At 46.1% G+C, this 66,964-nt stretch overlaps 2 protein-coding genes and 1 pseudogene across 2 annotated transcripts; 2 read left to right on the top strand and 1 right to left on the bottom strand.

Moving 5' to 3' along the window:
• Positions 1–33,910: 33,910 nt before the first annotated feature.
• On the top strand, positions 33,911–36,307 carry LOC119335163 (fructokinase-2-like). Its single transcript, XM_037607330.1, has 3 exons — positions 33,911–34,237; positions 35,147–35,809; positions 35,915–36,307. Exons 1-3 carry the CDS (start codon positions 34,022–34,024, stop codon positions 36,047–36,049), a joined length of 1,014 nt encoding a protein of 337 aa, XP_037463227.1. The 5' UTR covers positions 33,911–34,021; the 3' UTR covers positions 36,050–36,307.
• A 337-nt stretch (positions 36,308–36,644) lies between these two features.
• Positions 36,645–38,483, top strand: LOC119341461 (annotated as a pseudogene).
• Positions 38,484–39,293: 810 nt separating this feature from the next.
• LOC119336359 (squamous cell carcinoma antigen recognized by T-cells 3-like) lies at positions 39,294–49,029 on the bottom strand. Its single transcript, XM_037608363.1, has 15 exons — positions 48,763–49,029; positions 47,883–48,016; positions 47,743–47,800; positions 47,172–47,657; positions 46,962–47,096; positions 46,712–46,837; positions 45,118–45,162; positions 44,718–44,807; positions 44,470–44,609; positions 44,272–44,395; positions 43,566–43,640; positions 41,367–41,759; positions 41,199–41,291; positions 40,257–40,407; positions 39,294–39,656 (listed from the first exon to the last, which is right to left on the bottom strand). Exons 1-15 carry the CDS (start codon positions 48,988–48,990, stop codon positions 39,430–39,432), a joined length of 2,505 nt encoding a protein of 834 aa, XP_037464260.1. The 5' UTR covers positions 48,991–49,029; the 3' UTR covers positions 39,294–39,429.
• Positions 49,030–66,964: the final 17,935 nt, after the last annotated feature.

Here is a 66,964-nt window from a genome sequence, read left to right as displayed (position 1 = left end):
TATCTCTTACTAGCCATCAGGAACACACGTATTGTCTCCTTCCATCCATACGTCTATCTCGATATCTCTCGGGGCATCTTCTATCGCGCACACACCTTGTCACTCGATCTCCCACCCATGTAGTCCCATCATGATCTCCAGGGGATCTCTCTATGACAAACATACACTCTCTCCTCCCCATGTTTGCATTTTCTCCGTACGTCTCTCTCGACCTCTCTCCCTTGTTTGTCAGACCCCTCTTGGCCACGTGCTAGGGGTCTTGCTCTCTAGGTTCCAAACAACCACACACTATCTCCTCACCTTGCCTCCATTGTTGAAGATGCATGTGTGATATGTTTGCATAAGACACGCATGCTTTTCTCTACTTTTTATCGTGTGTTGTCCATGTCTCTTTCACACACACACACACACTTTTTTCACTCTCTCTCTCTCTCTCTCTCTCTCTCTCTCTCTCTCTCTTTCTCTCTCTCTCTTGTTAGGGACTCTGTCACGTCCGTAAGCATATGGATGTTTTGAAAAGTCAAACCTCAGAAAAGTTTGACCAGGTATATGTGGAAAAAACATTTACATATGGAACAATCATTAGATTCATCACAACATGTACTTACTTCATACTATCATTTATCTTTGGTATTGTAGATATAAGTAATTTCTTTATAAACTTGGTCAAAGTTTCAAAAGTTTGACTTTAAAAAAAATGTTGGAACTACATTATCGAACGGAGGGAGTAGCACTTTCTCTCTCTCTCTCTCTCTCTCTCTCTCTCTCTCTCTCTCTCTCTGCTATCTCTCATGGGGCTCCCCTCTCACTCGAACTCTCTATACCGACGGATTATACGCTCACTATGTCAGTGTATAGCTCCATATATTGTTTAGTTGACCGGTCAACCAATCCACATGCTGTCTTGTCAGCTCGTGTTCTGTATCTTCGTGTGCTGGCCCATGTGGCAGTGGGTGAAAATAAGTAAACTAGAGGCCCATCTGACACGCGGTGAAGTAAACGAAGTTGAAACCATTCGGGGTAGGACCCCACTCACTAGTAAATTGAGGGCGCATTGAGGGCACACTTCTTGCGCGTGAAGGACGCACTCGCGCACAATTCACCACTGCGCGGCGGCATGCACAGAAGGACGCACTCGCGCACACCCAGCACACAACACACACCAGCACACGTGTACACCAGCGTCGCCGCCGGTTGAGATGGACGGCAAGGCAGCCAACAAGCGGAGGCGGCTCGAGCCAAAACCGCATCCGGCGAGCCTGGACTTCATCAGCAGCCTTCCCGACGACATGCTGCTCGTCATAATCGGCCTCCTCCCCACCAAATCTGTCGTGCGGACCGCCCTGCTATCCCGGCGGTGGCGCCCCCTCTGGCGCTGCGTCCCCCTCAACCTCACCGTTAACAACTGCCTCTGCAACAGGGATTGCAAACGCATGGCCGCAGTCTCCAAGATCCTTTCATCGCACCCTAGGCCAGCCAGACGCCTTGACATCCGCATGTTCACTACCAACTGCAAGGACCAACCCAAGTTCAACGAGTGGTTCTTATCCCCCGCCCTAGATCAGCTCGAGGAGCTCAGCTTTGAAGCTGGACGATGTCGCTCTCTGCCACTGTCCGCGCTCCGCCTCATGCCAATGCTGCGCCGCGCCAGCTTCAGCTCCTGCTATCTTCCTAGGATTAATTCCGCGCCCGCCCTTCTTCTCCCTCGACTCAAGCAGCTCGACCTCTTCGACGTTGTCATCCCAAAGAAGGCTATGGAGCACCTGCTCCGCAGCTGTACTGCGCTCGAGTACCTTCGTCTTGAGCTGATCCATGGGTTCATTAGCCTCCACATCGCCTCAACGAATCTCCGATGGATTTATGTGTCTTGTTGGCCCCGCAACAAGACATCAATTGGGAAGAGATCACTCCAGCTATTCCACGTTATGGTCATTGAGAATGCGCCTTTCCTCGAGAGATTGCTTGTATCGGATCTAGAAGGTCCAAAAAAATCAGGGTCATTGACGCGCCGAAATTGACAGCATTGGTGTACTCGTCTGCCAAATTCTCTGAACTCTTTATTGGATCTGTAACTGTTCAGGTACAACACTCATCTTTTTCTCCGTCTTCTTGAAATTCACATTTTTAAATTTCTTCTTGATGTATTTACGACCGTCTTCCAGAAAATGATTCCCACAAGCTTGACCCAGTCCATGCGCACAGTGAAGATCTTGGCACTAAAATCTATCGGCCCCAATCTGGATCAAGTTGTTGGATTCCTTACATGCTTTCCGTGCATGGAGAAGCTACTCATTGAGGTGAAACTTCTTTCCTATAAGTAAACGGTAATCACAACGTAGCTCAATTTTTTCGTAATTTTCCCAAATTACGATGACAAGTGTAGTGTTCAAAACTGCATCTACGACTGCATCGAAAGAAATGTTTTTAGTATTTTTTTTCTCACGTGATCACCTGCATCATTTTTATGCTGTACTACTATAGTACCCTAGGCTAGTCATAGTGGAAAGTAACTTAGACTACTCCAGTAACTCTATGGTTACCCTAAGAGCAAGTACTACCTCCGTCCTAGTTTACTCTTCCAATTTTGTAGTATCAAAATTTGACCATAGATTTAACTGACAAAATGTTAATGCATGTCACTAAGAACTATATCGTTGGATTCATATTTGAACATAATTTCAAATGGTGTAATTTTTAGTGACATGCATTGGCATTTTCTTAGGTAAATCTATGGTCAAAAATTTATACTAAATAGGAGGTAGTATTCCCTCTGTCCCAAAATTCTTGTCTTACATTTGTTTAGATACGGATGTATCTAACACTAAAATGTAACTAGATACATCCGTATTTAGACAAATTTAAGACAAGAATTTTGGGACGGAGGGAGTACAAAAGTGGTATATGTAGGCCAAAACACGTGCCAAATTCACTTGTGATGCATTTGGCATCGATGCCCCTCCATTGCTCACCTGGTGCCCCAATCTGGATCACCTACTTTGCTCCGGTGCAAAATTAACTCACGCAATGGCTCTGTTTGGATCCCTATGTTAGAGTTAGTTTTAGTTAGTTGGGGCTCAAATAACCCAAAGGTATCCAAACATGATGGGTTAGTTTGGGTTAGTTGGATCTAACTCACCCCAAAAAACTAGCCCACACTAGAGGAGCTTATTTGGGTTAGTTCTCCTGGGCCCACTAGAAAAATTAGTAAAAAAAGTTACCCCTCCCATTCAAACATGGTCCAAAGTAGTCAAATGATTGGGAAATAATATTTATTGTCAATCTAACCCTACCATCCAAACAGCTTTTTGGTTAGAGTTAGTTTAGGGTTAGTTTAGAGTTAGAATCTAACTTTAACCTCTAACTGAGTTAGAGTATCCAAACACGGCCAATGAAAAAACACTGCGTGGGAGAGAGAGAGAGGACTGAGGCAATAAAAAACACTTGTTTGGGAGAGTGAGAGGCCGGTGTAGTTGGTTTGATTGATTTGTTTATACATGTGGGTCTGTGTGCACAGCGGTGCCAACTCTCTCACATCGTGAGAGCAGTGCCAAAATCTTTTGATTTGACATCGATGCGTATTATGTGGCATACTTTTGTGAAATATGGCATCGGCCACACAGTGGAAGACAACAAATGCCCAAGCTCTTCACGTGCTCCTAGTTAAATGAGAGGAAACAGAAAGAGAGAGAGAAAGAGAGAGAGAGAGGGGGGGGGAGAGAGAGAAAGTGAAAAAATATCACTAGCCAGCCAACCCTATCGTATGAGCGAATGATATTGGTACCTCTTGATGGCACGGCAATCTTATACAGCCAAGTGCTCTAATATGTTCTCTTCTTTTGCAGATAAAAAAAGACCCAAAAGTGAAAAATGTGATGCACTATAACAATATCATCAAATGCCTTGATCTCCATCTTATAGAAATTGATTTGATCGACTACCGAGGCAGCACATCTGAGATTAAATTGGCCAGGTTCTTTGTTCTGGAGGCAAGTGTGCTCAAGGTAATGAGGTTTGGCGTTCTCTGGCGCAACAATGAATGGCGTGCTGATCACCGCAAGCGTCTAAGCCTAAATGACAAAGTCTCCGCGGAAGCTGAATTTGTTTTTGAAACATCAAGTGGCCAAAGACTCGAAAACTTATTTACCCGTTAGTGACTTGTCATGGTGGTGGATTTTAGTTTGTACGATAATACTGCATCCACCTAAAGTAACGAAAGTTCTTACATAAACTTCCTAGTAATTCCCTATTCGTAGGTGCAGCATTACTCCTAACATTTGTAATATCTGTTTGAAACTTGTAATATTGCCGTGTCCTATTCCTGCGTTTTCAAAATCCTGCGAATCAAACAGGTCCTGAGTTGGTGATGATGTTGTGCCTCCCGTCTTTCACCAATAGCCGTCGGATCTAGATCTGACGCATACAAACCAAGCTTCTCCATTTTTGCAAAAAGATGCCCGCACTTGTTCCCTATTTACAAACAACTCCTTGTCTCTCACAATCAGCCTTATCTCCTCCCCACCACATCTAGAAGGCCATGGAAAAATCTGGCGTGATGGCCGCTGCCGGCGCCGTCCACCCCCAATCTTGGTGTTTCGTGCAATGCACGGGCATCTACGCACGGGAAATTATGTCAATCAGGGCTAGTTCTAAGTAGGCTAGCTCTACAGCCATGATGATAGTGACTGCAGATGGTGAGGCTGACTATGGTATGCCGAACACGGCGCCTATACTCAGGTGTCATCTCCGGCGCAGGGTCTTGTCACTTCACTGTGAGGAGCAGCACGTAATAATTTGACCAACGGGTAGTACAATGCTAGTACTCCTACTACATTGGTAGTACTACTACTAGTACTAGTAGCACCATGATCTGGATTTAGGAGTACTACCACATCCATCTGGATTTTAGTATTTGACTAGCAATATCTAGTAATGCATGTCACAAAAAATGTACTACTCCCTCTGTAAATAAATACATGGTGTATTGTTTTATTCCTATCAGCGAGAGAACTTAATGTCTTTTTGCTAACTAGAGTAATAGGATTACATGCAATGAACTAAACACTGCATGTCATGTTTGGTAGTCTCAAGTCATTGAAAGCATGCACGGCCCACATCTCTCATTGGTTGATATGTCACGAAATAAGAAACAAGGAGGGAGTTAATGCATCGTGCCTAAGTGTTTTGGGATTATTTGGTTTTCGTAAGGTGACTTACACAACATTTTTGTTTACATGCATTAACATTTTATTAGTTAAATCAAAGGTCAAAACTTGGCGCAAAATGCAAAGGGGACCAATAAACCAGTAAACATCAAACTTCTCTCGTTTGGCCCCAACTAGAGGTCCGGTGAGATGGCTATATTGCACCGGCACGGAGGGGGCGCAGCTTCATTGACTTACTGCAACTGCCTTTGGGTGAATGACATGTGGGCCCAAGGGGTGGCTGGCCCACCTATCATACAGCCAAAGGCAGGTGCAGTAGAGGGCCGAGGAGTAGTACGAAATCCTACGCACCTACGCACGCTAACCAAGGGCAAGAGTGATCACTCGAATCGCAAGATCAGTTGACTAGAAGCTAAGCTAGACCCATGGAGGCGATGAGCGCGAGCATCAGCCGGCTGTGCCAGATGGTCCACGATGCCGGCCTGTGGCCCAGCACCGAGGAACGTCTCCAGGTATTGCTTGAGGCCGCCAAGGCGAGGGGCCGCTTGGACGACAGCTTTGTCTCCTTGTTTGACGAGGTCCTTGTCGGTTTCCTCTACAAGTTCACCGTCATCAAGAAGCTCGCGGACTACTTTGACGTACGCCTCCAGCCGACGCGCCCAGGCTCTGCGATGCCCGCCACCCTCAACGGCCACTATGGTGACAACCTCTTCGACGCACTGGTGGCCCTGTGACTGCCCACCGTCGCGTCGGAGAATGTCCACCTCGAGGTCGCGCTCACCACGCAGCGCCTGGCGCAGCAAGACACCATCGACATAATCACCCACGTCTACGCGCAAATCGTCCACAAGGACTACTACATGCAAGAGGAGGACGATAGGACGCTAGCCTTCTTGGACCGCAGGGCAACCTTAGATGGCATTGTTCAGAAGCACGTTGAGCTTGCCGCCAACGTCGCTGCTCCTCACACGTGGGTTGGTGACCCGGCGCACTAGGGCGTGAGGATGTCGTTGATGGATCTGTATGTATTTTTATCTTTCCATCAAATCCATGTACTAGTAGTATATGGTACTACTAGTAATTATCTTACCTTTCGCATCAACTTCATAATTTTCGTACGTACTCCATGCATGAACGGCGCCAGAACCAAACTTCTCATTACTCTAGGCAAAATCGTTATTTTCTATCTATCGGTCGCGACATGGAGCAGAACCAAATTTTACAAGTTACGAGTTCAAAAGGAAAAGCCTGCCGTGTTCGCGTCGCACACCCACACGGTTGGTCCAGCACGCCGCTCAAGGGAGAATGCGTGCGGTGTTGCATTTTCACTTACAAGTGGGACCGTAGTTGAGCAAACCGACTATTGGCAAACCCCCACCCCGCCCACCGCGCGATGGCTAAGAAAACAGGAGGGAGAAGAGATGGATGTAGCACAGACTCCAAGAAAATTGGTGCCGGATGGGACTCATGTGGGTGGCGTGTGCCATACTGCTAGACGTGAATGCTAGTTATGGCCCATGCCACCCACTATATCGAGCCTATATCGAGGTACGTAGAACAAATTTCTTGGAGTCCGTGCTCAGGCCTCCTCTATCTCTCTTCTCAGCCAGCCAGCGGACGCGCGGAGCCCATCGTCTGTTTGCTCACATGCGTTCCTACATGTCAGTGAAAACGCAAGAGGACCCACTGAACCTGCACATCTTTCACCTCAACGTGCTGGTGATGAAAAACAAATCCAATAAAGATCTTCGGTGGCTGCTTTTGGAGTTACTCAAGAGTAGTAAGATTCTATTTACAGTTTAACCCAAGATGCACATCACGTGGCTTCAACTACCACTCTATTTTCTTGCATGACACGACCTGGATGTTGGATGTCCCACGTGTTGGCAAAAGGAGGAAGAACCCGACCAAATCTTTGGTTGTGCTCTCGGATCAGACTAGTTGTACTAACTTAAAAAAATTATTGTGTAGGAGTAGAATGGATGCAAGTTTTGGTATTGGGAAGAAGAGTACATCGATATATTGATAGAGTGCAATTTAGTAGATGTTCTAGCACTTTTAGCTAGCATAGAGGCTAGAGATGAGACTAGTGCACTTGTTGATACTCCTACTAGAATAGAGGCTAGACATGAGACTAGATGCGAGGAATCAACATCTACTTCTTTACACTCGAAGAAGAAAGGAGCACGCAAGATCGAGCCTTCGTAGATCAACAATGAATGCATCGAGAAGGCACTAATCCAACTTATAGGAGCAGTTATGGAAGTTGGATATCTTCTAGAGTAGTAAAATGTATTCTTGTGGTTCTTGTTTTCTTTGGTCTTGCTTTTCTAGTCAAAATTATCGTTGGAGTTCATGCAAAACGGAGGTCCGTTTGGGGTCGTGCGTTGGAGTTGGCCTTACAAGTGGGACCGCAGTTGAGGAAACCGACTATCGGCAAACCCCCACCTCGCCCATCGCGCGATGGCTGAAGTTAGAGAAACGACGAGGTTGAAGAGATTGCTCTAGCATGGACTCCAAGAAATAATATGGTGTCAGATGGATGTCGTGGTGGTGGCGTGTGCCGTACTCCTGGACGTGAATGCTTGTTTTGGCACATGCCACCCTAATACTCCTACTACTTACTATATAGTACTAGTATCGAGGATTCGAGGTGCTGGTTACGTACAGCGAACACATTAACATATGGCTACAGTAAAAACACCCACCCGACGCGCGAAGCATGTGAAGCTAGTACAAATAGTGTACTCCTATTGTTGATTGGCCTCATCCGATAACCTGTTGCAATGCACGTACAATTATGTATTCAGAAAATATTTTTTTGCCTCGTCGCACCACTCACTCAGAGAAGCGACTCGAAAGCCATTCATAAATTTAGTAAGTTTATCACAGGCATATCATTTTATTACATACAACAGGTCATCAACCCACATCGACGACGAGGATACATTATAAATACTAAAGTTTTCATCACACAACAAATAGCAAGCAATGAAATGAACTTCAACTCAACCATTCCTCGGCATTGGAAACGCTTGCTTTGAACCACAAGTGATTCTCTGGGATGGGCCATCCATTGTCGATCTCGAGACCAACGCAGGACTGATCATCCAGGCTGAAGCGGCCTACTATATCAGTACCAGGGTAGGGAACCACCCAAATGTCCGAGGTATAGACACAATTGCTTCTCATGAATGGTAGTAACGTTGTGTCAACAGTAGTTGGATCGCCTTTCACCATCATTGGATAATTTTGTCCAAGGAAGAGCGAGTTTTCTCCAAGACTATCAGTTCTGTACCAGGGAGAAGGAGTTGGCGCTAGCACACTAGTATCCATCCCGAATACCATGCAACGGGTGTTGGAATAGGTCCGGAGAGTGCGACCATGGGTGACTACACCTGCTTCCTTAGTAGTAACATCATCAGTGGGTTGTATACACACAAGAAGAGGTGATCCATCGGAATTAGTTGCCAGGCGCCACAGAGTATATTGGCGCTGCTCATCCTCATGCTCATGATCATCACCATCGTCATCTCCCCCTTGGTTATAAAAATTTTCCAGTATAGGTGGTGGAATGTTCACAGGACCTTAGAAACACAAGAAGAAGGTTAATTAGTAAAGGGAAACTTTCTAACCCGCATGCATGTGGATGAAACAATTATAATTATGGTGGAAGACAAACGGTAGCAAAATCATAAGGATTCCATGCAAAAACAATGCCACGAGTGGTGGCAACAAACACAAGGCCCTCGTATTGAATTGCATCACAGTACTCACTCGTGTACAGAAACTAATTTTTGAGCAATATCCATCCAGTCAAACCACGAAGGACGGCAACAAGCTTGTCGAAGATAGCAACAACTTCATAGTTTTTGTAATTCCAAGAGCGGTTGGGAACTCAAAAAATTGCTATCTTCTGTAGAAGATAGTCACCATGATCGTATTTGAACGTGCGTACAATACCGGTGTGCTCAACCTCTGGGCAGTCTGCTGAGATTTTTGGAAGTGAAACCCGGTCATGAGTGTACACATTCACAAGTTCCCACTCGCAGTTGGACCCAATGTAAACAACCCAATCTCCATTTGCGCCTGCCCAAGCCTTACCCTCAAGCGATGGCATCTTAACATCATACGTATCATTATCAAGCGGCATCAACTTGCACAAGGTGAGGCCTCCATCGTCCCCGCGCCAGTCATCAGGGTCACGGCAAAGAAGATAGAGGAGATCAAACCGCTCCTTGACTCTTGGGTTCCTTGTAATGATGTTATTAGTTGAGTCAAGAATGGGCTTGAACGAACATGCCATGCTAGCTGAGGTGATGACGTCGCACCGAGCAGTGAGTTCCTCCACCGCGTCATCTTTCAGATCGGGGCAAGAATAACGGGGTCGTTTCCGGCCTGTTCCCTCCATGGAGAAGACGATTGAACAATGGCAGAAGGAAGGGTGAAGGGCTGAAGGAAAATGGAGGAGGGAGAGGAAGAGCGTGCGACAGCAGTTCCAAATCAAGAGGGAAAGGCGAAGAGTCGATGGACGGTTACCAGTTTGCCACGGTTCACGAAGAGGCGCCCCGGCCTACACGTCCGTTCGGAAATACTAGTAGAAAAGGACTCACCGTCGTCTCACTGATATGTTGGAACGGGACCACATGTCAACGAAACATGGTGTGTAATTTCTCGTGCAAAATGCGATATGGCCGCGTTGGCCCGAGGTGCCGCATTAGTTATCGACCTTTATTTTTTTAATGGCGTGCCTTTCAGTTTTGAAGCACGACTAACTGGTACTGTATACAAAGAAAATATAAACTACTCTACCACTACTCCACCTCCAGTACTAGTAGTATCAAAAAGATATATAGGCTGGAGCTTCAGCACTTTCTTGCTAAGGGCTGCCCACTTGCTTCTCACACTATCACCCTCTCTCCAGATCTAAAAAAGACGGCCTCTCTCTCCCTCCTCACCGGTGGTCACAGATCCGCCGGGGAAGAAAAGGACGTGCAGTGTTGACGCACTCTTCATCGACGAGCGAGGTCACGCACTGACGACAAGGCCATCCTCTCAGACCTAGCGCCCGTGCGGGATGGCCTCCATCCCCAAGCTCGCTGCCGTAGTGTGTGCGGAGGACGACGACCACGAGTGAAGCCACTTCCCACCGACCCTCAGGTATGCTACCTCTTTTCGAACCATACCCTTGTTCTATTGCCCCATCTGCTACGTCGTTGCATGTGGATCTTTTTCCACTCCACCATCTTCCCAATTTGCTATCCTCTACTCTGTTGGCCATGCAGACGAAAACCATAATTTGCACTATTAAAGGAAACCCTACTTCATGCAGACTAATCCATGTCTGGGTTTAATAAGGAAAGGAAGGGAGACTGTACTGTCCAAGAGAGTAGGCATCAAACCCGCATCTAGGTTGAAAAGGGGGAAATCAGTAGCTAAGGAACGAGTCCCGTGTCTCTTGGTTGAAGAAGGGTAGAAAGGCATGACAACGCAATAGAGAATGACCAGGTCGATCGGTTTGTTGTCCTCACATAGGAAAAAGGTGGCTAAAGAGAACAAAAATGGGACGTAATCCACATATGCTTCCTGGATATTTGTTGCTCTGGGCAACCATACCTCCCTCACCACTCTGTGTCCGTGGAGGTACATCGTACTGGTGCGCCCACTGTCCGATTGGGCCTCCCATGCTCTTATTGCCACTTTTTTTGCTGTTAGTATAACGCCAGCAGTCAAGTCAAGCAATGCTACTGCTAAAGTGATGCCACATTTAACTAATGCCGCTCTCAGTCTAATGCCACCGATAAATTTAAGCAATGTCATTTAATGTCACTAGATAGGGTTAGCTGTTGATTGTGGATGTATTAAAGATTTTTCAGCTAAGGCATTCTAATGCTGTTGCACAGCCAGTATACCAATGATGAAACTTGTTACTACCTTCAGATTTTTGCATTGTTAATGCTTATAGATTACATACCTCACTTTCATGAGATAAGTTAATTTTTTGTATAGTGTCACCAAAATGCCAAGGCGCTGATGTCATTTTATTTTGGTTAAACTGCACAAAAAATTATGAAGACAAGAGGAAAGGTCAAGAGTGTGCACCTCCTCCTCCGGCTGTTCTCTTGATTCGTTTGATCAAGTTTTTATGTTTGATCGATTATCAAGATTGGGATAGCCATTTTTAAGGTCCCCCCGAGTTCGAAATGATATTTACCTTGGAGGTACATGGTTTGCAATTTTTTTATACTGTCATTAGTTAATAATGCTAGTTACCTTCAGACTTTTGTATTTGGTTTAATGCTCATGCACAGCTAGTATACCAATGCTGAAACTTGTTACCTTTACATTTTGTATTGTTAATTCTTATAGAAATCTTCTAGTGCTAGAGTTTATTGAAATCTGTTCAGTAAAACCATTGTGCTGTACCCTGTAATAAACTAACTACTCTACTGTTGCACTAGCAACTGGATTAGTGTATATTTGTAGTATTCGAATGGTGTTGCATTAGCGTATGGACATAAATAAAGTGTGGCAAGCTTTCCCAGTATGTGCTCAAGAAAACTACTACCTGTTTTTCTAAATACTAGACGTTTGGGTACTTTAAACTGAACCGCAAAAACGTCTTATATTAAGGAACAAAGGGTGTAGAGTTCACTCAAATTATCCCGGTAAAGCTAGTCACACCTTTGTTAAAATTAATGTTCGTTATCGGAGGAGGTCTGTATGTTTGTCTCTAATGCCTGTCGACTACATACCTGACATCATGATGTAATATTAAGTCATTTCCTTTTGTACAGTGTCACTGAATTGTCAAGGCGGTGATGGCATTTTATTTTAGTTGAACTGCACAAAATATGCTTAAAAGAAGAGAAAAGGTCGGGAATGGCTCAATTTTTCAGAAACAACTATGTATGCCTTCCTGACATCAGCCGATGTTGCTTTATTTATTCCTTCAAACAGGTGGTTAGAAACAGTCTTGCTACCTTTTAAGAAATTGGAATGCTTATATTTGTGAGTCTATGCTTCAACTAGTACCACATTTATAGTAATCACACTTTCAATATCTATGCAAACAGGGATGCTCAATTTTAGTGGAACTGCACAAAAAGTCCAACTGGTTCAACATTAGAGCATGTTTTTTTCCAAACCTTTATATCCAATTGGTGGCACTATGAGCTGTTCATTACGAAGGTACATGGTTTGCTACTATCTTGCTACTCTTTGTGTACTGTCATTAGATAGTAATACTAGTGGTTTGCATGTGAATTTATTGGCAGGGTGAACCTACATTGGAGGTGCAGGACAGGATTCAATGATTGGATGCTCAATTTCGGTTGTATCGATTTCACCTCTTCCATCACTGTGAACATGGATATCCTTGGTCTGATGAAGAATAGGTTCTATATTTCTGCTCTGAACTAGCAAATCAATTCAGTATGAAATTGTCCAGGGCAAAACATAACTGTATCAGATTGTCCAGTGCAGAACATGACAGATGCTAAGCGAAAGAGACATGTTTAAACCGAAAATACATGGTGTGGTATATGTTTACTAGCTGCTTGATATTTGTGTAGACAGATATGTCTGCCCGTTGCTATTTGGCAAACAAACAAAGTGTCTGCAATTTTGGTTGAACTGCACAAGAGAATAGTATAGTCACTGCATGCAGTGCCATTTGAAAATAGACACAGAAAGATTGGATAGTCACTTCATGGACTGCAGAAAAGTAGTATTGTACTATTTATAGGCCAACACTAGGTGCTTCATTGCTTTGGTTTGATTATACAATGGGCATCATTTTGCCTAAGTTAAAGTTTGTATTCCGAAAATAGTCTCGCTGTGTGATCGAGAGAAGACCAAATCATATTGCAGTGGATGTTCCTCCATCATGTGTGGTTCATTCTCATGGTTCCAGCTGTTGGTGAAACCACTTACGTTTGCAAGAGGAATTGTAGACTTCACAAACAAATTTGTCTTTCAGTCTGTACTGAATGTTGGCCAAGAGAAGCATCCATGTTAGTAGGAAGAACAGATGTTTTTTCTAGATCTTTGCTGTTGGAGCTACATATTATTATATGATCTGTGAATCATTGAGATGCATTAACATGTTGATCTTATGTAAGGGAATCATACAAGTTAGTTTTAGTTGCGACGCAAGATCCAAAGTGGCTGATCTTTGCTTTTGGAGCTACATATTTGTATATGATCTGTGAATCATTCAGATGCATTAATAGTTACTTATTTATGTTCGCTCAGTGTTTACAAGTTACTGATCGATCACTAGCTAGCCTACTAATGCGCTCCTGACAGTTTTATTTGTGACGCAAGATCCGAAGTGGCAGTTTTTTGAATAAAAATGCCTACTACTCGATCCTACACGGATAAATAGCGGATCACGCATGTACTAGTACCTCCTTTCCGGTTTGCAGAGCTCAATTCAAGAAACGACCTACTCGATCCTACACGAATAAATAGCGGATCACGCACGTACTAGTACCTTCTTTCCAGTTTGCAGGGCTTAATTCAAACCTCTCACCAACCAAGGTACTCCCTCTATCCGGGTTTATTAGTCCCGTGAGCAAAGCAGCAAGACCAAGGCATAGCAATAATTAACGGCATGCAGAAGTTTAAGCCTAATTAATTCCAGCGATTTAAGTGGCTGCATGCGTGCCCTCGGCTGCGACTCGTTGCATGCTGCTCTGCGTACTGGCTGCAAGCGATTCTGAGTGCCTGCATGTAGCCGGCCATAATTTAGGCAGCTAACTAATGCAAAAAAAGATGCGCTTTAATTGTTGCGGGCTTTTTAAATCTGTGGAATCATTATTGATAAGGAGGGAGATGATTCGAGTGCACTCGTTTGACCGCCATGCCGGCGTGCAACCCAGACGGGACGGGACGGCACAGTCATAATTTCAGTTTCTCTAGTTTTCCACGGCAAGCTGGCGCGCTAAGCCATTATGCATTGAATTCCGATGACCGTCGCGCTACCTTCCGCCTATAAGTACTGTTTCCCGGCCTTCTCCGGTGGCACCGTGACCCAACTCGCCATATCCTCATAAGCCCCCACTGGCCCAACGTCGCTCGCCACGTCCGCCATGCCCCCGCCGTCCGCGGTAGCCGACGCCGGAGGCGGTCACCGCCGGAACTAGTGTTCGGTTTTTTACCAGAAGGCAGACGGAGGGAGGAGGCATTCTATCTGTCTTTAGATGGCAATGCGGAGACCGAGGAGTTGTTGGAGCGCGACCGCCTGGCGGAGGAGTAGTGTATCGCCGATTTGCGCCGCCAGCGGGACATGGAGCAGCAGTGCACCGACGCTCTGAGTCGCGAGCAGAGCGCCCGCAACTGGGCCGACTACGTGGAGGCCGATGCCCGGCAAATAACCCTGGAGGCTGTCGGGCACGCACGCATTCGTGACGCCGATTTTTACTACCAGCTCGTCAAGTGGGTTTCCCGCTTGGAAATCGAAGCTTCGGTGGATCACGTCGGCATGGAAAGGGCCAACGCGCGCGAGCAACGCGCCCTATCGCACCTTTTGCAAGTCTGAGGTGAGGCGCAGGACGCTGGTGCCGGCGTTTAGCGTGTACCACAGATGGCGGCCGGCATCGTCTAGTTAGCTAAGAGTAAGTTAGTACTTGTATGCTACTAGAGTATTAGTGGGAGTAGATAGTTAACTTGGCTATGATTGTTGTCAACGTGGAAGTTCAGTACTCTATATGTGGATCAAACATGTTACTTTGCTCTGAATGTTGAACTTTCCGTTTGAACGTATGGAATGGGATGTTATTTTTTTAAATGGGTTGTATTTTTCCTCCACGGGTTTAGAGGCTGACTTGTGGGCCTACCAAGTTGACGCGTACACAGGCAGGAGATGATTGTATGTGGAGAGGATGACAGCAGGGACCCGCCAAGGTCACGACAGTACGCAAGCAAGTGCCTCCTTATTTCAAGCCAATAAAAAAATGGCTCCTCCTAGTGGATTTCTGACATCTGGGTCCCATGCCATTGTCAACGTAGTCAATAAACGAGAGAATTGCACAACGAGCGGCTGACACCAGGGACCCAGCAGCTCGCCCAGTTATTTTTGTTTTGGTTAATTTGATAAATGCCACTCCAAATCTGGTGTTTCTGAAAAATGCCACTGCAATTTCCAAACTTTGAAAAATGTCATTCCATGCCATTTCTAGTGGCATTTTTCGAAGTCTGGAGTGGCGTTTTTCAAAGTTTGCAAACTGCAGTGGCTTTTTTCAAAGTTTGCAAAAATTGCAGTGGTATTTTTCAAAGTTTGGAAATTGCACTGGCATTTTTATGAATCGCCATAATTGGAGTGGCATTTATCTAATTTGTTTTTGAGATGAAGCAGGGTGTCAACTGGGCTGTGCGGGACACTCTGGCCTGTCTAGGCAGCCTTTTCTTTTATGTTTACCACAGACCAGCCCAGTAGTTTTTTTTTCTTTCTGAAAATGCCCAGCCCGGTTTTTTTGTGATTTTTCAAGTAAGTCGCTTTATCAGGCCTGTTGGGCTGCAAATCTTTCAAGATGAGGAGAGCTTCATTCGGCTGGCCGAGAAAATGGCCTATCAGTACTGAGAAATGGGATGTACATTTTTAAAACACATCAAACCGGCAATTAGTTTCAAATATCTTTTTTTCATTTCGAGATTTTAAATTGCATTGATTTTTATGCGTGGAAAATTTATTGGATTTTATATTGATATACATTTATTTTTAAAATCAGTCTGAATGTGACTCGAAATTTCGGGATTAAAAACAGTTCAGACCGCACCGACATATGCAAAATTTCGTATAATTTTTTAACCGTGGCCACAATATGGGTTGTAATGCTAACAAAAAGAATATGGGCTCCAAAAACCCGTAAGAATTAGCAAATGGGCAGTAAATTATTTGAAATAATAGCAGATGGCATGTATGTTGTTTTCCACGGATTTGAGGCTTTCCTAAAAAAAGGTTGACGCACAAGCAGTGACTGTTGGATGTCCATCCAATGGTCGTTGTGCTTCTTCAATCTCTGCTCTTCCTGCTCCAGCCGCTCAAACAAGCGCCGGCGGAACTGCCTCCTCCCTCCTCCCCGCGGCCAGCTGTGCTGCCGCACAGGCCTCACCGCCCCACCGTACTTCCATCGCTGGCCTAGCCATCCCTCTACTCACCCACACCTGCCGTTATTCTCCGGCGATGGAAGACGAACCAGTAAACCCTCGTACAGTCGTACTCCCCTCCGCATGGGAAACAACTTCAGAGTCTTCCCTGGCTCTGTGTCGTTCCCTTCCTAGGCCTCGCCGTCGTCCACCGCCCTGGTGCTCTCGGCGTGGCATGGTCAACGTGGTCAACAACTGACATGCATCTGAAATGGAATGTACATGGGGAGGCTGATAGCTGGGTCCACGGCCGCACGCAAGGAAATGCCTCCTTATTATGCGCAAAATAATGATTCCTCCACCTAACATCTGGGACCCACCAAAAGGGCCTCTGTATTTCGCGAAAACAACGTAACCGCCGCTGACAGCTCGGACCCACCAGCTATATCTTCGCACGCAAGGAAGTGCCTCCTTATTACGCACACAAAAAAATGAATACCCCCTTGCTAGCTGGGACCCAGTATAGTGGGCCTACTAAGTTGACAGGACGGAGGACTTTGTCAACTTAGTCAATATGCACGATTCTAGCTCGACTGACCGTACGATGTCCATCCAACGGCCGTAGTGCTTGTTCAACCTCTGGTCTTCTTGCTCCAGCCGCCCAAAGCAGCGCCGATCGTGCCACCTGCTCCTGCCTCCCGTGGCCGGCTGTGCTGCCGCAGAGGCCTCACCTCCCCCATACTACTCCCACCACTGGCCAGGCCATCCCTCCACTCCACTCACCCACACCCCCTGTTATTCAACGGCGACGGCAGCGCAGCCGAACCAGTGAACCCTCGTACTCCTCTCCGCATGGGCATCCACTGCTGCGTCTTCCCCGGCTCCGTGTCGTCCCCTTCCTAGGCCTCGCCGTCGTCCACCGCCGTGGTGCTCTCGGCGCGGCGTGGTCAATGTGGTCAACGACCGAATTCCATCGGAAGAGTACTGTACATGGAGAGGCTGACAGCTGGGTCCACGGCAGCCACAAGGAAGTGCCTCCTTATTACGTGGAAAATAATTATTCCTCCACCTGACAGCAGGGACCCACCGGACGGGCCACCAGTATTTCACGAAAAAAAAACGTTTCCCCCCTGACTGCTGGGACCCACCGGACAGGCCACTGTATTTCACAAAAAAACATTTTCCCCTGACTGTTGGGACCCACCGGACGGACCACCGTATTTCGCGGAAAAAACGTTCCCCCTGTTGTCAGCTCGGACCCACCAGAAGTGCCTCCTTATTACGCACAAAAAAATGAATACTCCCCCTGCTAGCTAGGACCCACCATGGTGGGAGGCTGACTTGTGGGCCTACTAAGTTGACTGGGACGGGGGCCTTTGTCAACTTTAGTCAATATGAATGATTCTAGCTCCAGTGACCGTACGATGTCCATCCAACGGCCGTAGTGCTTCTTCAACCTCTGGTCTTCTTGCTCCAGCCGCCCAAAGTAGCGCCGGTCGTGCCGCATGCTCCTGCCTCCCGTGGCCGGCTGTGATGCCGCGGAGGCCTCACCGCCTCCTACTACTCCCACCGCTGGCTAGGCCATCCCTCTACTCACCCGCACCCCCTGTTATTCTGCAGCGATGACAGCCTCACACCGCAGCCAGACCAGTGGACCCTCGTACTCCTCTCCGCGTGGGCATCCACTGCCGCGTCTTCCCCGGCTCCGCGTCGTCCCCTTCCTAGGACTCGCCGTCATCCACCGCCCTAGTGCTCTCGGCGCGGCGTGGTCAACGTGGTCAAGGAACGACTTCCATCAGACGTGGACTGTACGTGGAGAGGCTGACAGCTAGGTCCACGGCCGTGGCAAGGAAGTGCCTCCTTATTACGCGGAAAATAATGATACCTCCACCTGACAGCAGGGACCCACCGGACGGCCACTGTATTTCGTGAAAAAAATGTTTCCCCCCTGACTGCTGGCACCTACCAGCTACATCTTCGCACGCAAGGAAGTGTGTCCGAAAAAATGATTCGCCCCCCTGACTGCTGGGACCCACCAGCTACATCTTCGCACGCAAGGAAGTGCCTGACAATCGGGACCCACCTGGTCGAAGCGTACGTAGCGTTGTCATTCTGGTCGCGAACGTGTACGTACATACTGGTGGATGTAGAGACGCGCACGTGTCGTAGTAGAGGCGTGCACGTGTCGTAGTAGAGGCGCGCACGTGTCGTAGTAGAGGCACGCACATAGCATGTACATGTACGTACAACGTCCAGGGTGCAAGAAAGAAAATACGGCCACGTACGTACATACGGGCAGGGTCTCGAACGCCTACTCGCGCATACGTATGGCCAGGGCTCGTGTACATGGCTGGGTCGGAACGGAGAAACTGTGTCGTCATCGTGTTCATGGGGCGGCAACGGAATGCATCGTGTTCATGGGGAGGCAACGGAATGCGTCGTGTTCATTGGGAGGCAACAGAACGCGTGGGAGCCAACCGACTTGGACGGAGCAGGCGATGGAAACGAGTCCTTGCGTACCGCAGAACGTAGTAAACGGACTTGTGTTCGACCGGCCACGTTCGAAACAGGATCCTATTCATTGAGAGGGGTCTGGCGTACCGCAAAACGGAGGAAACGGGCCTCCCACGATCGAAACGGGGGTCCTGATCATCGGGAGGGGTGTGGCGTACCGCAAAACAGACGAAACGGGCTTGTGTTGGAGCACTACGGTCGAAACGGGACTCCACCGGATACTGTTCATCTCCACCGTCGACCTCCTCCAGCCTCCACGGGCTACCGTCGGACTCCTCTAGCCTCCACGGGCTCCTGTTCATCCAGCCTCTACCGCGCGCTACTCCACCGGCTACTGTTCAACCACCCCTCCACGGGCACCCCTTCACCGTCTACTATTCATCCAGCCCTCCACAGGGTCATCCTATTCATCCAGAGGCAACACCACGGGGTCCTGCATCCACCCCCACTGCTCATTGTTCATCCAACCCCCCTCCCCCCGCAACGCTCACTGTTCATCCAGAGAGGCAGCATCGATCGGCTTCAGTTAGCAGCAGTAGCGAAGGAATCGCTCGATCGGGTTCAGTTAACAGCCATCGATTGATTGCTCGGGTTCAGTAACGCGTAGCCTGCAGTGCAATCGCTCGTGTTCAAATAGAACCCAAAGCCTCGCTCGGGTTCAGTTAGAGCCAACGCCTCGCACACACACGCGTACGTGTACGAGAGAAATGCACATCGCTCGGCCCCCGACTACCCATCGTAACCGGGAACTCCCCAAAAAATTTCCTCACCCTCGCTTCTACCATGGTTTTTTCCATCATGGACGGCCCAAAGAATGTCATGCAGCTGCATGTCCGTCCTGCCCAGGACGAAAAGCCCATTTTCTGTCATGATTTTTTGTCATAGAAGTAGGAGCCCACCACACCTATGCCGATACCGGGTTTTGTCACAATTATCGTCATAGAAGTGTCATATGTATGACAGAAAAAAATCCGTTCGGCCCAAAATGTCACGGATGTGTATTTTTTTTGTAGTGATCTCTCTAATCATCTAAGTGATCACGTGATCCAAATCAACTAAACCATAACCGATCATCATGTGAAATGGAGTAGTTTTCAGTGGTGAACATCACTATGTTGATCATATCTACTATATGATTCACGATCGACCTTTCAGTCTCAGTGTTCCGAGGCCTATCTGCATATGCTAGGCTCGTCAAGTTTAACCCGAGTATTCTGCGTGTGCAAAACTGGCTTGCACCCATTGTAGATGAACGTTGAGCTTATCACACCCGATCATCACGTGGTGTCTCGGCACGACGAACTTTGGCAACGGTGCATACTCAGGGAGAACACTTTTACCTTGAAATTTAGTGAGATATCATCTTATAATGCTACCGTCAATCAAAGCAAAATAAGATGCATAAAGGATAAACATCACATGCAATCAATATAAGTGATATGATATGGCCATCATCATCTTGTGCTTGTTATCTCCATCTCCGAAGCACCGTCATGATCACCATCGTCACTGGCGCGACACCTTGATCTCCATCGTAGCATCGTTGACGTCTCGCCAACTATTGCTTTTACGACTATCGCTACCGCTTAGTGATAAAGTAAAGCAATTACAGGGCGATTGCATTGCATACAATAAAGAGACAACCATATGGCTCCTGCCAGTTGCCGATAACTCGGTTACAAAACATGATCATCTCATACAATAAAATATAACATCATGTCTTGACCATATCACATCACAGCATGCCCAGCAAAAACGAGTTAGACGTCCTCTACTTTGTTGTTGCAAGTTTTACGTGGCTGCTACGGGCTGAGCAAGAACCGTTCTTACCTACGCATCAAAACCACAACGATATTTCGTCAAGTTAGTGATGTTTTAACCTTCACAAGGACCGGGCATAGCCACACTCGGTTCAACTAAAGTTTGACAAACAGACACCCGCCAGCCACCTGTGTGCAAAGCACGTCGGTAGAACCAGTCTCGCGTAAGCATACGCGTAATGTCGGTCTGGGCCGCTTCATCCAACAATACCGTCGAACCAAAGTATGACATGCTGGTAAGCAGTATGACTTGTATCGCCCACAACTCACTTGTGTTCTACTCGTGCATATAACATCTACGCATAAACCTGGCTCGGATGCCACTGTTGGGGAACGTAGTAATTTCAAAAAAAATCCTACGCACACGCAAGATCATGGCGATGCATAGTAACAAGCGGGGATAGTGAGTCCACGTACCCTCGTAGACCGAAAGTGGAAGCATTAGCACAATGCAGTTGATGTAGTCGTACGTCTTCACGATCCGACCGATCCAAGAACCGAACATATCGCACCTCTGAGTTCAGCACACGTTCAACTCGATGATGTCCCGCGAACTCCGATCCAGCAGAGCTTCACGGGAGAGTTCTATCAGCACGACGGCGTGATGATGATGATGATGTTGCTACCGATGCAGGGCTTCGCCTAAGCACCACTATGATATGACTGAGGTGGAGTATGGTGGAGGGGGGCACCGCACACGGCTGGGAGAGATCAACAGATCAACTTGTGTGTCTAGAGGTGCCCCCCTGCCCCCGTATATAAAGAAGCAAGGGGGGAGGCGGCCGGCCAGGAGGAGGGCGCGCCAAGGGGGGAGTAGGACTCCTCCTTTCCTTGTAGGAGTAGGAGAAGGGAAGGAAGGGAGAGAGGAGGAGAAGGAAAAGGGGGCGCCCCCCCTCCTTGTCCAATTCAGACTAGAGGGGGAGGGGGGGCGTGGATGCCCTGGCCGCCCCTCCTCTTCTCCCACTAAGGCCCATTAGGCCCAATATACTCCCGGGGGGTTCCGGTAACCCCCCCGGTACTCGGGTAAATGTCTGAAAACTCCCGAAACACTTCCGGTGTCCGAACATAGTCGTCCAATATATCGATCTTTACGTCTCGGCCATTTCAGGACTCCTCGTCATGTCCGTGATCATATCTGAGACTCCAAACTACCTTCGGTACATCAAAAGACAAAAACTCATAATATCGATCGTCACCAAACTTTAAGCGTGCGGACCCTATGGGTTCGAGAACTATGTAGACATGACCGAGACACGTCTCCGGTCAATAACCAATAGTGGAACCTGGATTCTCATATTGGTTCCCACATATTCTATGAAGATCTTTATCGGTCAAACCACATAACAACATGCGTTGTTCCCTTTGTCATCGGTATGTTACTTGCCCGAGATTCGATCGTCGGTATCTCAATACCTAGTGCAATCTAGTTACCGGCAAGTCTCTTTACTCGTTATGTAATGCATCATCCCGCAACTAACTCATTAGTCACATTGCTTGCAAGGCTTATAGTGATGTGCATTACCGAGAGGGCCCAGAGATACCTCTCCGACAATCGGAGTGACAAATCCTAATCTCGAAATACGCCAACTCAACAAGTACCTTCGGAGACACCTGTAGAGCACCTTTATAATCACCCAGTTACCTTGTGAAGTTTGGTAGCACACAAAGTGTTCCTCCAGTAAATGGGAGTTGCATAATCTCATAGTCATAGGAGCATGTATAAGTCATGAAGAAAGCAATAGCAACATACTAAACGATCAAGTGCTAAGCTAACTAAATGGGTCAAGAGAATCACATCATTCTCCTAATGATGTGATCCCGTTAATCAAATGACAACTCATGTCTATGGTTAGGAAACTTAACCATCTTTGATTAACGAGCTAGTCAAGTAGAGGCATACTAGTGACACTATGTTTGTCTATGTATTCACACATGTATTATGTTTCCGATTAATACAATTCTAGCATGAATAATAAACATTTATCATGATATGAGGAGGAAATAAATAATAACTTTATTATTGCCTCTAGGGCATATTTCCTTCACTTTACTCTGTGATAGCCGTAGTGTTTCATGTCATATATCTTGCTATCACATAGTTGTTTATCTTGCTTAGCATAAGTTGTTGGTGCACATAGGTGAGCCTAGTTGTTTTAGGTTTTGTGCTTGACAAATTAAACGCTAGTTTTATTCCGCATTTGTTCAAGCCTAAACTGTAATTATTTTCAAGCGCCTATTCACACCCTCCCCCTCTAGGCGACATCCACGATCTTTCAATTGGTATTAGAGCCTCGTCTCTCATTATCAGGCTTAACCTCCTAGAGAGTAAAGATGTCGGCTAGGGGTTTAGGATTCTCTGACACTTCTTAGTTCCGATGGCACCAATTTTGATGTTTGGGTTATTCGCATGCTTAATCTCTTTAGGACCACAGACCCAAATTTAGAGCGGATTGTATATATGGGTTTTTCTCCTCCAGAGGATCCTCAAATATTATCTATAGAGGATGAGAAAAACTCTTATCTCAATGCTCAAGCTTCTAATGTGCTTTTTGATGCTTTGAGCAATGTAGTTATATTTCAACTCATGTCGTTCCGGGATGCTCATGAGTTGTGGACAAAGCTTCAAGATAAATATGTTGTGTCCAAGTTTTGTGGGGATGATTGTTCTCCCTCCACCTCCAGCCGTGTGGTGTTCTCAACTTCTTATACTTCACCTACATGCGAATTGCCACAAGGTAATGATATGGTGAGTAGTGTTGGTCATTGCAATGATGATAGTGTGTTTATTGTTGATGATCCTTCATCACTATATTATTGCAATGCTCCTTCTTTGGAATTCAACACTTCGAGCTCTCTAAACGTTTTACATGCTTGTGTTGATAGTCCTTGCATATCATGTAGAAATTGCTTGACTAAATCTCATGATGTATGCTTGTTATGCCTTGTTGCCATGATAAAAATGCCTCTATTTCCTCTAGCTGTTGTGCTAACAATGTAGAGGAAAACCAATGGTCCATGGAACAAGATATGGTCTTGAATGGTGCCTGAAGGGATTCTACTTCATCATCTCTTATTTCTCACTTTTCCCTTATGGCTAAGGATTCAAAGGTATCTCCTCTTTTAACCCCAATATGTCACTTTATGATGATGTTGATGCTAATAGGGATGAGGATATTGATGAAGATAATGATAACGTTGCTTCCTTAAAAATTAAGGGGGGAATGATTTTTAAAGCTACTCATAAAAATAAAATTGCTTGTTCCAACTTCATGGAAATCATGTCGATTGCCCTTGAGGGCAAGAAATACATTGAGGAGTTGGAATCTCATCTTGAGGAGCATGAGGTCACCATTAAGAAAATGGAAGGTCATGAGCATGATTACGCTAGTGAGATTGCAGACCTACCTCAAGCTCTAGAACTTGAACAAACCACCAAGGAATCTCTTGAGGAGAATTTTGCTCTAGAATTATCTAGAGTGAGTGAATCTCATGATAGAGCTCTTGAGGTGGCCAATGATTTCGAAACTAAAAATGAGAAGCTTGAAGTTGCGCATGCTAAACTCCTTGAGGACTTTGGGCACCTCGAAAATGGCTCAAGGGTCATTAAGAGTGAGCTCATCGGACTCACCGAGTCTCATGCACAACTTAAAGCTTCATATTCAAAAAAGCTTTCCAAGTTGCCTTCTCCTCTTGTTGTTAACGATGATGCTTATGCTAATAACTCCGTTTCTAGTCAAGCATCCATTTTGAAGGAGAATGTTGAGCTAAGGGCTCAACTTGAGTTGTTATCTATCAATTATGGGAAGAAAGTCATGAAAAATCTCTCAAGCTCTTATGATGATCTTCTAGTATACCATAATGTGCTAAAGATAGCTCATGAGGCTATGATTACTAAGGTAACATCTAGTGATCCTCATGTGGATACTAGCACTACTACAAGTCAAAATGCTATTTTGCCATGTGTTAGTCCTTGTAATTCATCTACTCATAATGTTGCTACATCTTGTGATGAATTACTTCCCTTGCCTTGTTGCTCTAACGATGAAGCTAATACTTCCTCAAGTACTTGTGTTGAGACTAACCATGTAGAGGAAATCAAAGAGCTAAAGGCCCAAGTCATTTCTTTGAAGATTGACTCGCAAAAGAGTCATGAAGGGAAGTCCACCCTCAACAATATCTTGAGTGTGCAAAAAATCCCCCAATGACAAAGGTGGACTTGGATTCAAATCCAACAAGAAGAAGAATTCCAAGATCAACAATAAGAAGGTCCAAGAACAAGTCAAGAATTTGGCCAAGATTATTTTCTTCAAGTGCAAAATTGAAGGGCATCATGTTAGATCTTGCCCGTTGAAGAAGAAGACCATTAGTGACAAGCAACAAGGGAAGCGGCCACAAGTTCATTCTCATGCTCAACCTCAAGTTGAAGAAAGGCCTCTTGCCAAGAAGACTCGGGCTAATGCTTCTCAAGTTGAGAAATCAAGTGAGAAAAAAGTGAAGAGCAGACGTTGCTACTTATGTCGTGAGAAAGGTCACATCGCTTCTTCATGCACAAATGGTACCTTATCCAACCCTATTCTAATTGATGGTACTCAAAGTGGTGTCAAGAGAAGAACCATTTGGGTAGCCAAGCCTATTGTGACTAACATCTTAGGACCCAACTTGGTTGGGGACTAACAAGCTCAAACTTTATCAATAGGTGATGATGGAGGGCATTGGAGACTTGGCTACATTATGAATATTAAGGGGTCTTCATCATTCATGTTGTTTCGAGCCAAGTCATTAGGATTATCAAGTTTCTATCTAATATCCAATGTGCCTCCTCGCGGTAACTTGTACTTAAATTATTTACATTGAAAGTTACTTGCCCCTTTGCATGTTTTGGTTTTGTACCTTGCATGTGTTTGTATAGGTTTTGCTTCCAATTTGCTTATCTTGAGTAATCAAGTATGTGTATGTTGGTTTGTACATCATGTATGTGTGAGTGTTGTGTTGAGCCTTTTTGCCTCTTGTTTGTATCTTAGTTGGCTCTTGTGAGAGATTAATGGAACATCCCATTTTGGGGGGAGTGATGTACTTAGTGCACTTCACAATCCTATAAATGTGTGTACATGAGGAATACCACCTAGTATTTATATTACAAGATTATCTAGTCTCTATGTGGTATGTCTTCTCATGAGAAAAATCAAATTCTAAATAATCCATTAATTATCTCTTGTTGCTTTTTGGTTGTCTCTTGTTAAGTTTTCATTGGTATCACATTATGGGGGAGTAATATGCTATGTGCATATTACAAGCCTAGAAAATGTGTCCATTTGAGGTATTGCCACTTAGAGTTGATATTGTAAATTATCTTGCTTCTAGGTGGCATGTTAGCTCTACAAGTTGCAATTTGCTTGTGTGCTTTGTGTGAAGATGATGTTGGATATCTTTACAATCTACCACCGGGAATTATTTCCAAATATTTCTTGTCTCTTGACAATTGGTACTCGGTTATGTGCTCGAAATTGTTGATCATCTTTACGTTGCATTTTTTATTTGTCCTTATCTCCTGCCAAGGATTGTGTCAACTCCAATTGTCTTCCATACCACTTGTGGATCTTGTTAATTTCTTGATCTTGTCTAGTGTTTTTCTATATATAGTGAAAGTGGTGATCCCATCTTGTGCATTTTGTATTCAAGTACAAATTCTCTATAATGCACAATGCTTGGGGGAGCTATCCTATTTTCTTTAGAATACGCACCTTGTGATCCTTATCAAGTGTGTGTTGGTGGAAGTCAAGTCGTTTCTTTTTGGTACTTTGTGCCATGATGACACTTTGTAGAGGGCTTGGTTGGTTTCGAATCATCCTCTCTTTTGGGAGTTCGATATCCTTCATTTTGTGTCTTTCAATGGATATCTCATTCCTTGATGTATCTTTTAATTGATATCTTCCAAGTGATGACCTCTCCATTTGGTATCCTATTTTCACTTGGTATTTATTCTTCATTTGGTATCGGTTCTTGAAAGTCTTGAGCATGCGTATTTACTTCATGTATTTTCTTTGGCATGCTTTCTTTCTTTGACCCAATATATAGGAGAAACTCCACCAAGTCTCAAATTGGATGAGATGTGCATGAAATTCATCTTCATGTGTATATGTACATATGTATGTGGAGTTTGTCCTATGTATTGTTGGTTCTCTAATTCTTTGGTCCCAATGAGTTTGGCTACCATTTTGTTTCTGTCGTTGTTCTAGGAACAATTGGAGATGCGTTGGATGCTCGGCTCACTCACAAGGAGGCTATTGTCACCATGTGCTTATTGGAGTCAAGCTAGGATGATCAATGAACTACTATCTACTACATTCAATTGGTTTCTTCTACATCCTTTCAATGTTATCTCTGTAACAAGTATCTATTCATGCATACATTTCTTGCTTTCAACCTTGTGTAGGTTGCATCATGGCATGAATTTCTTGGTTAGTTATTGTGCTACTTGTTTCCTTTCTCAAAGCATCCCAACAATGATCACTTGTTGCTAGTTGTGATGTCTGTGTTGTTGGAGTTCACTGGTATACCATAAGCCAATATTAATCCATGTGTTCTTTAAGCAAAGATCTTATCGGTATATTTATGACTTCCTTGTAGATATCTTGTTCCTTCCTTTGTGGCTATTCATGTGTACATCCTTCTTTGTGGATTGATATCATCATGACGTTCATCTACCTAGAATCTTATACACTTGAGAAAAGTTGCATATCTAGTTGATATCCTTTTCTTTCACGTCCATCTTTTCTTTCTCGGGTTATTTCTTTGATGGCTCTATGAAAGCTTTTGCATTGAGTGCGGGTCTTATCTCATTGCATCTTGATGCACTCTTCTGTGGTGAAGATTGTTTTCCTCATACTTGTCTTAACGAGGCTTGCCATTCGATTGGTATCCCTCGTCTTGACAAGGATTTATTTATCTATCTTCAGCATGGGTTGTCACAAGCTTTGGTATTTTAATTTGTTTTTAGTGAGCTTGTGAACCCATTTTCTAGTCGTGTGTGGGGGGGAAGGACATGTCATGCACCTTGTGTCACATTTATGAAAGATTATGTTGACGCTTAATGTTCATTCTTATATTAGTCTTCTCAAGTGCTTTGCCATGACTCACACTCATCATTTTGGTTGAGCCTATTTCTAAGTTACCTCTTTTACATGTTGCTCAACCATGTGGTTGTTGCAAGTGCTTGGCTTAGTTTCCTATACAAAATGTGTATATGCTCCCATGCACTTGTTGTGAGTTTTTTTGATTTTGGGGGAGCGATGATCCTATTTTGTGCACTTGGTATCCAAATACAAATATTCTAAATAGTGCACAAATCATGGGGAGCTTCTCTAGTTTCTTTAGAACACTCCTATGCTCATATCATAATGTCTTTTATTCATGGTTCGTGGGAGCATTTGATTGATTGTTTCAATTGGCATCCTTCTGATTGCTTGCTTCTCTCTTTGGTATGTCTTTGTGCCATATCATCGTTTTGCAATCTTTGGATCCTCAATATAGTTTGTATTCTTACAATTATTTATCATTGGACATGTGTATGTCATTTCACTCATATTTTCATAAATGCACACTTTATGGAGGAACACATATTGTATTGGCCTTCTAAGTTTTTTGCCCATTTTAGTAATCAACGCTAATGGGGGAGAAGTTTCAAGAGTTTAGTTTGGAGATTTTAGAGGGGTTTTGACATCTTTCTTTGGTTTTGTTCCTAAGCATTTGCATCTCATACTCATGCATTATTAGTTGTTTCCTTGCATGGTAATGCTTAATTCCTTATATAAACTCTCTTGAAGGTGATTGTCATCAATTACCAAAATGGGGGAGATTGAAAGAACATGTGGTGCCCCCATGTTTTGTTTTGGTAATTGATGACAATCTCTATGGTCTAATGGTTGCCTTGAGTTATATTTGAAGGGTTTTTCCATAGGTATTGCTTGAAGACCATTTGTTGGTTTCAATGTTATTAGAAGAAGAATATGTGTTGACCAAGGTGCTATTCAAGGATTTATCTGAAGATTGGTCATGTGAGAGTTGAGCCTATTGCAAGCATGTCTTGAAGAAGAAGATTGTGTGAACACTCATATTTACCTTCAAGACATCATCCTAATGAAGAGAGTTGGAAAGATACAAGGTATGTTTCCATGGTCATGCATCAAAAGGAAGATATCATATAACCCATGGAGGATGACATCAAGTGGTGATCATCTTAAAGATTGCGGTGTGCAAGTTCAAGTGGAGCATCATGAAGAGATCATGCTTGAATCTTTTCGTCCATTGTGGTGAAAATGGACTTGTGAAGATGTGCCTAAGAGTGGCTCACCCATAGTGGAGTATGGGGGAGCCATCTACTTGTCTTCACCAAGCCAACGCAATCAAGAAAGGTGGACCAACTTGTGGAGGTCAAGATCTTCATCATCTAGCTCAAATGAATTATACACAAGGTAAAGGTTTGTTATTGATAGGTTTTCTATTTTACCAGTCTCATGGTGTTAGTTGGGAGACCAGATTATAGGATCGATAGTCGTACTATCAAGGGGGGCTCTCGAGTGAGTAGCTTATTCGTATCATTCGTAGAGAGCTCAAACATTTGCATCCTTGCCATCGTATTTCTTGGTTATTGTTTGTCTTTCCTCTTTGTGAGGTTTTAGAGCTTGTGGTTATCCTCGTGACAAGCTCTACTTTTCGAAAACCGATTTCCTATGCTTCTTCTTTTGCGTTTTTGGTGTTGGAGTTTTTACCGGTCTTTTCTGAAGAAGGGTTCTCACAATTTTATTTTGCTTTTTTCTCAATTGCTATTTACTGATATTTTTATCAAGATTGTGTTATCCCTTGTCTTTAGCTTTCCAACAAACTTGATTTCGTCGAATTTAGAGTTCATTTGCAAAAGTTGTGACCGTCTCAATTTTACCAGTCCACGCATCTCTCTGCATAGTGCGGGTGCCCAGGGTCCTTGACCCCCCCGGTGCTCGGGGTCACCCAAGCCCCTCGATAGAGACCTCTCCAACCGGTCCGGGTGCCCGGGGTCTCGCCCCCTCCCCCCCCCCACCCCCCCGGTGCCCGGGGTCATCCGGGCCGCTCCCTCCTCTGATCACCTCGGGTGCCTGGGGTCTTGGACCCCCGGGTGCTCGGGCTCCTCCGCCACCTCCTCTCGACTTCCCCGGGTGCCCGGTGTTAGGACCCCTGGGTGCCCGACCCCCTGACCTGTTTCTTTCCCTGTGTGTCCGGGTGCTCGGGGTTTTGCCCCCGGGTGCCCGGGGTTGTATGGCTTTTTCTCTGTTGGGTCCGGGTGCCCGGACCTCTTTTGTCTGGGTGCCTGGGGTGGCGACTGTGTGTAACGGCCACATTTTTCTTGGGGGTATTTATACCCCCCTCTTCCACCTTCAACCCCAATCCTTTTGCAAGCTTTTCCCCACGCCATTTTTGACCTCTTGGAGCTTGCTATCTCTCACTCCCTCCATGGATTCTTGCTAGTTTTGGGGGGAAAAGAGAGAGGAAATCTAGATCCATATTTCTACCAATCACTTTCTCCTCTATGTGAGGGGAACCCCTTGGATCTAGATCTTGGAGTTCTTGGTGTTCTCCTTCTTGTTCTTCCTCTCATATTCCTCCATAGCTTTCATTGCTTTGGTGGGATTTGAGAGTGAGGGACTTGGGCACTTGGTGTGCCCTTGCCATTGCATTTGGTGCATAGGTTTGAGTTCTCCACGGTGATACATGGAAGTGAAGTTTGAGAAGATTTTTTCTCTTGGGTGCTTGGTACCCTAGAGCTTGTTCCTCTTGGGTGCTTGGGCGCCCTAGACGGTTGGTGGTGCCTCGGAGCTCAGTCGTTGTGGTGTAAAGCTCCGGGAAAGCGTCGGGGTCTTCGATTAGGTAGTGGAGATTGCCCCAAGCAATTTGTACGGGTTCTAGTGACCCCCCCCCCCCAAGGGTTGCCAAAGTGTACGGGTTCGGTGACCGCCCCCAATGGTTGCCATTTGTATGGGTTCTATGACTGCCCTCAAGGATCCCTTAGCGGAATCACGACATCTTGCATTGTGCGAGGGCGTGAGGAGATTACTGTGGCCCTAGTGGCAGTTTGGGGAGCATTGTGCCTCCACACCGCTCCAAACAGAGATTAGCATCCGCAAGGGTGTGAACTTCGGGATACATCATCGTCTTCGCGTGCCTCGATTATCTCTTACCCAAGCCCTTTCTTATGCACTTTACTCTGTGATAGCCATAGTGTTTCATGTTATATATCTTGCTATCACATAGTTGTTTATCTTGCTTAGCATAAGTTGTTGGTGCACATAGGTGAGCCTAGTTGTTTTAGGTTTTGTGCTTAACAAATTAAATGCTAGTCTTATTCCGCATTTGTTCAAGCCTAAACTGTTATTATTTTAAAGTGCCTATTCACCCCCTCCCCTTCTAGGCGACATCCACGATCTTGGATGATCGGCTCCATCATTAAGGCATCTCCAACGCCAACCCTCAAACCGCACATAAATGTCTGAACCGAGCGGTCTGAACGTGTTTTGTCATCCAATGCGGTCCTGCATCAGTCCATTTGATGATCTAGACACACTTTTCCCCACAGACCAAAGACAAACTAGGGGGGCTTTGCGGACGCCCGGGACCTCTGCCATGTATGCGTCTGACTAACCTAGCCCACCAAATAATCCCACCGCCTCTCCCACGCTTTCCATCCGATGCACACGACCGCTTCCCGCGTCGCATCAATGTTGTCTTAGAGCACGCAACGGCCGACATTGATGTTGCGTGATATGAATGGAAGGAAGGGCAGCGCTGATCGATGCGGCCTCTCGGGAGCCGCCGCTTCAATGCAGACACGACTTCCCTACCAACCAACTCCAGTCGCCGCACCGCATTAAAGCGGCTCATCCGTTTGCATGGCCTGGTCTAGGCTATATAAGCCGTTCTTCGACACTGTCCACATCGCACATCAAACTCACCGCATCACTCCGCACCTCTGTCCTCACCTCCCCTCTTCCTCCACAACTCTGACGAAGGGAAAGTCATGGGCCTTGGCACCGGCACACGACGGTTAGCCGGTTGTGGAACGGGCTACAGTAGTTCATCGCGACGCCGCCCTCGCATTTCGGAGTCGTCATCCTCATAGGCAGTCGGCTCCTTGGCGAAGGAGGAGATCGTCATCTCCTCTGGCGACGAAAACGAGACGCCACAACAGCAGTCAGCAATGCAACTCGATGTGTACACCGTGACTGTGGAGGAGTATGAGCAGCGGATGGAGCTCATGCTTCGTCGATCCCTCCTCCACGTCAACATCTCGCTGGTCCCACCGGAGACGCTCCTTCACCTCAAGTCGAGGCCCGTGTCCCCTCCCCACTCTCCCCTGCGCAAACCGGCATCCAAATCAGACGCCGCGTTAAGGAGGAGCACCTCTCGCCGCCGCTGCCACCCTGACGCGTGAAGGAGGAGGAGCACTCATCGTCACCCCGGTGCGTCAAGGTGGAGCAGTTCTTTACGCCGCCCCGCCACGTGAAGGAGGGGCAGCTCTCGTCGCCGCCCTGCCAAGCTCATGACTACCTGCTCCATGCGATCGCCGCGAAGGCGCGCGGTCGCATTCGCCACTACCTTGATGGTGGCAGCAGCGGAGGCAGCAACTCGTTCTCCAGGAGTGCCGTAACGGCAGAAGAGTACGCCGATAGGGAGCGGCGCCGGCGGGACAGGCCCAACACGTCGCGTCGTTCTGTGTTTGCGGACTCCGACGTCTTGTCGCCACACATCACGACGTATCTGGAGCTGGCCATGGCCTGGGCCCTGGACCGCTCCAAGACGGCGGTGGAGACCAACAAGTGCTATATCTGCCGCCTTGACGAGGAGATATCCAAGTACGACTAGGTGTGGTATTTCTATGAGCCCGCTGCCATCGCCGCCCTCTCCCTCGACCCATGTCTTCGGTGGTCGCGGCCGCACTGCGCACGGCGTAGGAAAGTGGAGCGGATAATCCGCGAGCATCAAGCGGCTGCCGGGAAGCCCTGCCGTGACACCGTGCCATTTTGCCGCCCAAAGCCCAACGATGACGGAGGAGCCGCTGGCAGGTCCACATGGCGTATTAGGTCACCGTCAAGTACGGGGGTAGGGGGTATAGGGTTAGGTTTTTAGTTCACTGGACGAAATATCGTCTGGTTTTAAATAAAAAATATCCTAGTTTAAATGAATATCGTCTGGTATGTCTCGGTTTGCATCAAATTTGATCAATTTCTCTGAATTACGTTTGAAATGCAACCGGACATATGCGGGTAATTTTGGATGGGCGCCTCCTGCATCTGATTCCGTGGTCTGGTCCAGCTTATTCGCGGAGAGATGCGGTGTCCGATTTATGGGTAAGTGTTGAAGATGCCCAATTGCGGACTAGCCCTGGACCAGTCGTGGATAAAAAAATAGTGTGTCCGTTTTTCTAAGGCCTTGTTCGGTTAATCCTCCGAAGGGGATTGGAGAGGATTGGCGGGGAATTTGGCCACCTCAATCCCTGCCAACCCCTTTCAAATCCACCTCAAAGCGAACAAAGTCTAAAGTGCGCGTGCAGTCATCCATCACGTGGACGGTCTACCTCGAGGCCCCACTCAGCAGCGTCTCTGCAAGCTGCGTGCACATGATCCATGATCCATAGGTTTGATCTTTGCGTCCGTTTCTGTTCGTGAGACAGACGCTGCGTGCACATGATCCATAGTTTTGATTTTTGCGTCCGTTTCTGTTCGTGAGACCAGCTATGCATGCACGTCCCACCTAACGAGTAAATTAGTTGGATCCAAACACAGTACGTTTCAGGTGGCTCCGTAATCCAAGGGGAGTCTGTTACGATCGAGCTGACTCGCACCAAAGCTAGTAATCCGGAGCGGAGTACTCCTACTTGTGTGGAGACGACATAACTCATAATCACAAGTTGATGGAGGTGGATAGTTACTTCTCGGAGAGGGATCAGATCACGACCAGGTTTACTCGCCAGGCAAGCATTGCCACGCCAACGGACAGTTGGGCCCGTGGCCACCAGCAAACCTCATCCAACCCGTTATCGGCTGGCCCCACGACCCCAAACCCGTTCAAAGATGGGTCCGGTCTGTCATCTGGCCCACACGTCGGTGGTCGAAGTACGCAGCGACTAGACTAGCGGAGCCCGGTGATTATCCAAAACCCGAACACGGGCGGGGATCAGAGCTGTAACGGGAGACGGATAAGTCAGATAATTACTACGAGTATAACTCCTAATCACCGGCCCCCTCGGCCAAGCCAAAGAACCTCGCCCTCACCCCTTTATAAGCCAGCCCGCCTCGCGACTCCAAACCCACCCACCACCAGCAGCTTTCCTCTCTCGAGCTAGTTCGATCGAATCCTTCCGTCGAGTTCGTGTTTCCGTTTCGTGTGTTTAGACCAAGTTTTCCAATGGCTCCCCTCGGTGACGCTGTTGCCCCCGCGGCCGCCGCCGCCGCCCCAGGCCTCGTCGTCTCCTTCGGCGAGATGTTGATCGACTTCGTGCCCGACGTTGCCGGCGTCTCGCTCGCCGAGTCCGGCGGCTTTGTCAAGGCGCCCGGAGGCGCGCCCGCCAACGTCGCCTGCGCCATCTCCAAGCTCGGCGGCTCCTCCGCCTTCATCGGAAAGGTATGCACCCATCGATCGCTGATTCTCGCTGTCTTGCGTTTGTTTACATGCATCCGTGCGCGCGTTAGATCCGGCGTTTGGTAGTCTCGGATCTGGTGCGCTCCCGTCCGGATCGGAGGCTGGTGGCGCCGTAGGTGGGCCGTCGCTGTCCGTCCGATCGTCGGTGCACGGCGCGGATCTGGCGTTGACTTGCTTAGGATTGTTGATGGCACAGCAATGCTGCTCTGCAACTTTTTGGGGGGTCTTGAATGTGATCTACTATTTGCGGGTAGGAAATCTTTGTTGGTGCATAGGACTGGAGGCAAAAGTGGTAGCAGCAGCAATTATTATCGCCGGCCAGCCGTGGGGGTGGAAGTGGGTGGCGCGAGACAAACGAGCGCTTTGTCCTCACGTGACCTCACCTCGCTTTTCCCACTATTATAATCTTGTTTGCATCGTCAATTTTGTTCTCGCCAAAGAAAATACTGAATTTTTAACAACTTTAATATTGAATCAGTCGCTCTCTTAGGCTCCATCGATATTTTTTGGCATTATTATAATTGTTGATATAAAAAATAGTAGATGCTTTGGCCGCGTCGGTGTCAGGCAGCCGCTCGATGATGCCAGTGCCTTTGTTGGCCTTTCGGATCACGTGTAGTTTAACATAATCCCACTCTCACGATTCCACTGTTTATACCCCACGAGCAACGGTGGGTCCCTCCTGACTCGGATCTGGCGGCTATTGTTACCTGCACCTCAGGTCATTGATCCGTCAAATATAACACTAATCCACTCTGACACAAGAAGCAGCCTTCTTACATTATTTTTCATTAACATTTGGTTACTTTCATTCGGTCGGTGCAATCAATAGTATTGACTGACTTATCTTCAAATTCTTATACTATATCGAACGGCGATGTTGTTTTGCAGTTTGGCGACGACGAGTTCGGCCACATGCTGGTGGAGATCCTAAAGCAGAACGGCGTGAATGCCGAGGGCTGCCTGTTCGACCAGCACGCCCGCACCGCCCTGGCCTTCGTCACGCTCAAGTCCAACGGCGAGCGCGAGTTCATGTTCTACCGCAACCCGTCGGCCGACATGCTCCTCACCGAGGCCGAGCTCAACCTGGACCTGATCCGCCGCGCCCGCATCTTCCACTACGGCTCCATCTCGCTCATCACCGAGCCCTGCCGCTCGGCGCACGTTGCTGCCATGTGCGCCGCCAAGTCGGCCGGCATCCTCTGCTCGTACGACCCTAACGTACGCCTGCCGCTCTGGCCCTCTGCCCAGGCCGCCCGCGACGGTATCATGAGCATCTGGAAGGAGGCCGACTTCATCAAGGTAAGCGACGATGAGGTGGCCTTCCTCACCCAGAGCGACGCCACCGACGAGAAGAACGTGTTGTCCCTCTGGTTCGAGGGACTCAAGCTGCTCATCGTCACCGACGGCGAGAAGGGGTGCAGGTACTTCACCAAGGACTTCAAGGGCTCCGTGCCCGGCTACTCTGTCAACACCGTCGACACCACCGGCGCCGGGGACGCCTTCGTCGGGTCCCTCCTCGTCAGCGTCTCCAAGGACGACTCCATCTTCTACGTAAGAAAACCAAGTCATCACCGATACAAAAAGAATTATCAATCAGCTGACTGAACTCCACTATTAATATGTTGCTAACGATGCTGTTTTCTTTTGATTGGGCAGAATGAGGCCAAGCTGAGGGAGGTGCTGCAGTTCTCGAACGCTTGCGGCGCCATCTGCACCACCAAGAAGGGAGCCATCCCGGCGCTGCCCACCACCGCCACCGCCCTGGAGCTCATCAGCAAGGGCAGCAACTAGAGACGCATTGTGTCGCGCCGCCAGTCGGGGTTGAATCTTAGGGGAGTTTAGCTGCACTTTTATTATTAGGGATGAGTCGAGTTTAGTTCGTGTGTCAAGTGTGTGACCTCGTGGGCGCTTAATAAAAAGCAAGCATGTGTGGTGATTTTGGTTGCGGTCTTTGTGTAAGGAGGCTACTGATTGTTGTAGCCTTCACCCAAAACTCATTTATCGAAGTCTTTAATGAATGGACAAGTTTATCAAAATCTTGTGTTGCTAGCTTGAGTTTCTTTCTGATGCGGTGGTCTCTGGTTCTTAAGTTTGCGCCATCAGTGATGTTTTTTTGCCCGGAGCTGTAAGCAGGCGTGTAATGGCTTTCATTCTACGTTTGTCTGAATCAATGTTCTCTTATCTGACAATGTTTTCAGGCTGGTTCACTGTTGAGCCCAAAGTCAATTATGTTGAAATCTTCACTCAACCACCCAAGGCCTAAGCGTATAGAAATAGCAGAGGTACTACCAGCAGATCACGTACGTAGCTCGAACCATACTGACCTGGATCCTCTGTTTTGATCATAATAGGTAAACTTGCCAGACAAGATACACCGTGTACAGAGCCTGCCTATCTTATCTTCATACAGGATCCGCCCAAATCGTGGGCGCGCCTTGGCACAAAAGAAATGATCTTGCATAGTTTGTCGCATCAATCAGTAGGAGATCTCTTTTTACCTTTTCATTGCATCCATTCGTCTCAAACTTTCCATGAAATCAATCCTCTCCTTCATTATAACCGGCCGGAGACCGCAGTGTCATCTCTAGAACCAGAACATCATCAATGGGGTCAGCGGGAAGCAGAGGGACGACGAAGCGCTCTGCGGCAGCCAACGCGCTGGTGCAAAACCTCACCAACTCGGCGTGGATGTACCTGGCGCCGGCGGTGTTCGGGTTGGCGAGCAGCCTCTACAACCAGCACCTCCGGCGGCGGCTGGGCCGGCACGTCCCGTCCGTCGACCCCTTCGTCACCGTCGACGTCGTCGCCAGGCCGGCGGACCCGCACCCGTACTCCTCCTACCACGACGTGGAGGCCAAGTCGAGCGACGCCTACGCGGAGGTGCTGGCGTACCTGAGCGCCGCGTGCCGAGGGCCACGGCTTCGTGCTCGGCCTCCGCGACGGCCAGGAGGTGGCCGACGAGTTCAAGGGCGTCACCGTGTGGTGGTCCGCGGTGCCGCCGTCCCCGGCCGACGCCAGGAGGTGCTGCCGCCTCACGTTCCACGAGTCCCACCGGAGGCTCGTCGTCGACGAGTACCTGCCCCACGTCCGCCGCACCGGACAGGAGCTCGTCTCCAGCAACCGGCCACGCAGGCTCTACTCCATCAAGAAGGAGCTCAACTACCAGTATACATTACAAACTTCTCCTTCAATCATGGTGTCTTGTTTTGTTTCAATGGGAATTTGGCAGCACTCCACTGATTAAATGAGTTGCTTCCCATGGCATATCGTCGTTCAGTTCTAGGAGGGACGAGGTATGGAGCTACACAGACTTCGACCACCCAGCCACGTTCGAGACCCTGGCCATGAACACAGCGAAGAAGCAGATGATCATGGACGACCTGGACGACTTCCGCGACAGCAGGGACTACTACCGCCGCGTCGGCAAGGCGTGGAAGCGCGGCTACCTCCTCTACGGGCCGCCGGGCACGGGCAAGTCTTCCATGGTCGCCGCCATGGCCAACCACCTCAACTACGACGTCTACGACGTCGAGCTCGCCTCCCTGCACACCAACAGCGACCTCCGCAAGCTCTTCGCCGAGACCACGCGCAGGTCCATCATCGTCATCGAGGACATCGACTGCTCCCTCGACCACGCCGCCACGGAGCCGCAAAGGGACGACGGGATGGTGACGCTGTCGGGCCTGCGTAGCTTCATCGACGGGCTGTGGTCGGCGCACGGCGGGGAGCGGATCATCGTGGTCACCACCAACCGGCCGCGCGCGCTCGACCCGGCGCTGGCCCAGCGGGGGAGGATGGACGTGCACATCGAGATGAGCTACTGCGAGTTCGGGGCGTTCATGACGCTCGCCAAGAACTACCTCGGCGTGGACGCGCACCCTCTCTTCTACGCCGTGGAGGAGCTGCTGCGGGTGGCGGACATGACGCCCGCCGACGTCGCCGAGTGCCTGATGGCGCGCTCCGAGTGCGCCGCCCGCCGCGATGCGGATGCATGCCTCGCGCGCTTGGTGGACGAGCTCAAGAAGAAGGCCGTCGTGGGGAAGACGGCGGTCGAGGAGAAACTTGTGTTATTACCGGGGAAGGAGAAGAGTGAGGAGAATCAGGCGGCTGTGAAAGAAAATGGCGGGGAAGCCACGGCCGACGGAATAACTAGCTAGTCGTGCACTCTGTTGAAAGTCTTGCAAGTGTACAGTTTAAACACATTGCTCGGATACACTCTGTTGAAAATAATACTCCTCTCATTATGTGTCGTAAGAAATGATTTCTCTAACGAGTCAAATCCGTTGTGATTAGTGGTGCCGTGTTCTTTTTCTTGCGGCATCTTGTTCTTCTTCAGTTATCCATGTGTTCGTGGTGGCTACTTGGATGTGTGCACCACTGTCCATAAAAAACCGACATCGACAGCAGCGCCATGGCAAGCCGCGCTGCAAGGTTCCCTGCTGGAACAACCCAATTTCCAGATTCCTAGCGCTTGGCGCTGTAGGACATGACGTGGGGTACAGGCTTCCGGCGACGTTGCCTCTCCCTTGGATTTCTACCACAACCAAGTCGTATATGAAAATGAAATGGCCATGGCGCGTATGGATGCCTGCCAGCCCCGGTTTGATCTTCAATACCTAGGCCCTGTTTGGAATCTCTCCGTTCCGGGGAGCTGTGGAGCTGAGTTTTAGCTGCTCCGTGAAAATGACTTGTAGCTTGGTCCACTCCGGAAGCGGAGTTAGAGGAGGGGAGAGAAACCAAACGGGCATCTAGTTTCTACCTACCGGCTTTGGATTGCTCGGTTTGGCTCTATGGCCACACCTCGTGCACCACAACAGAACTGCACTACCATGAATAATGTGCCAAACGGCTGACATCAGAGTGACGAGGAACTAGGAGTACAACTTTTGCAGCCGAGATTTCTCGTGCCCAAAGGAGAGCACAGTTAAACGCTACTCCCTCCAATCCAAATTTTAGTTCAAAATTTGAACTAGGATCGGAGGAAATAGGAATTTCATGTGCCGATAGGATCACACAGTAAAACAGTAGGAGCCGGTTAAAGGTCAAGTTAACACTTCATTATATTCATTCATTCATTCGAGACGCGGGGAGGTACGTTCCACAGGGAGATGCAAGGTAGAGAGGTCCTAGTGGGACGTGAAGACACCGACGAACTAACCTGCCTACAGACATCACTTCTTAAGCAACAGATTTCTGAACTCATCATTCGACTTCAGCTCTTCCGCAGCAACATCTGGTTTCTCGTCTTTCTTGTTCCATCCAAGTGGTTTGACCAAAGCCCGCGGCGCAAATAATGTGTTCTTGCCTGTGATTTTCGTCGAACCTTTGGGCATCTCCTTCTCTGAAGTACCGTCGACTGGCGCTTTTTCACCATGATCACCTCCAGAGGGCAATTTATCTGTAGAAACCAAGTCAGATAAATCATATTGGTCAGAATGTTAAGCTACAAGGATGTACTCCATGGCTTAATTGCGAGGATGAAGGTTGCCTACAAAGGTCAACTAGAGGTCACTAACGGCCTTATGCTCATGTAAGACGTATCAGTTTATTGTGGGAAAATGGTTCATATCACATGTCCTCAAGGAAAAAAGGGAAACATAATTCAAGATATACAATTACAAAAGTAGCCACCCTATGCATCAGTGTAAACATGCAAAAGGACATACAGTATTACTGCAGCAATAAGTGTAAAAGTGTGTGATTAATGCTAACAGGTTTCAGAAGCCAGTCATAATTGGAATGACCCAGTTCCCCACTTTCAAGTGAGACAGGCATAGGTACATTCCCAAACTGCGCTGCTTGACCATCAAATAGCATAGCAAATACACTACTAGTTCGCTTGTTACAACGATGTTCAATGTTTGCCAGCTGTGAAGTCCAGATTCCTTCCACAGCAGTTATAGGCTTTTAAGTTTATAATATGCAATTTTGCAATGTGAAAACACCACGATTCTACTATTTAGAGGAGAAGATGTGCAGTGTCAACCAAAGAACATACCTATGGAGGAAGTGCCTGCTTCACGGTTCTTCTTACTCTTGCTTGGATCTGAAGGAGCAATACTTACTTTCTTACTGAGCAACTTTTGTTTGTTTTTTCTAATGGCTGCTTCAAGATGATCCTTGTCTGAAAAGTCCACATACGCCAGCCCCTGCAAAACTTCCATGGAAAAATAAATGAACATGAGAGATTAAATGTTCTGAGAATGCACTCCACAAAATTCTTCCCATTTAACAAATTATAAGAGATGAACGTAGTGAGCAAAGAAGCAAAATCATAGAACCCATCCCTTTTTCTTAAAATTTGCAAACATGCTAAGCACGGAAATCTATTGAAGGGCCTTAATAACAGTTTGGGATTCTAGTAACAATGATACCAGAATGGTAAAATATAGTAACTTTCTAGGGCCGGCTGAAGATATTGGTTAACTCAAGAATTGGCGGCAACGATGATACCACTTCAAGAAGTTTAGTTGGCACAAAAAGCTTGAGAAAGGTAACTTCCCAGAAGACATGTACACCTATTTAATCAACTCGGCTGTACCAATGAACTACTGGAACATCTACCCTGATTATAAGGGAGATATTTTTCACGTCTTGACTGCTGTAATGTCTACATATGTACCGCTCAGAATACATGTGCATCTCCAGCATAACATTGTAAAAATCTACCTCAGGAATAGGAACAAGCAGGAAGCCAGCAAATTTGCCTTGTTTCACAGCGGAGAAATGCTTTGGTGCAGAAATTTTTTTAGGGGAAAAAAAAGATAAGGCCAAAAGGGAAGAAGCCCTTTTGGCAAATTTATAAGAGGTGGTGACCTGAGAATTCAAACCCAGGTTGGGTAACCAGTTGCCCCAGGAAACTTTTCAATTGTGCAAAAGTTGATAAGTGAGCACATCATTGGATACTAGAGGCAAATAATTAAGGATGTTGAGCACGTACCCTTGATTTTTTCGTGGATCTGTCCCTCAGTAACCTTATGTCTACCACGCCACCAATGTCAGAAAAGAAACCACGGATGTGTAGCTCAGTTGCCTATAGAAAGAGTAGATGCTTACTTTATTGAAGTTCAGGAGCTAAGTGCACATACAGAAACAAAAGGAGGCATACTTTCAAGTCTATATTTGACATGTAGGCAGTGCATTTGTCACTGTAGAAGTACGGCTTCGGTTGATTTGAACTTGTATTTCCTCCTTTGCTGTCACCTTCAACTTTCATTTCCACAGGCGCCTCGGCGTTCCCTTTGCTGACCTCTCCACCTTCTTGAAGATGGCTGTCTGTGCTTTGTTCCTTCGATCTGTGGTCATCTGATGACACGGTCTTTTTAGGTGGATTATCTTTCCTTTTTTTAGCAGGAGGCTGCACTTTACTGGTCATTTTACTTGGCTTTCTTTTCTGAGAGGAATCATTTGCATAAGAAGTTTCTTTGGGGGCTGAGGATGGGTCCGATTTAGCCTCCTGCTGAGCCTTGAACATTATAAGCTCCTTCAAACGAGGGGTGACCTGGTCAAGTAGCATGATGATAAGTTTAGCAACTACAGTACAGTTTACACAATAACCTGCTACACATCAACCTAAGTCACAAAGTTAAATTATAGAACACTTTGACTTGTGGAATATGGTAACCCCTTTCAGAATAATTACAAATGCAACAGATATAACAAATCTCTCCACTGAGGACTAGTCTTGCATGTAAGCCTTTATGGTATCAAAAATTGTACTCCCTCCGTCCCATAATATAAGAACGTTTTTGACACTACACTAGTGTCAAAAACGCTCTTATATTTTGGGACGGAGGGAGTAGCAAATAGTCAAACTTTAGGTACATGGACCAGAAACATCCAGAAACTTGGGGCAATATCATACTGTATTATGGGGAATAATCAAGAAGGATAGCAGATCTTATGAGTTGCTCTATAGGACAGAATGCATTGAACAGGTGTTTCATACATTATTTATAATCAATCCAAGAAGCATTCACTCACATAGTGTTCGGAGGGATATGAAAGGTGCAACAGACAAATTAAACATTTATTTACCAGAAAGGCCCAGTTTTTATAATGAAACAAAGAAGAAAAATGCTATACTTGTCAAACACTAGATGATACCCCACGCGATGCTGCAGGACACTACTCAAAATAACCACTGAGAAGAGATGATTCACATAATGCAAAAAAAAAAAAAAGATGCAGGATAATGGTGGCTAGTGGTAAATTAACATTTGTTACAACTATATTCCTTACATATTTTATCTACGAAAATTAATGATTTTGTCAAATTATCGTTCTCCCATTAAAATATACTCCCTCTGTTCAGAATTAACTGACGCTGAAACGGGTGTATCTACACACTGAAGCACGTCTAGATACACACATTTCAGCGTCAGTTAACTCCGAACGGAGGTAGCATGTGAGCTACATACAAATAAGTACTATAGTACAATTGTCCCAAACTCCCAATAAAATATTTGAACACAAAATGATGGAAGATAAACCCACCAATTTGTGAGGAGATATAACAGGGTTATCCAAAAATATGCAAAAAAGAAAAGAGGCACAGTACAAATAACCCAAAGGAGAGATAGTTCTAAGGATCTAGGAACTGCATCAGACAATAGATATGTAAACTGCATGTATCTTATACTGTGGACGAAATAGTACATAGAAGTGTAGAACCTACATCCAGCAATGTCTCTCGGATTATTGAGCACTTTAAGACCTCGACATATCAAAGTGGTAATTATTTTTCGACATGTATACTGGGTGACTTGGCTCTCTATCTACAAAGAAGATGGTTCTTATTGGAAGAACAAAACAATGTCAGCCATCATTCAAGGGACCGAAAAAAAGCATAACATATTTGCCACTGGAGAATGGTTTCACTTATGTCAACAACTCAACACAACACACAATATGATTGAATCTAGTATATAAATCCTAGCGTACAAAATGTCAAGCATATATGTCAAACATTCGCCCACAGTATAAGATACATGCAGTTTAGATATCAAGTATATATGTCAAACATTCGTCCACAGTACAAAATGTCACCTCACTGTCTCAAATGCTTATTAAAAATGAAACCAGATTCATGACGAACTGATAAGAGGCACACAGCTAAATGCCCAACCAGATAACTACCTATCCAGAAGACAATAATTAAGCGGTTAAAATAACTAGCAAGGCACCTATCCACTACCGTAGCTAATGTGGCTTAAATTCAATCGAAGGAAAATGATATGAACCTAAGACGAAGATAAAAGGTGAAAAAACTGAGGATATACACCCAAAAAATCGTGCGGCAGCATACCTTTTTTATAGCAAGGTCATAATCATCCAAGGTGCCATGCTCCCTTTCAAATCTTATCCACGCATGACATACAGCCTAGTAAGTTGCAGTCATCATTATTCATTGCCTTTGCCGAAGATAAAACATAAATGGCAATGGAAATATAAGGAACTATGATAATTAAGATATCTGTTTCAAATCATGCTGTTCATTTGCAGTAACTATGAGCCAAGGTTCTTTTTGGCAATACAAGGATCACTAAATACAAAGAAAATTATAACTGAAATAAAGTTTCAAGTATTCAATACTATTCAGTAAGAAAAGGTTCAAAAGCAAGGAAAACTATCAATTTGGGGATCATGCCATGGTGCTCATCTTTGGTATATAGTTCAAGTCCACCAGAATGGCCCATTTGTCAGAATGGGGTTGTAGGCCGGATATGAACCATATAACAAGAGGAGTTCTCATGTCATACAGCGTCTGGAACTATTGACGTTATCTATTTGAATATAGTCCAAATTAAATAAGTGGGCTACTCATTCAGCTCTAATACTTATTCTCCCATTATTATGGCCTGGCATGCTTTTGGATATATAACATCTCGCAGCATTCCATTATTGTGGAGCCCAATAGAGCAAGTAGCGCAGTACACAGGAAATTTCACTAGCAAGTTGGTTTACAGACCAAGCAGGAGAGACATTCCTGTAGTTTCTCAAGAAGAGCTTACCTCTGATCCAGACCCAGCAAATTTTTTGCTATAACAACGCTTGTAAAGTGATCTTGCCTCATGAGTATGCCCCCTTTCTATCTCCATTGAAATATAGTGCTGCCAAACCTCCAAAACAGACCCACTGGAAGTAAACAGATTCAACTTAGTGCCAGCAATGAGAAAATTGTATGAACTTGCACAAACATAATAATAAACCTTTTCTTGAGAGCATTTTCCCAAACTCCGCGTGCTGCAGCTATATCTTTGCCAATATTACACTCTAATTTAGCCCAGTATGCATGCAAGAGTAATAGCTCCTCAATTCCTAGTTGTGGTGAGAGGAACTCAGCAGCATCCTGTTATTATATACTCAAAGTTAACTCTCCTTCGAAACAAAAATAATAATTAACTCTAGTACAAATAAAATAAAATGCATGTACACAGCTAGCTCGTAGAGAACATACCACAAATGTCTGCCTAATCAGTTCGAAATCCAAGCCAGTTGGCATTCTCCGTCTTAAACTATCAACTCGAGTAAGATAAATATTGAGGTACTGCATGCAATCATCCAAATGAAAGGTGTATCAGACCTTACTAGATCAGTTGACAGAAAATTACAGGCCATAGGACAAGAGTCCTCAAAAAGAACGTGCTAAGTTATCCAGGAAATTACAGCTATTGTCGGGCTGATCAAAACAAGCAGATCTGCAAACTACAATTACTGTCCCAACAAGAAACAGACAAACAGTGACTTCCAAGATGCAACAAAATGTGGTATCTTTGCATGCCCATGCACATGTGTGTGTGTGTGGTGGGGGTGAGGGGTGAGGGGTGAGATGGAGGATGCAAGTGCAGATAAATCACCTCGTTCATGCTTGGGAAAGAACATTGAATGGCTAGCTCAAAGACCTGCAAACAAGACGTGCATATATGTTGGTATTTGCTAATATATATATATACAAAAAAAAAGGCAAGACGAACAATAATCTTCTCCAATGAAGGCAACAAAAGAGTACAGTGAACACAATAGCATTTCATGGCATGCACCAGTATTCTAATGAAGTGCTTGTTGCTTTAGGATATTATCTACCAACTATGGAACAAACTAGGTACCTACCGCCATGAAGATGGCAGGATGGGGAGCACTTCCTCTGTCCAGGTTTAAAAGTTCGCCTCATACTTTGGGTCAAACTTTGACCATACATTTAACTAATACAAAATATTATTTAAAAAAGGGCAGCCTGGTGCATGTAGCTCCCGCTTGCGCAGGGTCCGGGGAAGGGTCCGACCACTTTGGTCTTTAGTACGCAGCCTTTCCCTACATTTCTGCAAGAGGCTGTTTCCAGGACTTGAACCCGTGACCTCATGGTCACAAGGCAGCAGCTTTACCACTGCGCCAAGGCTCCCCTTCATACAAAATATTATTTCTGTAACAAAAAATTATATCGTTGAATTTTTTTTTTCGAATATCCAGTGGCATAATTTCTGTTACATATAAATTAGTTAAACTTATGGTCAAAGTTCGATCCAAAGTACGAGATGGACTTATAAACCCGGACGGAGGAAGTAGGACTTAACCCCTAATCAACAATTCAAAGATGCTGATAATTGATAGAGACGTTGTTCCTTATAGTGGCAGACTTAACCCCTAATCAACAATTCAAAGATGCTGATAATTGATAGAGACGTTGTTCCTTATAGTGGCAGACTTAACCCCTAATCAACAATCCAAAGGATACGGATTCGATCTCCATGCCCAGTCTTATTTCTTTCCTATCTATATAACTCTCCTGTTTTAATAAATAATATTCCATATTTGTTAGAATATTACCTAAACCTATATCAGTGGATTCAGTGCACATAATATATTAGGGGTAACAAAGTTACACAAGTTAAATATCCTAACAAGCTACCGAATACTATATTAAAATGAACTTTCCTCCCAACTTATTATGGGGTTCTCAGTATAAAGCAGAAGCAGAGCTCTAGTTCTCTACCTAAATACCCAATCACTTTAATAGTAATCGCTTCATATTGGCAGAATGGGCTTAAGTGACAGGACTTCTGCCAAGAGAGGTGAACAAATTTCGGAAAATGCTAGTTGAAGTCAACAGCAATGAAAGCTTAAATATAGCACCCCTTGGTCAATTTTAAAACCTGTCTGCTATTGCAAGTAAGAAAACTCAGTGAATATATAACATAACAAGTACTGAACAGTGGAACCAGACTTTGGACACTGAATTCTGCCATTTCTTTTGCATACAAGTAAAAATTTGAGTTTATAAATTATAAAACCAAAACTCAGGGAACATATAAATGTAATAAACTGAACTACCAAATAGTGGCACCAGATTTTTGACACTGAATTATGCCATTTCACTACATACAAATACGATTTCAAGTTTTTGAATTGTAAAATCCCCGACTACATACCAACAGAGAGACCCAAGGAACTTACATGTCGCAGTTCGTCTTCAGATGCACGAATGCGCTCCAAAGACAGCAAGTAGTGGACCCAGAGGTCACTAACCCATGTACAGTTTCTCGTCGCTCTGTGGTAAACACTTTTTAGTATAGCAGGTACCTGCAAGAGAAATCAGAAATTAAGCAATTATTGCCACTTAAAAGAAAACATCATCATAATTATTTCATTAGATCTACAGATCTAGATGTATTGTCACATCGGACATCACAGCTTCAAAGAGTACCTTTAGGGTTCTGTCCAGGTAACTCGTGTATCCCATCCATAGATCACTTGAAACGGGAAGCTCAGAAACGGCCCGTTCGTATAAAACTTGGACACGAGCAGGGTCACCAAAAGACTCCTCAAATTTGATGTATTTCTGTTTCAGCGCCAACAAACAAACAACAGTGAGTTACTGAAAACCAAGATTTTATAAAGAAAAACATCGCCATACCAGGAACACTTGTAGTTTGTTAGCCTCGGATTCAGCCACGACGCTTAGTTCATCCTCGTACTGCTTTCGTGCATTGTACATCTCGCTGGCCTTTTTGTAAGCAGATAAAACATTTGGGGGAACATCATCAACCTGGGAATCTGGGTCCCTTGTATTGCCTTCTTCAGCTTCCCAACTCTTATACGCAGCAAGTGTTGACTCAATGTCAGCCAAAGGCACAGATAACTGGCGGTGGAAGAGCGCGCGGACACGTTGAACCTGCTTTGCCTTCTCCTCATCATTACCATCATTTATGGTCAAAATAGCCATCTCATATTCCCTGTAGGCTTCCCATAGTTTGCTGCCTTCGGTCACGTGTAGACCCCCTGCAGTGATTGCACGCTCATACAAATCCCTCATTTTCGAGAGACCAGATTGCGAACATTGAGACACTGACTGATCATGCTCTTCAACATAATCAAGGTAATCCCGCCATAACTTAATATTCTGCAATAACATGATCATCAAGATAAGTTAGCACTCCACACGCTCAGTAGTCTAAACTCAAAACCACAAAAACAGTTCGACATACCAGATATTCTTGCACACCACGTTCATAGAGTTTTTCAATATCATCAAAAGATCCACGACTGTAACAGAAAGTATATAGGTTTTAGTTGCCAATAACATAAATATTTCAGGAGATCATTTCAAGAGAAAAGAATCACAAACCCAGAGCTCAATGAAATCTCATCCTTTGCCCAATCCTGCCACATCTTCGGTGTGAGAGGGAAGTACTTGTTCATCTCCTCCCTTGCAGCACGAAGCTTCTCGATATTCCCGGATTTTCTCAAGCATTGTATGAGCTACCAAAAATCAATATGGAACAGTAAAACACCATCAACATTAAGCTAGTAAACGATAGCACTTATCAATCAACAATATCCACTTTAAAGGCAGCCAAAGCATCCCAATTACTAAACCAGTGAAAGATCCATCCTCTTAAAAAAGCTCAGCGGTGCTGAAATTGTCATCCTAATGGCCAAAACTAGTGCATGAGTGGTGCAAAATGCAGAGGAGCACGCCCTAAGTAGAGAACTTGGCACGTAGAAACCACCACAAGGCTCAAATTAATCCACGACCACTGCAAATGCATGCTGCTTCTTGATATTCCCTGATGACCTCGAGCATTATGTGTACAGACAAATCAAAGGCGAAACAGCAAAACATCCATCAAACATAAGCTAGTCAGGTGGTGAGATCATATCAATGTCCACCTACGGCGGCCAAGGTTCAGCTACTGACATAAGAAAGACGCAGGTGGACATAGAAATCAAGAGTGTATTTAATATTTCTAACAAAATGAGCTCAACCACACTGAAATCATTGCCCAATGGCAAAACCAGCGCCACAAAGGTCCAAATGCGTAAGAGCGTGCCCTGGGTCGAAAACCTAGTCGACGCTGTGGAGAGCGTGCCCTGAGTCGAAAACCTAGACGACGCTGTGGAGCTCGCATCAACCCGTGGGCGTCACAAAACCCGCTCAAAGCCCTAGTTAGTCGTCGAGAGACTACGCATGGAGACTCGAGAGAGGATGCGGCGGACGGTAGTACCTGAACGTGGGATTCGTAGTCGAGAGGCTGCTCCAGGAGGGCGCGCTCGAGGGCCTGGATGCGGAGCTCGTCGCCGGCGTCCCCTTCGTCGTCGGAGTCCGAAGAGTCTGAGTCCGATTCCATGGGCGGCGCGTCGGGCTTCTCCCCGTCTTCCGCGCCTCCTCCGGCGACGTCCGCGGGCGGCGCCGCCGCCGACTCCAGCCGGTCCTCTTCCATGGGCGTCGCCATGTGTTTGTGTCTCGGTGTCTCGGGCTTGGGCTCGATGCTGGCAGGCACTGTTATTTGCACACCTTTTTTTTCGGGGAAATCTTAACTGGCGTCCGTTAGCCAGTAGCTAGGTTCAGTGAACTGCCTTCCGAACGTCGGATCAAGAACACAGATCTTGAAGCGCTGAAGGCTGACACGTCAGGCGGAGACACCCATTCGCTGGGAGTGAGCCCTCGCGCGAATGATTCCATCGTGCTAAGAGCATTTCCAGCCGCGCTCCCAACAAGGCACCCCAGGCGATTTTTCGGCTGCCGGCACCAAAAAATTGGTCCAGTCGGGCCCCAACAAGGCACCCCAGGCGATTTTTCGGCTGCCGGCGTCAAAATATTGGTCCAGTCGCGCCCCAAGGGCTCAGTTTTCGCCGGCTTGGGTCGAAATTGGCGTCGGCAGACCCAACCCGAACCCGGCGCGCTCGAGGGCGCTGGGCAAATCGTTTTTGGCGCGAAAGAGCCGCGGGCCCTCCTTGCCAGCGACTCGCCTCTCTTCTCGCCGCTTCGTCGTTCTCATCGCCTCGTTTCCCGCGGCGAATCAATGCCAAAGATGCGCGCGCTGCCACGCCGGTCAGCCTTCATTGATGCCTCACGGGCGGCGCAGTGAAGGTTGGACGACGCGCGTCACCTCACCCGCTACGCGTAACGCGGCGGCCACGCGTACTACGCGGCGCCTCCGCCTATATAAGCCGACCCCAGCGCGCCGGAGACACGCACAGAGCCTTCACCGTCGACGCGCCATTTCTCCCCTTCCTCCCTCCCCTCCTCTCGTCGTCTCCAGTTCAAAAGAATGGCCGAGCGCTTCCCAGGCGACGGCGCGGCGGCGAACGGCTTCGGCCGCCGCCATCTTCACGAGGACGAGGCTCGCCTCCTTTTCGGGGTCGAGTACCCGGTCCCGCCGGACATGCGGGTGCCCGGGGCGTGGAGGATCAACGTCGGCGGCGTGCCGGTGCCACCACCACCCACCGGGGCGACGCGGCGTGCGAAATCACACGTATCCGCGCGTCCCTGCCGCGGGCGGCGAGGGAAGGCCCACGGTACACCCCCGACAGCCCGCTCTGGGAGCCCTACTTCCACCGCCGCCACGCCGAACAGCTCGAGGCGACGAACGGCGTCGTGCCCTCCGGCAGGCTCAACTCCGAGGGGCGGCGCCGGTGGTGGGGTGTGCCCGGCCGCACGCTGGAGGTCGTCCTCGAGTACATCGAGGGCGGCAACACGCCGCGCCTCGAGTACCCCGCTCCCCCGTCCTTCTCTCGCCGACGGGGGAGCTCGTGGACGCCGAGGCGCATGGAGCGGCCTGGGGCGTCCTCCTCCTCGTCCGGCCGCTCGTCCGGCTTTCCCTGCCTCCGCCCCATCAAGCCGGAACCCCAGGACACGCCTGTCAGCGGGTGCACCCGCAGCTCCGGGGTCCGCATCGGCGACTCCACTCCCCCCTCTGGCCGCTTCGTCCTTGTTGAGCCCAAGCCGGAGACCGGCCTCCCCGCGGAGTACGAGGAGATAGCCCGGCGCGGCTTCTCCGATGAGGACGCCCTACAGTGGGCGCGGGACGACTACCTCCGCAACGAGATGGTCCGGCAGCGCCGGGCCCTGGAGGAGATAGAAGCCCGCAAACGTGGGCGCGAGGACGAGCACGGCGTCGTGATCCTCGACAGCGACGACGACGACGAGGACGCCCCCGGACCGTCCAACCCGCCGCGCCAACCGGGGGAGGGATGCAGCAGGGACGGCAGCGGCGAAGGCGGCGGCGGCGACGATGACGACGACAACGATGGCGGCGGCGGCGGCGACTACACGCGGTTCTACAGCCTCCTCGGCATGTAGAACTACAAGGGCGGGCGGCGAGTGGCGAGGAGCGGCGAGGGAGACAGCGAGAAGCAACCTAGTAGTTTTTTTCCTTTTTTGTAAAATATGTTTAAATTTGAACGAACTCGCCGAAGTTTTGCGTTGAATTTGCGTCGTGTTTGTGTCGTGTTTAAAATTTTCAAAAATACATGGGCGCCGCGACTGGGGGGCATCACGCTCCCAGCGTGCGGTTTAGCGCCGGTGCGCCCCTAGGGGGCGATTTTTAGCACCTCCTGATGGGCCAATGGTTGGAGATGCTCTAAGCTTATCCATACATCTCCCTCGCCACTCCACTACTCCCCAACACTCTCTCGCCCTCTCCCGATCCCTCCAGCTCAACCATTCACAGCCCCCGCGGATGGAGAAACTGCCAGCGACAAGGGCAAGATACCGTGGATCCGGGAACAAGGCAGCGCACCCTGCAGCCGCCGGCCCAGGTTGCGTCGCGTGTGGAGGAGCACCCCAGGCCCGTGTCGACCGCGTGAACAGGAGGACCAGGGGTTGTTGCGGCCGAGCATGAAGGGGCACCTCGCCGTCGCGGCCGCTCATGGAGGCGCGCCTTGTCGTCACACATGGAGGTCCCCGGTGGGCGAGCACCGCGACAAGGTCCACGTCGACCACGCCCGCTGCAGCGACGACTATCGACACCCCTTCTTCTGCTCCCTGACACGGTGGCGACGGACATGTGCCAGCCTTCGACTCCCTTTCTGCTACCTCCCCAACATCGACGTCCATGAGGCCGAGGAGTGGGGTGTGGCCCGACGGTTGACAAGTGTTATTTTTACGATCATCACACCTAGGTTTAAATCGGTTTATTTCATAAAAACCGAGATATCTGCAAATGATTTCAAAATCCTCTCTTTATTTTGTTTCCACAATAAACTGAGCCATACATGGACTAAACCAAGCAATTGTATGGAAAGGAACAAAGAGGAGATAAGAGAGGCCAAGTGGGAGGCGTAGGAAGCAGTCCAGAGTGCAAGATGGCGTCTGGCACAAGGGCGGGCGCTCGCGCCAGCGCTTGTACCAGGTGCCCACGGCACCATCTCGTCCAACTCAATAATTATTATTGAAGGGCCAACAGAACATCACTGAAACCTTCATCTTCGTCACCGGTAGATCCACAAACCCTCGCCGCCACCATTTCCCATCTCATCTCCATAGCCACCACCATCACCATCACCGCAGCATTCATCCCCAAGTTAGTCATACCTTGTAATTGTGTATCGCATCCGGCAACCATTGTAAGACATATTATCAATAAAGCATCTGTCTTGATGCGTTCTTCAATGATTGCTTCTTGCTATCCGATTGCCATGCGTGAGTAATCCGATAAAGTCATGCGGTGAGGCATAGCCTTGCAACCCTATGAATTTGATGGAGATATATATGAAATGACTTTGAACTAACATCTCGTATGTGTAAAATAAAATTGCATTATAGTTGTCTTTTGGCTCTCCCACGTTCTTTGACCCTGTAGGTACCCAGTATCACAGAGTTCAAGCCACAAGGAGGCTAAGGGCAGGGAGACCGTGAAGCACTATTCTGAACACCGGTTACAGGAAGGTTTAGTACGGTTGCGTGAATCCTATCTCTGGGGATACAAGAGGTGTAGTCATTAAACGCCCAATGCTTTTGTCTGATTCTATCTTAATTGCTGAGGTAACCATGCGCAAATGATAGGGCTTCTATTGAACAACTGACTCTTGATGCAGGGCGTGTTTCGGTCAAGACGTAATTTGGACACATCCCCACTTTGATATGCTGCAAGAAAATCTTGACGGGTATCTTTCAGAGCACAAATTAATATCACAATGATCCCATTCGAAAGTATATGGTTGTAAGAATCAAGTCCTCATACCCATGCCTATGTTATTATAAATGTTTGATGGGTCCCTCGGCAGAAAGGATTCTCGTATTTTTCCCAGAGGTGACCTTGAGTTATCGAACCCACGAGAGGAAGCGTACCTTTAAGACAAGGGTTTCTAACAAGCTTTGCAACAGAATTAAATTCCAATTTTTTGGACCGAATCAAATAAAGTTGCACAATTGGATACTTATGATTGGAAATAGGCATGGGTATGAGGACTTGTTATTACAACCATATATTTTGCAAACAGGATCATCATGATATTCGTTGGTGCTTTGGAAGTCAGCATCCGGATATGCTTGCAAAATGTCTTGAAGTGGGGGATGTGTTCGTGCAATGATAAGCCCCTTATGTTTTGGAGTTTGTTGACATAAACATTTTGCGACTTATGTGTTTGCTAGTGCACACAGAGTAACAGGTCCCTGAGATCACGAGGAGTTTGGTCTAAACGGCGAAGGTAATCTCCCTGCTGAAAGGAGCGTGAAGAGGTGTCTAGAGGGGGGTGATTAGACACTCAACAAGCAAAAGTAGCAGTTTTTAAGTTCTTCAAGTCGAGGTTGTATATTAGCACAATTTTAAGCATTCCCAACACACTTCAAGCAAGCATGGCAAGGGTATAAGCAGCAGAAAGAGTAAAGCATGCTAGTTTCAAGAAAGTAAAGGGATGGGATTGGAGTGTGCAAACACAATGAAGACACTGAGATTTTTGGCGTGGTTCCGATAGGTGGTGCTATCATACATCCACGTTGATGGAGACTGAAAGCACAAGTGCTCCCTGGGTGATTTTGGTAATTAATGTCAACATATCTCTTGTTAGACTAGTATTTCTACCTAGTATATTTCAGATAAGTTCAACATTAAAGTGGCACCCCTTCAAGATGCTAAGGACAAACATTGGCAAAAGCTCAAGACTCTACATTTTCATTTTAGTGGTCCAAGATCACATTGAGTCCATAGGAAAGACAATACTGTTAAAAGGGGATGAGGTATTGCTTAATAGCTTGCTTGCTCAAAGTGCTTAGTGATATGCTCTAAAGCCCTCAACCACTTTCTCATTTCCACATATGTCCTAAACCTAAAAGTCAAACTCGGTCCTACCAATTTGATCTATCCGGCGCCACCGAGTTCCTTTGACATAGCCACTGCCAGAAACCCTAATCAGTTCGGTCTCACTGATGGGATCTCGGTCTCATTGAGATGGGCTTGCAAACTCTCTGTTGCCTATTGCAATAATTTCGGTCCCACCGAGTTTATGCAATCGGCCCCACCAAGTTTGCTTGACCAATTCTCTATTTGCTTATTACCAAAATCGGTCTCACCGAGTTTGTGTAATCGGTCAAACCGAGTTGAGGTTTTACCCTAACCCTTGCACATCGGTCCCACCGAGTTAACCTTGTCGGTCCCACCGAAAACTCTAACGTTCATATTTTGACCTGAATCAGTCTGACCGAGTTTCACCATTCGGTCTCACTAAGTTTGGGAATCTGTGTCTAACGGCTAGATTTTGTGTGGAGGCTATATATACCCCTCCACACATTCTTCATTCATGAGGAGAGACATCAGAACATGCCATACTTCCAGCATTCATTTTCTGAGAGAGAACCACCTACTCATGTGTTGAGACCAAGACATTCCATTCCAACCACAAGAATCTTGATCTCTAGCCTTCCCCAAGTTGCTTTCCACTCAAATCGTCTTCCCACCATAGCCAATATGTGAGAGAGAGTTGAGTGTTGGGGAGACTATCATTTGAAGCACAAGAGCAAGGAGTTCATCATCAACACACCATCTATTACCTTTTGGAGAGTGGTGTCTCCTAGATTGGTTATGTGTCACTTGGGAGCCTCCATCAAAATTGTGGAGTTGAACCAAGGATTTTGTAAGGGCAAGGAGATTGCCTACTTCGTGAAGATCTACCCAAGTGAGGCAAGTCCTTCGTGAGCGATGGCCATGGTGGGATAGACAAGATTGCTTCTTCGTGGACCCTTCATGGGTGGAGCCCTCCGTGGACTCGTGCAACCGTTATCCTTCATGGGTTGAAGTCTCCACCAATGTGGATGTACGTTAGCACCACCTATCGGAACCATGCCAAAAATCTCCGCGTCTCCAATTGCGTTTGCACACTCCAATCCCATCCCTTTACTTTCTTGTAAGTTGCATGCTTTACTTTTCCGCTGCTCATATACTCTGTGCATGCTTGCTTGAATTGTATTGTGAATGCTTGAAATCGTGCTAATTTCCAACCTCAACTTGAAAAAACTTAAAAACTGCTATGTTTACTTGTTAAGGGTCTAATCACCCCCCTCTAGACACCTCTTCTCGATCCTTTCAATTGGTATTAGAGCTTTGGTCTCCATTGCTTTGGTTTAATCACCATTGGAGGAAGATGGATGAGTCTATGTTGGGGAGTCTTAGATGTAGAGTGCCTATGCTTGATGGAGAGATCTTTAGTGAGTGGAAAAATGAGATGCTTGGAATTTTTTCATGAATATCACTTGAACAAGTACATTACTACTCCTTGTGAACACCTTGTTGACCCTCTGCATCCTACCCCTGACGAGTCTCTTGAGATGATTCGCAATCTTAGAACTATCAATCTTATCACTAGAGGTTTGCCTAGAAATTTGATTAGTCACTTGCCAACTCTTGATTGTGCTTATACTATATGGAGATTTCTTGAGGAATGATTTCTAGACTATTCCTTGAAAAACTTAGATGAGATTCTTCATAAGTCTGTTGCTTTGAATAAGATGAATCCCAATGATCCTAAGTTTGGAGGTTGTTTATTTGAGCTTCATGACCTAATGCGTGCCAAAGGAGATGTTGGAATCATTAGCAATATCATTTCTGAAGCTATTAGAATTCATAGAGATGAGCATTGTCAAAATCATATATCTAATGAATCACTCTCTCTAGGAAATGACCATTTGCAATATGATGTTGAACATGGATACTATGATGAGGATGATGATATTGACCTTGATCTTGAAGAGTCTATGAGACACTCTGGTCTTATGGCTAACCTTCGCGGCTACATGGCTGAAGGAAAGGAATGGGTCCTTGATAGTGGATGTACCGATCACATGACCGGAGACAAGGATATGTTTCATGAGCTTGCCAAAAACGACGACCCTCAAAAGTATGTCACCTTCGGTGATAACTCAAAGGGTAAGGTGGTTGGCCTCGGTAAGGTGGCCATCTCACATGACAGCTCCATACAAAATGTTATGCTCGTTGAATCTCTTGGTTATAATCTACTTTCTGTATCTAGACTAGCAGACTTTGGATTCAATGTCCTATTTACTAAAGTAGATTGCCAAGTGTTTCGAAGAGATAATCATAAAATGGTCTTTACCGGCATACGTAGAGGTGATCTATACATTGTTGATTTCACTAAAAAGGCTCAACCTAGAACTTGCTTAATTGCTAAATCTTCTAAAGGCTGGTTGTGGCATAGACGGTTAGGTCATGTGGGGATGCAAAATCTTGACAAGCTTATTAAAGGTGATCATATCCTTGGAGTTAAAGATGTCATATTTGACAAGGATAGACTTTGCAGTGCTTGCCAAGCAGGAAAACTGGTTGCAGGAAGCCACCCCATGAAGAACATCATGACCACGAGGAGACCGCTCAAGCTGCTTCACATGGATCTCTTTGGTCCTAATGCCTACAAGAGTCTCGGTGGTAACTCGTTTGGACTGGTCATTGTTGATGATTTTTCAAGATTTACGTGGGTGTTCTTTCTTGATGATAAATCACAGGTCCAAAAGATCTTCAAAAACTTCGCTAGGAAGGCCCAAAACCAATTTGAAGTGAAGATCAAGCAGGTTCGCAGCAACAACGGAACGGAGTTGAAGAACGCCAATGTGAACACCTTTCTTGACGAAGAAGGGATTTCACATGAGTTCTTGGCTACGTACACACCTCAACAAAATGGAGTTGTTGAGAGGAAGAACCGGACGCTCATCGAAATGGCGAGAACGATGCTTGATGAGTACAAGACGCCAAAACACTTTTGGGCGGAAGCGGTTGAGACAGCTTGTCATGCAACGAATTGTCTATATCTTCACAAGCTACTCGGCAAGACGGCATACGAGCTTCTCACAGGTAACAAACCCCAAGTTGGATACTTTCGGGTATTCGGCTCAAAGTGCTACATTCTTGATAAGCATCATCGTTCGAAATTTGCTCCTAAATCTCATGAAGGTTTCCTACTCGGTTATGGCTCAAACTCTCACACTTACCGTGTCTACAACAACTTCACCCGAAAGGTTGAAGAGACAGTAGATGTGAAGTTTGATGAATCTAACGGCTTGCAAGTAGAGCAACTGCCAATTGATGTAGGTGACAAAGATCCTTCGGAAGCAATCCAAGACTTGTCTATTAGCAAGATTCGCCCAACGGAGGTGAAGGAGAGTACCTCGTCCATCCAAGTGGAAGCCTCAACTTCACGCCAAGGTGAACCACAAGTTGACTTGGAGGCATCCACAAGTGGGACACAGCAAGATGGTGAGAACGAGGATGTACAACAAGATGAACCTCGACGACCTCCTTCTCCACCTCCACAGGAGAACAACAACACCAACAACAACAAAGAAAGACAAGAGGAAGAACAAGACAATGAAGAGGATGTTCCACCCCGACCCAAACAAAAGCTCTCACGAGTTCGAGCAAGAGTCTCAAGAGATCATCCCGTCGAACAAATCTTTGATGATATCTAAACCGGGAGAATTACTCGCTCTAAAACTCGTTTGGCTAACTTTTGTGAACATTACTCATTCATTTCTAGCATTGAACCTATGAAGGTCAAAGAAGCATTGGAAGATCTGGATTGGATAAATGCCATGCACGAAGAGCTACACAACTTTGAGAGGAACCAAGTGTGGACGTTGGTTGAAAAGCCCGATGAGAAGCACAATGTCATTGGAACCAAATGGGTGTTTCGGAATAAGCAAGATGAAGATGGAAAATTTGTACACAACAAGGCTCGTCTCGTTGCTCAAGGCTACACTCAAGTCAAAGGTATGGACTATGGTGAGACATACGCCCCTGTTGCTAGACTTGAGTCCATTCGCATCTTACTTGCTTATGTCAATCATCATGACATTACCTTATATCAAATGGACATCAAAAGTGCTTTTCTTAATGGTGAAATTGAGGAGGAAGTTTATGTTAAACAACCTCATGGCTTTGTTAATCCTAAGAAACCCGACCATGTTTATAAACTCCACAAATCTCTTTATGGTCTTAAACAAGCTCCTAGAGTGTGGTATAAATGCTTGACAAAGTTTCTTATTGATAAAGGATTTGAAATTGGTAAAACTGATTCTACACTCTTTACTAAAAGGATTAATGTAGAATTATTTGTGTGCCAAAATTATGTTGATGATATCATATTTGGTTCAACTAACCCTCATTTTAGTGAAAAGTTTGGAAAGCTAATGTCGGAGAAGTTTGAGATGTCTATGATGAGTGAACTCAAGTTCTTTCTTGGTTTGCAAATCAAGCAAACTAAGGAGGGAACCTTTATCTCTCAAACAAAGTACACCAAGGACTTATTCAAGAAGTTCAACATGCAAGAATGCAAAGGTATGAATACCCTCATGCCTACTAGTGGACATCTTGACTTGACAAAGGATGGCGAACCGGTTGACCAAAAGGTTTACCGCTCTATGATTGGTTCATTGTTATATCTATGCGCCTCCCATCCAGATATCATGCTAAGTGTGTGCATGTGTGCATGATATCAAGCGGCCCCCAAATAATGTCATCTTAAGGCCGTGAAAAGGATAGTGAGATACTTAATTCATACACCAAATTTTGGCATTTGGTATCCTAAGAGGTCCTCTTTGATCTTGTTGGCTACTCCGACTCGGAACATGCCGGTGACAAGGTTGATAAAAAGTCCACTTCGGTTACTTGTCAATTTCGTGGTAGATCTCTTGTCTCTTGGTCCTCCAAGAAACAAAACTCGGTATCCTTATCCACCGCCAAAGCGGAATACATTTTCGCCGGTTCATGTTGTGCTCAATTACTTTGGATGACCCAAACTCTTAAAGATTATGGGATATATGTGAGACATGTTCCATTGCTTTGTGGCAATGAGAGTGCTATTAAGATTGCTCATAATCCCGTGCAACATTCTCGAACTAAGCATATTGAAGTTCGTCATCATTTCATTTGAGATCATGTTGCTAAGGGAGATATCAAACTTAAGCATGTTCGTACCGATAAAAAATTGGCGGATATATTCACCAAACCGCTTGATGAGAAAGTGTTTTGCCGCTTGAGAGGTGAATTGAACATCATTGATGCCTCAAACTTGGAGTAGAAACTCCATGTGGATGCATGCAAGGCATGAGCCTTACTATGACTAATCCTTGATATTTCTCTTATGATGATGATCATATGTCTTGGATATACTTGTACACTTTGATGCTATCTAACCCTTGTAGGTACTTGGATAAGCCCAACTCTATGAGATTGCAACTCAATCACATTCTAAGCAATCTCTACATCTCCAAGTCTCTACAATATGGTGGTTGAAGACAAGGAAGCACGAAACCTTTCAATATATCCTTTGACAATTTCGTTATATCAAATTTCATGATTGTCATTTTGGATACACAAGTGCTCTTCCTTGCAAGACTAATTCATGTAGGTAGATGAACTCTAACTACAAGTGGTGCTCTCAACTCTTGATGAACTACATCAACTTTGAGCATCCTACACAAGTTCAACCACATGACCAAGTTCAACACCACCACCAAAGGTATGTCATTCCATCTTAGAGAAGCTTTACTCCAAGACATGGGTCAAAGCAACTCAACAAGATGTGAATACATCAAAATGCTTAAAAAATGGCAACCCCATTTTGAGCTTAAACAATGAGTATGACCTATGATCAAGTGTCCTCACTTGACTCCTAAGTCAATATACTCTAACATAGGTGACTTTATCGCCGACCAATTCTAGATGAAGTTTTCTTTTGTTTCTCTGTGTTCTTGCATATGTCTTTTGCATCTAGATTTATTTTCTTTTCTTTCCCCTATTGTGTTCTGCATTCCCTGCATCCAATTCATTGCAAATCCTTCAGTTAATTCCTCGCATATCCTTGTGAGATCTTATTTGCCGAAGTGAGTTGAGGTGACAATTGTTATCTCTCTAGGTTGAACTCGGCCTCACCGGTTTGTTTCCCTCGGCTAAATCGAACCATCTCGGTGCCACCAAAAATAACAACTCGGTGTTACCGATTTCAATGTTGAGAAAAATACCGTGTCACTTGCATCCTGCATATTTGTCGCAGCTCCACTCAATGATACTTGTCCTCTACCAACATTCTATATTACATGTTGCTTTGTAATGTGACTCAAGGACCAAACCTACTTGACTCATGCTCCATAAGTCCCTTCTTGGAAATTGAAGTCAAAGGGGGAGAGAGAGAGCACATCAAAGCTTATCACATAAGAGAGAATGCACACCTAAAGCTTCTCTTGGTGCTTCTTCTTCTTAAGAGGAAAGTTGTCTCATGTCTTCAAGAGGGGAAAGACATGATAGTATGTGTTGTGATTATTTTGCTCCGATTGTGATTATTTTGCTCTGATTTACTTGTTTGCTCTGATTTTCTTACCCTATCTTCTCCCATTATCCAATGTCAGATTCAGGGGGAGAGAGCTCAGTCCTAAGGGAAGAAAATCTTTCGAATTCATTGCATATATTTATCCTTGGGGACATGTCTATAACCAACTAGAGTACCTAGTACTCACTCTCAACATGTCATCCCAGTCTTGGTATTCTTGTGATCTCTTGCTCTTGCTCTGTCTAGTAGATGTTCTTGTGTTATCTAACCTTGTTTACCCAGGTTCATCTCTTCCAAAGCTAGTTCAGGACCACAAGGTAAGTATATGCATCACACTCATGTGTATGAGGATCTCTTGTTGTGGTATATATTGTTTGCAAGAGAGATTCATGAACATGAAGGTATATTTCCAGTATCTACACCATTTGCTCTGATGCATATAGCCAAGACACATGTAACTCATTGCTGGCTCTATCATGTTTATGCATTCTCATACTCTTATGATCTATCATCACATGATTGCATACATATAGGGGGGCCAATGAATGTTACATGTCTTTCCAAAGCTTTACTTGCTACTTTTCTTCATATCCTTATCTAAAGCTTTGATGTATGTTGTCATCAATTACCAAAAAGGGGGAGATTGAAAGCACAAGTGCTCCCTCGGTGATTTTGGTAATTAATGTCAACATATCTCTTATGGACTAATATTTCTACCTAGTATATTTTAGATAAGTTCAACATTGGAGTGGCATGGACAAGAGGATGTGGAACCCCTTGAAGATGCTAAGGACAAACATGGGCAAAAGCTCAAGACTCTACATTTTCATTTTAGTGGTCCAAGATCACATTGAGTCCATGGGAAAGCCAATACTATTAAAAGGGGATGAGGTGTTGCTTAATGGCTTGCTTGCTCAAAGTGCTTAGTGATATGCTCCAAAGCCCTCAACCACTTTCTCATTTCCACATATGTCCTAAACCTAAAAGTCAAACTCGTTCCTACCGATTTGATCTATCCGGCGCCACCGAGTTCATTTCACATAGCCACTGCCAAAAACCCTAATTAGTTCGGTCTCACTGAGATGGGCTTGCAAACTCTATGTTGCCTATTGCAATAATTCCGGTCCCACCGAGTTTATGCAATCGGTCCCACCGAGTTTGCTTGACCAAATATCTATTTGCTTATTACCAAAATTGGTCTCACCGAGTTTGTGTAATCGGTCAAATCGAGTTGAGGTTTTACCCTAACCCTTGCACATCAGTTGTATATGCTTATTTTCTTAGTGGTTGATTTTGTGTGGGGTGTGGTGGGCACATCATTCTAGTTGTGGTGGGTTGACATGAGGACTAATGGGTTAGTTCCATCCCGCGCCACGTAGGTTGGACCGAGACGCATTATACGAAGCCCATGGAGGACTCAATGTACAAGACGAAGCTACCAGAGCTGTGGAGGAATCTATCCTCACTGATGATAAGCCGACTATATATGATTTGTAACCCTAGGCCCCGAGTATGTTATATAAGCTCGGGGGCTAGTTCGTTGATAGTATACACACGCACACAATGCATGGTATTCACGTGTACTTTGTACACACCCCTATCGCAAATATACAGTACCAGGAGTAGGCTTTTTCCTCAACTGCAAGGGCCCAGACTTGGGTAAAACTTTGCCTCATATTACCATACAGCCTAACAGTCAGGGATATCTTACCGAATGATCTAATGGAATCATATCCACCAACTAGTAAGAGAGAGGTGTGGGGGGGCAATGTGTGCGAGAGAGGCCTAAAGATAATGTGCATGCGGGAGACACGTAGGCACATGTATGTGCATATAGAGGGCCAGCAGAGACCATGCATGTGTGATGTAGGGTAGAACCCTAGACGCACGATCTTTCATCCTACGAGGAACACGAAGAACATGGGGAAGAACGAGAGAAATCGCAAGGGGAAACACTCAAGAACAAGTCCAATCACACATCCACTAGACAATCAAGCACACAAGATCCACAAGGTACATGAACAACAAAGAGAAAGATACAAGATAAAGTTCATCTCCAATAGGAGGTCTTGATGGGGTTCCACCCGTGAGGGGGTCTTGATGATATCCCGCGGGATCTTCTCCAAGATGGAGGTCTTGGCCTCCAATGGAGTAGTCTCTCTCTCAAGAGAAGTTTAGGAGCAAAGCTCACGTACAAATGAGCTATCACTTTGCTAACCCTAGAAAGGATGAGGGGAAGGTATATTTATAGTCTAGGCCACGAAGGGGTAAGTGGGAGAGGGATACAAGGCCAAAGGCCCGGTTGCGCACAGGCAGTGTTCGACATCCGGTCAGGGTCAGATGTTCGGTCACTCGCGGGGGTCCAGATGTCCGGAGGGCGTCAGACTTCCGACGTTTTGGCTCTGGATAGGTGGCATCGGTCGTCAGGTCAGCGTCAGTCGTCCGTGCGCTGGGACGTGCCGGTCGTCCGGCCGCTGTAGATCTCCTGGATGGTCCTGACGTGGTCGCGTTGGACGTCCGGTGGACGTCGGTCGTCCGGGCGCTGTAGAGTGTTAGATGTCCGGTGGCACGTGGGACGTCTGGCCACTGTAGACTCTGCAGCTCCGTCTTCTTTCGTCTTCTCTTCCATGCTTCCCTCGCGGATAGTGTAGTTGTTCCTTGGCGCTTGCACTCCTTGTCCGTAGCGTTCCGACAGTACCTATGTATGCACACGAGTGGAGTGTCAAGTAGTATACCATTCTCGAAGGGGTCAAGTGAACACGTGTAAAAGGAGAAGATTCACCTTTATGTATGAGAAGTAGTGGTCGCACGTGTCACTTGCCAAACGGACTCTTGACATGGTGAGGACCGTAGGATGCTCCGCATCATCCCCTCCCCCTTGGAAAAGATCCGACCTCGGATCAAAAACCAAATCACCATGGGAAAGAGATGGTGGTGCCATGTCGAAGTGGTCGATCACCAAGCACTCATCATCTAGTAACTCAAAATGGGCACTCGCCAATGTCGCACAGTTTTGTGATTCCTTCAAAAGTAGCAAATAGAACAAACACTTGGAAAAACAAATGTGGTTAGCGTTAGTGCAAAAACAAGCATTCAAGAGGTGATTCACCAAACAAGTGTTGTCATCAAGCATAGCATAGGGTGTGACAACGGATTGTGACATGGCATGTAAGCATATCAATCGAGCACAAGCAAAAATATCATGGGGACAAGTATGCAAATGTGAGGTACTGATGCGAATATGTGTGAGAAGAGAATAAGCATCTACCTCGAGGTCATAGCAAGCATTCACAAATTGCTCAGTGAAAGGTCTATGGTAGGCATAGGAAAGATTCACAACACCAAATAAAATGAAGTGTCTAAACACATGGGTCAAGTGCAAGACAATCCAAGCATAATGTGCATAGGGTGTAGTGAAGATATCGTGGCACTCAACACAATAGAAAGAGCAATTGTTCATCATGTGTGAGGCAATCAAGTCAATCATGTGATAAACAATGGGACATGGCATATGTGAAGAAATGATATTGGTACAACCAACCATGTGATAGTAGCAAGTAGTCCAAGAACTGGATGCAACACACAAGGTATACATGTCATGAGGCATGGTAATGTGGCAATCATGGGTGAAAGCAATATTGCAAACATGCGTGCAAATGGTGCAAGCAACACATGAAGTAAGATCCACAATATCCAAGCTCAAGAAGGATGTCACCTTGAAAGTGTGTCCTTGTGCATTCTTCACAATGCTGAAGTGGTAGGGAATGCGGTGTAGAAGCGAGTCGTGGTATAATATATGAGGCTCGCTCTCAAGAGCTCGAATGGTCAACTCATGTGAAGTGGAAGTCGACACGAAGTCCAAGTATCCTACACATGCATTCAACAAAACAAAGAACGTATGTGCATGGTAGATAAACGCATAATCCATCATAATAGTTCTCATCTTTTGCACATAACCATTAGAAGCACAAGTGCGTGAACAATATGATACAACAATGGCTATATTCATGGCACTAGGTATATGGTGCAAAGAAGTAAGACAAACATGCTTCACAAGAAATATGTCAAAATCTCCAAACATATGCGAGAATGCTATGGGTGCAATCTCATTAGGAAGACTAAAGGCATTGTTGCACTCAATACATGTCAAATCATCTAGCATGAGAGAAGCAACATATGGAGATATATGACAAGAAACTATAGCAATCACGTGCAAAGCATGGAAATGGTTGCCATCAACCGCACGAAATGAGCAAGTATGAATCATGGGTGATGCAACATGAGAAGCATAGAGATCAAGTCGTGCAAACTAGTGGAGCGAAGATGCAACACACTAGAGTAAATCATGGCAATCATGTCATGTGAGAAAATAATAGGCATAGGTAATGCACATGACATATCGCAAGCACAAACACAAAGCAAGATCATAGTATCATCATAGGAATGGGTCATAAATGGAACATGGCAATAACAAGCAATGTCTCCACCAAGCTTGCAAATACACATACAAGTGCTAGAATCAATCAACATGTGTAATGCAAAGCATGGGTCACAAATGCATGGCAAAGGCATAGGAATGGGCATATCATGCAAAGTGAACATGGCAATATGGGCAAATGATACATAATGGACAATAACCCATAGCCAAGTGAGGGCCATGTAGAAGAAATGCGCGAAGTCTTTGCGCGAAGAGAGTGGTGGGAAAGACAATCCATGGGATCCCAAGTCATCATTGCTCTCTAGAGCTCGTTTTGTCAACTCATGGGATTGCGAGGTTGACAAGTATTCATGGGTACCTACACAAAAGAGACACAAACCAAAGAAATTGTGTGTGTGGTAAATGTACACATCATCCATCATGATGTGTATGTGCACATGTGAGTTAGCACAAGATAGGCATCGCTCAAAGAAATTGGATGCATGGTATAAGAACATGTCATCCATCATGAAAGAATAGTTATTATGTATGACACGATGGGGACGCAAATTAAGAATGCAATTATATGGCACATCAATAGCTTGTTTATTCATGGAGAGCATATGGTGCACAAAAGTATTGGGATCATGCAATGGATGGGGTGAAGCAAAATCTCCTAACATGCATGAGGAAACTATGGGGGTCTCCTCATGAGCAATATCGGAAACATCACATGGAGAAAATGGACAACATCCAAAACAATGCATATCCGAAGCTAGGTTGTCATGGCATGGCATATGAGATAAATGATGCAAAGGTAGCATATCAATATCATTACAAGAAAAATAAATGCCAATAACCATGGGCTTGTCATCTATGCCATATGTGCAAATTGGGTTTATGTTGATGGCATATGCATAGTCACTGCAAAGAGATTGCAAATAAGACATATGGTTGATCTCATGCATAGCATATGACAAGTCAAGCGAATTATCAAACATGATGTGACCTAAAGAATCGTCACAAGAAATCCTATGTAACATGGCATCACAACTAAGAGACTCCACATGAGAATCATCATACTCATCATAAATGGGCAAATCATCGCATGGGGAAATCATACTAGCATGAAGCATGGTACTGGGTGGATCAACATCATGCAAGCAATCAATGTCAAGAATGTCCACTAGTGGGACTAGAGCATCACCTTCACCTATGTTACCTTTTGCATTCCACTCAAGTGGTGTAGGTGAGGTGGGAAAGACCAAATGGTGGTCAATATCATCATCTTGATGGAACCAAGGAATGAGCACGAAATGTGGAGTCCACGGAAAACGCTCGTGTTGCACAACTCAAGAGAGACGCTAGCACGATTGCTCAATAGGCGGATATGACACTTGTGCACAACCTATAAGATGCAAAATGTAGCAACTTTTATCCCAAGTATGCTATGTATGTATGGTTCTCGGTGTTTCTCTCAAGATGATCCAAGATGATTGGATATGACAATCTGATATGCAATGTGGTATGATGCTATGGCACTTGCTTACAAGCTTCTTTGCTCTCTTTCTTTTGCTTAAAAGCTTATTCCTTTTTTTTGTATGACCATTTTTGCACAATGCACAAACCAAGATAACAATAATGTATATGCGGGAACAAACTTGTGACATAAGATATGATACCAAGATATGCACCACGATGATATGATATGTATGCAATAGAAGGCACTACAAAAATAAGACACATCCGAGACATTTTGGGCCGAACGATTTTTTTTCTGTCATACATATGACACTTCTATGACGATAATTGTGACAAAACCCGGTATCATCATAGATGTGGCGGGCTCCTACTTCTATGACAAAAAATCATGACAGAAAATGGGCTTTTCGTCCTGGGCGGGCCGAAGACGCAGCTGCATGACATTCTTTGGGCCGTCCATGATGGAAAAAACCGTGGTAGAATCGAGGGCGAGGAAAATTTCAGGGAGTTCCCGGTTACGGTGGGCAGTCGGGGGCCGAGCGATGCGCGTTTCTCTCGTACACGTACGCGCGTGTGTGTGAGGCGTTGGCTCTAACTGAACCCGAGCGAGGCGTTGGGCTCTAACTGAACCCGAGCGATTGCACTGCAGGCTACGCGTTACTGAACCTGAGCGATCGATTGATGGCTATTAACTGAACCCGATTGAGCGATTCCTTCGCTACTACTGCTAACTGAAGCCGATCGATGCTACCTCT

This window comes from Triticum dicoccoides, chromosome 7B, assembly GCF_002162155.2.
Source record: "Triticum dicoccoides isolate Atlit2015 ecotype Zavitan chromosome 7B, WEW_v2.0, whole genome shotgun sequence".
In the NCBI taxonomy this organism is placed as follows: Eukaryota; Viridiplantae; Streptophyta; class Magnoliopsida; order Poales; family Poaceae; genus Triticum; species Triticum dicoccoides.
The sequence above is the reverse complement of the archived record's forward strand: the minus strand, read 5'-3'. Positions and strand labels throughout refer to the sequence as shown.

Bases quoted from the DNA above. Each gene is read 5' to 3' on its own strand.
- LOC119335163 (XM_037607330.1), top strand. From the start codon at position 34,022: ATGGCTCCCCTCGGTGACGCTGTTGCCCCCGCGGCCGCCGCCGCCGCC. The intron at 34,238-35,146 runs GTATGCACCCAT...GTTGTTTTGCAG, and splicing joins CCTCCGCCTTCATCGGAAAG to TTTGGCGACGACGAGTTCGG. The intron at 35,810-35,914 runs GTAAGAAAACCA...TTGATTGGGCAG, and splicing joins AGGACGACTCCATCTTCTAC to AATGAGGCCAAGCTGAGGGA.
- LOC119336359 (XM_037608363.1), bottom strand. From the start codon at position 48,990: ATGGCGACGCCCATGGAAGAGGACCGGCTGGAGTCGGCGGCGGCGCCG. The intron at 47,097-47,171 runs GTATGGCGATGT...GCGCTGAAACAG, and splicing joins ACAAACTACAAGTGTTCCTG to AAATACATCAAATTTGAGGA. The intron at 41,760-43,565 runs GTATGCTGCCGC...CTACTTGACCAG, and splicing joins ATGACCTTGCTATAAAAAAG to GTCACCCCTCGTTTGAAGGA.